This window comes from Trichechus manatus, unplaced genomic scaffold (assembly GCF_000243295.1).
Source record: "Trichechus manatus latirostris isolate Lorelei unplaced genomic scaffold, TriManLat1.0 scaffold00163, whole genome shotgun sequence".
NCBI lineage: Eukaryota > Metazoa > Chordata > Mammalia > Sirenia > Trichechidae > Trichechus > Trichechus manatus.
In genome coordinates this window covers 1,843,769-1,909,675 of record NW_004444099.1, presented here as the reverse complement: position 1 = coordinate 1,909,675, position 65,907 = coordinate 1,843,769, and the positions used below count along the sequence as shown (strand labels likewise).

The 65,907-nt window shown below is 37.0% G+C and overlaps 1 protein-coding gene, 1 non-coding gene and 1 pseudogene across 10 annotated transcripts; all 3 read left to right on the top strand.

Moving 5' to 3' along the window:
- Positions 1–5,351: 5,351 nt before the first annotated feature.
- Positions 5,352–45,366, top strand: CCAR1 (cell division cycle and apoptosis regulator 1). 9 transcript variants are annotated; one of them, XM_004386394.2, is made up of 25 exons: positions 5,352–5,420; positions 6,985–7,110; positions 10,368–10,540; positions 11,036–11,080; positions 12,940–12,972; positions 15,356–15,549; positions 16,973–17,087; positions 17,184–17,376; positions 22,010–22,139; positions 22,256–22,417; positions 25,209–25,434; positions 26,028–26,141; positions 26,686–26,852; positions 27,590–27,800; positions 28,614–28,697; positions 31,238–31,423; positions 32,874–33,065; positions 36,088–36,327; positions 38,994–39,105; positions 41,773–41,855; positions 42,213–42,359; positions 43,268–43,388; positions 43,491–43,676; positions 44,197–44,402; positions 45,016–45,366. In XM_004386394.2, exons 2-25 carry the CDS (start codon positions 7,038–7,040, stop codon positions 45,073–45,075), a joined length of 3,453 nt encoding a protein of 1,150 aa, XP_004386451.1. In that variant the 5' UTR covers positions 5,352–5,420; positions 6,985–7,037; the 3' UTR covers positions 45,076–45,366. The 9 variants fall into 9 exon arrangements, with proteins under 9 accessions (XP_004386451.1, XP_023596512.1, XP_023596516.1 ...); XM_023740744.1 differs by having other exon boundaries at positions 5,376–5,544; XM_023740748.1 differs by lacking the exon at positions 11,036–11,080 and having other exon boundaries at positions 5,376–5,544.
- LOC111822351 (small nucleolar RNA SNORD98) lies at positions 26,490–26,554 on the top strand. Its single transcript, XR_002825629.1, has one exon. It is a non-coding gene; the product is annotated as a small nucleolar RNA SNORD98 (small nucleolar RNA).
- Positions 45,367–45,480: 114 nt separating the features above from the next.
- Positions 45,481–47,202, top strand: LOC111822348 (oligosaccharyltransferase complex subunit OSTC pseudogene; annotated as a pseudogene).
- The last annotated feature ends 18,705 nt before the right edge of the window (positions 47,203–65,907 follow it).

Here is a 65,907-nt window from a genome sequence, read left to right as displayed (position 1 = left end):
AGATTTGAATTCCCTATCAGGTAGTTCTAGTGCCTTTTCTTCTACTGAAAAGTCATCAGGTGTTTTATTTTGGATGTCTACTGGAACCATCCTGTCCTGTTTTTGTAAATGTTTTGATATTGTCTGCTGTCTTCAGGGCATTCAGTAGTTATTTTTCTCATTTATTGATTGTAGATTTGTTTCGTTCCTTTGTTTTTTTTAATTTGGCTATGTCTGAGCAGGCGGGCTGTGTGTTCTTTGTTGTTTGCTCGCCTGTGGGCATGATACTTTTCGCCTCCTTCTCTAAGTGGCAGGGTCAGTTGCTCAGATATGGTATAGCAGGGCAGGTCTAGCTGAAGAGGAGTTGCTGGGATGGGTTGTTTCTGGCACTTACTACAGCCACCAGGGCGAGTTGGTAATCAGTGCAGGGCAGGTTCCGGTAGGCCTTGGTGGTGTGATGTTAAGCACATGGTGCAGGTAGGCAGGATGGAGAGGGGAGATTGTGATGTGTGGAGCTAAGATGGGTATGGGAGAGAGGAGAGAGGAACAGGAGCCAAAAACATACAAACAAAAAAGAGTGCTAGGGCAGCTTACCGTTGGAGTGGAGAGATGAGAGACTATGAAATGGAGAAAAACAAAAAGGGAAAAAGAAGGAAAAAATGAATAAATAAAAATTAGAAAAATGAACAGCAAAGCTCCCAGGGATCCCATCGGTGTGGCTACGAGGTCTGGGGAAGTTGTTCCCAGATGTTAAAGTACAGCCTGGCTAGGAGGCAGAGAGGTATCACTCAGCTCCAGGTATTCAGGGGACAGGAAGAGAAGGAAGGTATAGAGAGACGAGAAAGTGAGTAATGAAGAAAGACAAAGAGGGAAAATGAGGGAAAAGAAAACAAATTTAAAAAAAAAGAACAAGAAAAACCCCCAAAACAAAACAAAACACGAAAAAAGAAATGCTCTCAGGGATCCCTCTGCGTGTCTACACGAGCTGAGGGGGTAGGTCCCAAGCTGCGCAGCACTGCCTGGCTAGAATGGGCTCCCAACTTGAGAAAAGAAAAAGAAAACAAACAAACAATTCAAAACAAACAAATAAAAAGAAGCCCCAGGATCCCACCGGCATGGTAGCATGGACATGGAAGCAGTTCCACACTTGGGCAGAGCTCCACAGCCCCTCAAGAAGAAACAAAGATGGCGCACAGAGCCAGGTATTTAAGCGAAAGAGGGGGAGGTGGTGAGAGGTATGGAAGAAGCAGCCAACAAATGGCACTCAAGGAGTTGGCCAGTGGGTAGAATCCAAGCAGCCGGTGCTTCCCGGCCAAGAGACTGTGGCTGTGGGAAGCAGAGGAGGCCGAGTGGGGGTGAAGAAGGGTAGGGCGTGGGAAAGTGTATATCGCCAGTTACCGGTTGTTCTGTCTCCTGCTGGAAGCTCCGTGAAGCTACTTTCTTGTACCCCCTATTTTCTGGTATCTGATAGGAGTCCAAGATGGCGGATCTGTGCTGCGTTAGCTGATAGGGGACCTCTCCATGTATGTCTCCTCGCTCTCTGTTCTCTGTCAGTTTCTTATTCCATTTGGTGCTTGGCTGAGTTCTTTATCTCTTCATTTGATGTTTAGGGTTTCAGGATTGCTGTTTTCTGTTTGGCTTAGTTTTTCAGATCTTTGCTCTGGACGGACAGTGTGGTGCTTCTGCCTACAGCGCCATGTTGCCGGAAGTCCCTTCTTTTTTTTTTTTTTAAATAAGTTTTTATTTTGGTGAAACATTTCTCATTTCAACCATTTTTGTGTGTACGATTCAGTGACATTAATTACATTCATGATTTTGTGCGATAATCACCACTATCCATTTCCAAAGTTTTTCATCACCCTTACAGAAGCTGAAGGAACCCTGATGATGCAACAGTTAAAGCGTCTGGCTGCTAACTGAAAGGTCAGTGGTTTGAACCCACCAATGCCTGCGTGGGAAAAAGACCTGGTAATGGACTCTGAAGAAATTACAGCCTAGGAATCCCTATGGAGCAGTTCTACTCTGTCATATAGAGTCACCATGAGTCAGAATCAACTCAGTGGCACACAACAACAACAAAACTAAGTACCCCTTAAATAATAATTCCCCATTTCCCCTTCCCACTTGCCCCTGGTAACCACAAATAAACTATGGTCTCTATGCATTTGCCTATTCTAGATAATTTCATATAAGTGGGATCATATAATATTTGTCCCTTTCTGTCTGGCTTATTTCACTTAGCATAAGGTTTTCAAGATTCATCCATGTCGTCCATTTCTCTTTATTCTAAATAATATTCCATTGCATGGACATACCACATTTTGTTTATCCATTCATGAGCTGATGTACACTTGGGTTGTTTCCACCTATTGGCTATTGTGAATAATGCTGCAATGAACTTTGCCGTACAAATACCTGTTTGAGTCCCTGCTTTCCGTTCTTTTGGGCATACACCTAGGAGTGGAATTGCTGGCTCTTATGGTAATTCTATGTTTAATTTTTTTGAGCAATTGCCAGGTAGTTTTCCACAGCTGGTCAACTGATTTTTGACAAGGGTGTGAAACCATGCAATGGTTATAGAATAGTCTTTTCAATAAATGGTGCTGGGACAACTGGATATCCACATGTCCTAGGCTTGGTTCTCTAGAGAAGCAAACCAGTGAAAGGTATAAATATATATTTTAAAAAAACCCTGTCGTCGTCAAGTCGATTCTGACTCATAGCAACCCTATAGGACAGAGTAGAACTACTCCATAGGGTTTCCGAGGAGTGCCTGGTAGATTTGAACTGCCGACCTTTTGGTTAGCAACCGAACTCTTAACCATTATGCTACCAGGGTTTCCATAAAGAGTTACAGAGGGAGATTTCTATCAAGGAAATGGCTCACATGGTTGTAGAGGCTGGAAAGTCCCAAGTCTGTGGGTCAGGCTGGAGGCTTCTCCTGACTCACTTAGCTACAGGGGCTGGTGAACAGAAGATCGGCAGGTCAGACAGCAGGCCTCTGGCTCACAGGCTGATGAATCCCAAGATCGGCACGTAAGCTGCTAGCTCAAGTCCCAAAAACTGGAGAGCAGATGAACAGGAGGAGGCTGCAGGATCCAGAGTGAGCAAAAGCCCCATTAGCCTTGCCAGGAAGTCCACCTATATTGGATGAAGCCCACACCCCCAAGGAAAACTCCTTCAACTGATTGGCTACTCATAGAAGATTTCATCACGGAGTTGATCACATTATATTAGATCACATCGTTATATGACTGCAAAACTACATCATAACTGCCAAAGTAGTGAGAATCACGGCCAAGCCAAGTAACACACAACTTTAACCATCACAACATGCAAAATGAAATGGGACCCCTACCTCATACCATACAAAATAATTAACTCAAAATGGATCAAAGAACTGCACATGAAGAGCTAAAGCTAGAAAACTTTTAGAAGAAAACATAGGAATAAATCTTTACAACTTTGGATTTAGCAATAGAGTTTTATATATAACATCAAAAGCATAAGCAAGAAAAGAAAAAAAATAAGCTCGACTTCATCAAAATAAAAAACATATATGTATCAAAATACACCATCAAGAAAGTGAAAAGATATCCACAGGCGGGAGAAAATATTTACAAATCATATATCTGATACCGAAAAACGAAAACCAAAAGCCACTTCCACTGAGGCGATTCTGACTCATGGCAATCCAATAGGACAGAGTAGAAATGCCCCATAGGGCTTCCAAGGTTATAAATCTTTACTGAAGCAGACTGCCACATCTTTCTCTTGCAGAGCGGATAGTGGGTTCAAACTGCCTACCTTTCTGTTAGCAGCTGAGTGCTTAAACCACTGCAACACCAGAGCTCCTCACATATCTGATAAGGGTCTAATGTTAAGACCTCTTACAACTGAACAACAAAAAGACAACCCAATCTAAAAAATGGCAAAGGACTTTAACAGTCATTTTCTCAAATGATACACAAATACAAATAAGATGCTCAAAAAGATACACAAATAGCAATAAGATGCCCAATGCCATTAGTCATTAAACCAAAACCAAACCCGTTGCTCTCGAGTTGATAACGACTCATATCAACCCTGCAGAACAGAATACAACTGCCCCATTGTGTTTCTGAGGGGTGGCTAGTGAATCTGAACTGCCAACCTTTTGTCTTTAGCAGCCACCAGGGCTCCCCATTAGTCTAGGGAAATGCACATCAAAACCAGGAGATACCACTTTACACCCACTAGAAAGTTTATAATTTAAAAAACGGAAAGTAACAAGCGTTGGTAAGGATGTAGATAAACTAAAACGCTTATGGATTTTAGGTAGGAATGTAAAACATGGTAATAACTGTAGAAAATAGTTTGGTGACTCCTTAAAAAAGAGAACTAGTACTCTATAACCCAGAATTCCACTCTTATGTATATATCCATGAGGACTGAAAACAGGAGTTCAAACAAAACCTTGTACATCAATGCTCATAGCAGCATTACTCATAATAGCTGAAAAGTGGAAACAACCCAAATATCTATCAACTGGATGAATGTATTAACAAAACACAGTACATTCATACAATTAAATATTAGTTAGCCTTATAATGGGATGAAATACTGGTACATCCTACAACATGGATGAACCCTGTAAATATTATGCTAAGTGAAAGAAATAACTGCACAGAGTAGATTCCCACTCATGACAACCTCATGTGTGAAACAAGCAAGACAAAAAAAAAAACCATGAAATTTATATTAAATTCTAGAGTAGGCAAATCCATAGAGATAGAAAGGGGATTAGTGGTTGCCAGGGTCTAGGGGAATGAAGGTATGAAGAATGATTGCTTAATGAGTATGGTTTTATTTTAGAGATGATGAAAATGTTTTGTAATAGTAGTGATGCTTGCAAGCACAACCTTGTGAATATACGAAAAGCCACTGTATTGTACCCTTTAAAATCACTAAAATGGGGAATTATACGTTAAGTGAATTTTACTTAGTTTTTTTTTAAAGTTAGGAAAATGTCACAGTATATACCCACTTCCGCAAGTAATTCAACTAGGAAAAAAGACAAGAAAAGATGGCGGCAGCGCTCATCGGAACACGTGACCTACCATTTCTTTCCTTTCCACCCCCACGAAAACCCTTTCCCTCAGAGCATGCGCATAGACTTAATTCCACACCGCCGCCTCCCCCATCCCCCTACCCCGCCGCCCATTGTTATCAGAAGCCTAGGTAACCCTTCTTAGACGCCCTCTACTCATAGCCTCGTCGTGAAAGGGGCAACTGTAATGTAGACGGCTCGGGGAGCGCGCACGTAGAACGTATACTCGTAAGCGCCGCTCCTCCGGAGATGGGGAGGAGGGGAGTGGCGTGGAGGAAGAAGGGAAGTTGGCGCATGCGCTCAAGGTTGACGGGTTTGAAATGGCTTCGGTGCTAACCGGGATTCGGTTCAGGTGAAGGTCTGGTCCGCGCGGTTGGAGCGGTGGGCGGCCGAGCCAGGTTCATAACATCCTACCGAATCTACAGAAGGGCCGGGGACGACTGTTTAGGAAGCACTGCGGCAGCAGGCCGGCGACGGTGGGGCTCTCGTGGGTCTGGGGCGGGAGGGACGCGGCCCCTTTGTACGGGTCGAAGCAGGCCCCGCGCGGCCGGCCCCTCCCCCACCACGTTGCTCGTTCCTCGCGGTCCTTGAGGAGTGCCCAGCGCCCCTGAACCTCGGCCGGCGGCCCACGATCCGAGCTGCCGCGTCTTTATCCGTCCGGCCTCCGGGCCCGGTTCGTCGGGACGACTAGCCGCGGTGCGGGTTTTGGAGGATGGAGGCTTTCTCCGTCTTCCCCGGGGATTAAGGGCCCAGAGCTGTCGGTATCCCCCTTTCGGTGGCTTCGTCTTGTCGTGCGGGATGGAGGATTCCACCTTTCGTGGTCTCTGGCCCACGAAGACGTGGGGTGGAGGAAGATGGATGGCAGAACTCGGGCCCACCGAGTCGCGCAGGGGTCGGGGGTGGGTGCGTGGGCGGAGAGCTTCGCCTTTTTTGGCTCGGGGGGTGGGATGGGTAGCCCTGGTGGCGCAGTGGTTAAAGCGCTCGGCTGAAAGGTTGGCGGCGAAACCACCAGCCGCTCCGCTGTAAAGATTTACAGCCTTGGAAACCCTATCAGGCAGTTCTGTCCTTTATGGCCCTGTCGTATATATATCCCTGTCGTATATGGTAGCTGTGAGTCAGAATAGACTCGTCGGCAGGGGGTTTTGGTTTGGGGTATTTTTGGGGGGTGGGGTGTCTTCGCTGTGGTTATCTCAACTAGCTTTTCTCCTTGAGGGAGGGGAGGGAAACGGAGCCTCTAGTTCTCTGCTTCCTTCCCTACTCCAGAAAGTAAAGTGTTCGTTATTTAAATGATATTCTTAAATACTTTTATTCGGAATCTCGTGGCCCCAATTTCCGTTATTGGTGTGACTGCGACTCTGGCCCTAATTCCCAGCCCACTGCCAAAAAGAAACACGCAGGCTATATTTTTTTTATCATAAAGTTGTGAACTTATTGTTAAGAATCGTTTGAATGTGTCAGTTTGTACACGCAGACCGAAGTGCATTTTCTTGTAAGTCAAGCCCTAATGTTATCTTTTAAAGTTGGTACGTTTGAACTGTAGAGAGCCCTGGTGGCGCAGTGGGTAAGCGCTCGGCTGCGAACCTCCCCAAAGGTCAGTTGTTCGGAGCCCCGGGAGAAAGATGTGGCCGTCTGCTCCGGTAAAGATTACAGCCTTGGGAACCTTGTGGGACAGTTGTACTCTGTCTGTAGGGTCGCTGAGTCGGAATCGCCTCGATGGCAGGTTTTTTCTTTTTTTTGGTGAGCTACCGATGTAAAATGTTTTGCTGCATTTCAGGTGTTCCCTTGCCCCTTTTCTACTTGCATTTATTTATTCTTAAACCTCTACAAAGATGTGCTTGACAGATACTTCTTTAAAATAACCTTTTGTGATATTTGTGATTTGACTGAACTTTAAAATGTGGATCCTTTCTTAATAGATCGCTGCTGTAGAAGAAAAACAAGCAGAGGTTTTTTTTTTCTCCCTTACATCATGGCTCAGTTTGGAGGACAGAAGAATCCCCCGTGGGCTACTCAGTTTACAGCCACTGCGGTATCCCAGCCAGGTCAGGCTACTGAACACATGTACTGTAAATATGTGGGGGCATGTTATAACTATGTGATTTAGGGCATGAATAATATTGCGAAGGAGCCCTCGTGGAGCAGTGGTTAAGAGCTGCGGCTGGTAACCAAAAGTTCGGCAGTTTGAATCCACCAGCTGCTCCTTGGAAACCCTATGGGGCAGTTCTTCTCTGTCCTGTAGGGTCCCTTTGAGTCAGAATCGACTCGTCGGCAGCAGGTTTGGTTTTTTGGTTCAATACTGTAAAATGCTCATTAATTATGTATCTTTCGTTTATTTGTAAATCTCTTTTTAAAAAGACGTTGATCAGTGAGCAAAAAAATGTGTTTTACACAACATTTTGACCAATTTTTGTAGTTTTCAAGTACCTTAATTTTTAATTGACTTAATTATGTTAGAAGTTAACAGCCACTCATTAAATATAGAGTATACCCTATTTGGCATGTTAAAATGTCAGTATTTATAAGTTATATTTAAAAGTAAATGTATTTGAAAGCCATACTTTACGAAAATTATATATGGCTGTGGTTTTTAGTTGTTTAAAGTAGAAAAATGAACTCTAAGGAAGTTAATTATGATTAAAATTGACTTAAAAGGAGCAAATGAACATTTAAATTTTCTAAACAAAGTAAACAAAACTTGTTTTTTAATCTTTTTTAAGGTAGACCTGTTTCAATAAATTTCTTTCTTTTGCTCCTAAGAATTCTATATCAGTTTTTTACTTTATTGATTGAATCTTAAAATCTTTAACTTCTCTTACAGCATTGCATTTTTTTACTTAAATATAGTACATATAGTGTTTAAGAATTTCAAATGAGTTTCACAAGGATCCTACTGAATGAGATTTTGAGTTTCCATATCCGGAAAAATAGGAGCTTGTTCTGTTAATTTGAATATTTTATTTACGGTACATCTGATATTCTTTGCTGCGTTTTACTTACTTAAAATATCTGTTATGTAACTTGAGGTCAGTTGCAGAGAGACTGTGATCTTCTAACTTAGATGTTCTAAAATTTGGTGGAAATGATTATCTAATTATCTAGGTGACCTTTCTTATTCCTATTAAAGAAATGGATGCTTTAGGGATTTTATTTAATTGCTCTTGATTTGGGGGATCAAATGGTCAACAGTTAATTTGCAGACAGCTGAAAATAATGTGAAAAAACAGTTATACAGATTATATTTTATTCAGATCCAAGTATTTCTCTTCTGTGTTAAATAATGCTGCAGACGATGGGCTCAAACAGCAACAATTGTGAGGATGGCACAGGACTGTTGTACGTAGAGTCACTATGAGTCGGAACTGACTTGAGGACACCTAACAACAATGTTAAATAATAGTGAAACTGGTACTGACTTTGTTTTAATGAAACAGGAATTATTAGCAACTTCTATATATCCAGAAGCTAGTGCTATATACCGGCACTTTGATAAACTAAGCGTGTTCTAGCTGACTTTTTCTGCATATAATTTGTTTTAGATTTATAATATGTATATTGTGTCAATAAAATAGTTGTTATGGTGGAATTCTAGTGTCCATAGTTCTTACCACTTACATTTGAATGTATGTTATACTCCTGTGTTTTCATTTTAAAACTGAGAAAAGGAGGCCAAAGGTTTATGGAACTTGACAAAGTCAATAGTGAATATAGGTATCCCCTTTCCATATTTGGCTCTTCATATTTAGCAGTGGAGATTTCAAATGTAAATAATTGGATTTGTGTAAACAGAGCTTATATTTTTGCTGTATAAATTACTTGTGGGCTTTGTAGGACTTCTCAGTCAAGTGCTTAAGCATTTGCACCACCCGGGGACTTCTTATTAGTTACGCTTTATAAAGTTAAAAGTATTAGAACCTTGAACATGAAAACATTTTGATATAATGTAGAATTTCGTTACCACCGTGTGTCTGTCAGTTTGTCCTGCTGTGGTGGCTTGTGTGTTGCTCTGATACTGGAAGCTCGTGTTTAGCATGTTTTTGTAAAAGATGCAACCAGATGTGTTAACTTGACTAAAATATTTACGTATATATATGTATATAATTGCAAAAAAATTAAAATGTGAGGTTGTATTTAACAGATCAGACCTATTCTCACCCACTTCTTTTGACCATTTGTAAGGTGACTGCATTGTTACTATAGAGAAAAAACAAACTAATTCAGGAACACAGGTGACTGAAGCCAGTATTAATACACATGTTTTAAATATGAATCCACTTTTCCTGCCTCCTCATTCTGGCCTGGTGGTGGACTTTTTAAATCCCCACCCTTTGAATTAGCAGCTCAAATTCGAAGATTGCTGGTCTTCTCCACACAGATAATAACTGGCCTATATATACTTCACTTGCGATAGTTATCCCTTGATATAGTTGCATGTTTCCAACCCATAATTTGGTAGAAAAGGAAGATTGCTGCTGGTATGGGCCCTGTTTAAACACTGCTAGCGCTGTATTATAGCCAGTTGTCTCTGAAACATCTTTCTAAGAGTAAAAAACGCACATTAAATCTACTAAGGCTTGTTGTTAATACATATTTTTTCCTCATCCTCTGAGCCTGCCTCCCTTGTGCTCTCGTCTAGTGAGAACCGATATGGCAGACTGTCCTGTTTACTTTTGACCAGTGAGTATTAGCATAAAACCGAAACCAAACCCTTTGCCATTGAGTCATTTCCGACCCATAGCCACCCTATAAGGACAGAGTAGAACTGCCCCCATAGTGTTTCCAAGGCTGTAAATCTTTACGGAAGCTGTCTGCCACATATTTCTCCCGTGGAATAGCTGGTGGGTTCAAACCGCCGACCTTTCAGTTAGCAGCCAAGTGCTTAACCACTGTACTATCGGGGCTCCTTCTGTAAAGAATGCAGCCTTGGAAACCCTGTGAGGCAGTTTTACTCAGCCCTGTAGGATCCCTATGAGTTGGAATCGACTTGATGGCAATGGATTTGGTTTGGATTTTTCCTAAAAAATATTTTGTCTAACTAAGTTTGGTTGGGTTTATTTTGATGTATAATTTTATAGAACACTGTACTCTTATATTTACCGTGATGATGAATTATTTAATATAAAGCCTTGTAACATCTGGGATGAGACATGAGTCAGTTAAATTCAATAAGAATTAATAAAATTGTTCTTTCAGTTTTTTTACTAACCAATGGCAGAGTTTGATACACAACTAAGTACCCACGGAAAATTCCGAGAAGGGACCCAAATTTTCATTTTGTTTTTGCATTTTGATCTCATTTTAGCTGCATTGGGTGTTCAGCAGCCATCACTCCTTGGAGCATCTCCTACCATTTATACACAGCAGACTGCGTTGGCAGCAGCAGGCCTTACCACACAAACTCCAGCGAACTATCAATTAACTCAAACTGCAGCATTGCAGCAACAAGCCGCAGCTGCAGCAGCTGCATTGCAACAGGTAAATCTTCAAGAGGTTTTAATATGTGACAGAGAAAACTTTAAAAAATCTATTTGAGTAAGAGGTTTTAATATGTGACAGAGAAAACTTTAAAAAATCTATTTGAGTAGCTAAGGTCACTGCTATCAGTTTTTAATGAATGAAGGAAGAATTTTAGGCCTTTATTATGCTTGTTTTTTTTTTTTTCCTGATCATAAAAATTATATATGTCTAGTACATACAGAGAAGCATAGTTACGTAGTCAAAATTCTTCAGCTTTTAAATTGGGCAATTTTTATACCTTAATTATTTGAACAAAATTCAGTTTTTAGTGGGTCCCAGAGTATAAGTAATCACCATTTTGTTTATTTTGGATGACATTTAATTCTTCCAGGGAATTTCCTTTTAGTGTAATTTTGGCTATGTATTTGTATATAAGTAGTTTACTTTTTGAGAATGACCAAAGCTAATATCCAATTTTTCTTTGAAAACTCTGTTGGTATTTTTTTTCCCCAGCAATATTCACAACCTCAACAGGCCTTGTATAGTGTGCAACAGCAGGTTAGTTTATATTTTCCATCTTAAAAAGTTATTTTAAAACAGCCATTTGTTTCAAAATTCATTTGATAATAGAGTTTAATTCTTATCAGCTACCTTCATGTGTGATTTGAATTCTTTGGAGGTGGGGGAAATGATGTATATAAAAAGGAATGTCTCCAAGGGAGGAAAAGATAGGAGGGAGGTCTCAAAAACCCATATCCTCCAGTCTTTGTCATGTGTGTTTTAAGGACGTATGCCTAAGATAATATGGAAAGAATCACTGTGTTCCTGAGTTTTTGGCCCTGTACTCCTGTCTGGAACCTCTAGCCCTACTTTGCTGAGTTAGACCACATGTGAAAATGACAAGCTGCTTTTTTTCCATCTGAAGCCTAGAACATTGGCCTTCAGCCTTTTTTTTTTTTTTTTTTTTTAAGTGGTGGACTCTCCCTTTTTTTCCAAAATGAAATTGTATGTGGAAACCCTATGTACAGAATATTAAAATAGAGCTGTTGAAAATAGGGGAACACCTTCCCCTATAGTTCCATCCCTACTCCCAAGGCACATTTGAACAATTTGAAGAACCCTGACTTAGACTGAAAGTAAGTTTCTTTGTTGTCCTTTCTCTAGGCTCCGACTCTAATCAAGTTCCTTAAGATTTTACATTTATGATAGGATGAGGTAAGGAAAACTGAACCCAAGGAGAAGTATGTCAAGGGAAAGAGAGTTTGCCCTGAAAATGGCAAGCTCTAGCCTAAGCTAGATAAACTGTAGCCTAAGCACCCTTTCTACGCTTTTCCAGGGCTAGGAGGTAGTTTTGAGTCTTTCTCAGTACCTGAGCCATTAAGAAGTTTGAGGAAAGTATAATAGAAGTAAAGGAATGGAAGAGGAAGGGACCAAAAGCTGGATCCAAAGACACTATGGAGAAGCATGACATACTTCAAGTCATGTGCTCTTTTCCATAGAACCATAGCCCAGTTTCATTCTTGACTTAAGCCATTTGAGGCTTGAGAAACATTACATTTTCCCTGAAGATTACAATGTTCCAGTAATAGTTTTTATAAACCTCTAAAAAACTGACAAGATTGATTTCAAAACAGTTATCTTGTTTTCAAAGTACCCTCAGACTTATTTTAGTACCGTTATTAAATATTATGATGTATTAGGTTGAACTATGTAAAAATGGCAATAATCAACTGTCGTTCACTTAACAAAGTCATAATTTGGTATTATTTAACCTCTAATATGTGGCCCCAGGTAAACTGAGTGTTTTAAATCAGAACCTCATATAGGTTTTTTTCCTAGCTTAAGTCATTTCTGTTTCAGAGTGTTTTAACCTCCGCATTTCCCCCAGTTTCTTTCATATTCTGTTAATGTTACATGTTGCTATTGCCAAAAAAAAAAAAACCGTATGTCAGAGTGTTTGATTTTTCATGGTTCCTATGCCTGTAGCAGATCTGATCATCAGAAGTGCTTCTCATTGTAGGGACATATATGAATTGAATGGCTACTGGTATTTTTTGATAACAAGTAGCATAATAATAATAATACTGAATCATTTTTGTACATGAAAATTAACATGTGGGACTAGATATCTTCCCCTCTTGGGACCTGTGGGGTTTTTTTGGTGAGTGTTTTCACTATGAAATAGCAACAAAACAAAAAAGTTACCTTATTGTAATCTGCTATGTGAAATTCTTACCTATTGGGTCCATAGATGTTAGAAATAGAAAACTTTATACTTTTAATGACTTCTGTTACTTTTCACATTCTTCTTAATTAGAAATAAAGTAACTTTAATAGAAATGTTTTCCTTTTATAAAGCATCTTTGAAACAATTCTAATTTTTATTTTTTTCTTTTCTTTTGTTTTTCTATTTCCAGTTACAGCAACCCCAGCAGACCCTATTAACACAGGTTAGTTTGGCATTACTTTATTTCTTTTGGAAATCTGAATGAAGAGCAAACCAAAGTTTTATTCCTATTCTAGTTTTTCTGTCAGGGTTTAAAGATGAATATTTGTTGGATTCACATTAATAGGTTTGCAATGTAAATGTTAAATAAAGATTGAAAGTGTGTGGTTTTTGTTTGTTTGTTTTGCTTTCTTTTGTGCATTTTGATTGTGGGCCAAGCTGTGATCTAGTTTGTTTTTTATTTTGTAACATTTTATTGTGCTTTAGGTGAAGGTTTACAGAGAAAAATAGTTTCCCTTTCCAACAGTTTGTACACAGAATATTCCAAGACATTGGTCACAGTCCCCTCAGTGTGTCAGCACTCACCCCATTTCTGCCCTGGGTTCCCCATTACCTTTCGTCTGGTTTTCCTACCCCTTCCTGGCTTCTTGTCTTTGCTTTTGGGCAGATTTTGCCCTTTTGGTGTCATGTAATTAACTGTTCTAAGGAGCTCATTTCTCTCGGATGTTATCGTTTATTTTGTAGGACTGTCTATTGTTTGGCTGGAAGGTAGTCTCTGGGAATGGCTTCAGTTCCCTGTTAGAAGGGTGTCTTAGAGTATTATCTAGTTTTAATGAAGAAGTTTTATTTTAAACCATACTGATTTTGAGTTTGATGTTTTCTTTGTTGCTAATATTTGTGGGAATTTTTTTGTACATGTTGCTTCTTTTTTTAGCTTGACCTTAGTAGGTAGAGTTATTGTATTACCTTAGTAGCTTAATTTTCTTTTTAGCAATATTTACTAAGAGATTTTGAACTTTTGATATGTAATGCTACTTTTTTATAGAATGGCTACATTAAATTCTCAAGAAGGAAGACTTCAGATCTGGATTTGTTTAAAGTTCACTGCTTGGTAAAGCAATTTGGCCATGTCTAAAATAACTTCCCATGCACCTGTTTGAAATATTTAAGCAAGCAGTTCCACTTCTGAGAATTTGTCCTAAAGATGCACCCACACATATGCAGAATGACAGGTGAACTAGGATATTCATTGCAAAAAGTTAGAAACAACCTAAAAGTCCTAAATAGGGGACCAGTTAAAAATATATTAGGATATGTGCCAAGAGTTGGTAAACTGTCTCTGTAAAAGACCAGATAGTAAATACTTGAGACTTTAAGGACCACTTTCAGTGTGTTGCATATTTTATATATATATATACACATATATGTGTGTGTGTTTGTGTATATATGTATGTATGTATATAAATAACTCTTTCAAAAGTGTGAAAACCATTCTTAGGTAATAGGCCTTACAGGAACAGGCCATGGACTGACTTGGCCTATGGCATAGAGAGAAATGCTGTACAGCTGTTAAAAAGGAAGAGGAATCTCTTTACTTACTGATAGGAAATGATATTCCAGATAGGTGAAGTGGGAAAAAAGGTACAGTGCACTATGTGTTATATGCTTCCATTTATATAAGGGGCAGGGAGACATCAATTCTGTATCTGCCTATCTATATGCTCATATTTGCATAAAACATCTTCATCTTCAAGAGGCTGTGTAATAGTAACTAGTGACAATGATTGCCTCATGGATAGGGATCTGGATAGCTGAGGAAAAAAGGTAGGAGAAAAGCTTCTCGCTGTTCACCCTTTTACACCTGTTAGTTTTGAATCTGTTGCTTATTTTTTATAAATAAAATACATTTTAATTGAGAAATTAACCTCACTTTCTGTTCTTATTAAAGAACTGAAATTGACCCACACCTATCATATTTTCCATCCCCAATACTAGAATTCCCAAATAAAGTAGAAAAGCTATAAACATTTGTCTCTCCTTAAAATAGCATTTCCCAAAATTTGCCCTGAAGACCATTAGTGTCTTGGATGTTATAGAGATTTCATGAGAAAATAATTGTGTGGTCAAAATTGAAGGAATGCTGAGTATCCTTTGCTATATATGACTTAATCTTGAGTATTATGCCAGTGTGGATTGCGAATTTTGAAGAGGAGGCTAAAACATGAGGTGTTTTTTAAAACTCATTGGACCATGGGACTTTTTTCCCCTGGCTTAACCTGTGGAAACACTTAGTGAACAAAATGATGAAATAGATCCAGAGTAACTTACAGTTTTTCAGACTTGATGCTCACCTATAAATTGTACATGTCATTTTCTGACTTCAAATACATTTTTAACATTTTGGGTTAGTTTTAAGTAGTCATTTAAAATTTTTAGACAATTTCAAATCATTTCTATAATTTGATGTTGATTATTGTTTTGGTTTTTTTGCTGCATGGTTTTTGATTTTGGGTTTTTTTCCCCCAGCAATTTCTACATTCGTAATTCAGTGACATTGGTTTCATTCTTCAAGTTGTTCAACTATTTTCTCTATGATTGTTTTATAGCCAGCTGTTGCATTGCCTACAAGCCTTAGCCTGTCTACTCCTCAGCCTGCGGCACAGATAACTGTATCATATCCAACACCACGGTCAAGTCAGCAACAAACCCAACCTCAGAAACAGCGTGTTTTCACAGGAGTGGTTACAAAGCTACATGATACGTTTGGATTTGTGGATGAGGATGTATTCTTTCAGCTTAGGTAAACTTTATTAGATGTTAGCAGATGCCTTCTTGTATTTAGTATTTAGTATTAAGTATATTGATAAAGCACCTGCTTAATAGTGGCATAGGATTGTGCTTTAGCTATAATTTATCTCTGTTTTAATCATTCAGCTTTTATTGTATTTGTACTGTGACCTTTTTTTGTTCATTTTCTTTGTTTTTTGTCATTGGTTTGTTTTTTTTTTTTTTTCCTTGTGATGTTTTTGATGGAGAATGTGTGATAAGAGATACCTTTGGTAATTGAACATACTAGTTACGGCAAAAGGAGCCCTGGTGGCATAAATGGTTAAACACTTGGCTCCTAACCGAAAGGGTTGGCTATTTAAACCCACCCAGCCTCTCCACAGGAGAAAAACGTGATGGTTTGCTTCTGCCAAGATTACAGCCAAGTGAACCCTATGAGGCAGTTGTACTCTGTCACATGGCGTTGCTATGAGTCAAAAACGACTCAACAGCACCCAACAACAGCAACAGTTATGGTGAATTCTTTATAAATGTTTTGTAACAGATGACATTTATCATCTAATAATACTCATGGGCAGACTTACATTGAGATTAGGGGATAAAGTCATATATGCCTTTTTAAATTTAATCTTCTATTTGACATATAATCAATAACTTTTTGTAGTGAAAAATTAATAAATGAAAATTTAAATGTTTGATGAACTAACATGTTCACAATAGTGCTTCGGTAGTTTTATGGTAGTTGCAGGAAATACGAATTTCCTTAGACATTTCAAATGTATTTCTAATGAACTTTCTTATATTTGGGAAATTGAATTTAATTACTGTGTAAGATTTTCCTGGTGGTGGAGATGGTTTTTGTCTTCTGCTGGACTGGGTATTTTCCATCTTCTTTGCATTTCTCTCATCTTTCCAAAGCCCAAAACAGATCTTACTCTTGGATTGTAAAAGTTAGGAAGGGACACAGTATTAGAATATGGGATGGTAAATTATTTCTTCTACTTCAAACCTTGTGTTTATATAGAGAGGGTGAAATGTGATCAGTTCTAAAAGAAATATATCTAGAAAGTATATCTACTTTTTAAAAATGGCTTTCCAGGCTTCCATTTTAGATATAAACCCCCAAAAAACCAGTTGTAGTCGGGTCGACTCAAACTCATGACAACCTCATGTGTGTCAGAGGTAGAACTGTGTTCCACAGGGTTTTCAATAACTGATTCTTCAGAAGTAAATGACCAGGCTTTTCTTCTCTGGGTAGCCTTGAACCTCTAACCTTTCAGTTAGCAGCTGAGCACATTAACCATTTGCATTACCCAGAGACTCCTATTTCATATAGTTTATTTTAAAATGCTAAGTGTAAATCTTTTTTTGAGGAGAATCTCTTTTAATTGCGTTTACATTTAACTTCTTTTTTTTTTTCTTTCTTTCTTTTGCAGTGCTGTCAAAGGGAAAACCCCCCAAGTGGGTGACAGAGTATTGGTGGAAGCTACTTATAATCCTAACATGCCGTTTAAATGGAATGCACAAAGAATTCAGACACTACCAAATCAGGTACATAAAGTATTGAGTTAGGTATTATAGAAATATGGTAATTGAGTCTTAGAATTCATGATTATTTTTCTTTTAAATTTAAATTTTGTTTTCAAGAATCAATCTCAAACCCAACCTTTACTGAAGACTCCTCCTGCTGTACTTCAGCCAATTGCACCACAGACTACATTTGGTGTTCAGGCTCAGCCCCAGCCCCAGTCACTGCTGCAGGCACAGATTTCAGCAGCTTCTATTACACCGCTACTGCAGACTCAGCCACAGCCTTTATTACAGCAGCCACAGCAGAAAGGTATTATGGGTAATAATATATCTTTGCTTTTTATGTTTCATATTAATGTATAACTCTAGTTCTTACGAATAACGGTAGTAGTATACAGAAAGAAAATTCAAAAATATATGCTCTTTGTGGACTTAAACCAAATCAGTTAATCCCCTGCCATCCTATTGGTAGCTTAAATGTAATGGAGAAAAATATTTTTGAGACTTTTTTTGTAAATATACCGCCAACATTTTATATACATGTAGTGTCTAATGGTAGTACTTGAAATTACTCGTTGAACCATATTGCATCAAATGAATGAACTGTGTTTTAAATTTTCCTTTGCAAGTTGATTGTTTAGAACTCTAGACATTTTCTTATAGAAGCAATGTTAAAAATGATAGCTTTTAGAAAGTGTAATTGTGGCATTTTCTCAAATGTGACATACGGGAAAGTGATCAAATGTTACAGTGTAACAAGTTAGATGAACACCATGGCATCACTACTCAGTTAAAAAAAAATACATTGCTAGCCCTTCTTTTATTAGCTTGACCCTGTAAGTGCACATCTTCATACTACACAATTTAACATTGTCTCCTTTTGAACTTAATGTGTGATTCCATTTATATACTCTTTTAAGCCAGATATCTTTGGTTCAGCATTGTTCAAAGGTTTTTGTGCATTGTCTGTGGCTCTTGTTTGTTCATTTTCGTTGTGGATAGTATTCAATTGTATGGATACTGTACAACATATATGTTCTTTTTGGGAACATTTGGATTTTAGAATTTGGCAGTTTCTGAAAATGCTGCTATGAAATTTCTCTCATATGTGTTCAAGGGCAATATGCATGAGGTTCTACATACACGTGCACACACACACAGAGTTCCACCCTTTACCTGCAAATGGAATTGCTGGTCAGATAGTAGTATTGTAGCATAAACTTAATATATAATGCCAAACTGTTTTCTAGACTACTTGGTTCTTCCAAGTATCTGACCATTGGCCCTATGATTCTGATTTTTTTTTTTTCCCTTTCTCACCTTTTTCCTAAGAGATTTCTCCAGTTGTGAATTGGGACTTGAATAACCTTTTTCCCCTACCACTGTCTTCAACAGGAGATGTGGCTTCTGTGAGAGGGCTCAAGGAAGCAGTGTTTCTCGTGGTGATGTGTCCCATGGCTCAGTGTATAGTTGACAGGAGTACTGAGAGTAGAGTGGAAATACATGGAAGGGAGAAAAGAGTTGTGATAGGATGGGGTTGATTTCAGTGGAGTTGAGGGTTTGCTAAGGATTAGTTGCTGGAAGGGGGAGGTAGGGAAATCTCCAGTGGCAACTAGGAATACTTAAGCAATGCTAGCCTCTAAATCTTTAGCTTGTGTAGAATAACTTAATATAAGAAACTTCTGTAAGTTAGCTGTTCTTTTTTTCCCCCAAAATTTTTATTATGAAAATTTTCAAATATACAGAAAAGTTGACATAACAGTATAATGATCACTTGTATGCTTGCTGCCTAGATTGAACACCTATTAACATTCTGCCATATTTGGTTTGTCTGTATACGCATATACGTGTGTATACAAATAAACACACTTTTTGTTGCTTAGTCTTTTGAAGTAATTAGCAGACATTATGACATTTTCCTCTTAAATTTTAAGCATGTCCCTCTTAAAAACAGACCTTTTTCTATATTTCTGCAACCCATCATCACATATAAGCAAAACATGTAAATAATCTAGTTTATAGTCAGATATACCAGTTGTCCCTAAAATGTCATTTAAAGTTTTTTTCTCCCTAAATAAGAGCCAGTCAAGTTTCATGCATTATGTTTAGTTTAGTCTGGTTTTTTTTGTTTTTTTTTTAATTCTAGGATAATTTCCCATCTTTTTTTTTTTTCTTTCTTCTCACAACACAGTCTGTAGCTTCTCTTTTTCCTCTTTTGGTGAAGTCTTTTGATGAGCATTAAGTGTTTAATTTTTAGGAGCTCCCAGTTATCTAGTTTATCTTCTGGTGTTTGGTGTTTGTACATGGTTGGTTATGATTTGTATTGTATTTATGCCATGTATTAGGGCCCTTAGCGTTATCCCTATTTTTTCATCCATAATCTATCATTTTAGGTTTTATATGTATGTCTTCGATCCATTTTGTGTTTGTTGTGTATGGTGTGAGGTATGGGTCCTGTTTCATTTTTTTATAGATGGACATCCATTTTTGCCAGCACCATTCATTGAAAAGACTGTCCTTTCCCCACTTAATGGACGTTGGTCATTTGTCAAAGATAAGCTGACCATAGGTGGATGGATTTACGTCTGGGTTCTTGATTCTGTTCCATTGGTCAGTGTTTCTGTCGTGGTACCAGTACCAGGCTGTTTTGACTACCGTGGCTATATAGTAGGTTCTGAGGTAACACTGACATTTTTGAGAAATTGGGCTAGTTGACTTATGGATTCTTGTTAAAAGTTCATTGTTCTGGATTTGTCCTGATTCATTGTTCCTCTATCATATAAGCCATAAACTAGAAGTTAAACCTATAGGCTTTTGACAAGAATGCACTATAGGTGGTGTTTTGTAATTAATACTGTATCACATTAGGAGGCACATGTTGTCAGGTTGTTTCACTGTTAAGTGATGCTAAGTTTGATAACTTGGTCAACATGGTGAACATCATATCCCTCCATTTTGAAGTGAGCTTTATTCCTTTGCAGGTAATCTATAAATGATACTTAAGCACCCTGCAAATATCTTGTTCTACAGCAATCTTTAATTTAGTGTCTGTAGACCAGGGGTCAGCAAACTACAGCCGTTGATTAGGTCCATGGCTAAGAATAAGAATGATGTTTACATTTTTAGAGGGTTATGAAATATATATATGTTACGGATCAAGACTGTATGTGGATTGCAAAACCTGAAATATTTACCGTCTATCCCTTTCAAGAAAATTTTTGTCAACTTCTACATTAGGTGATTCTTGCCTGAATCAATTATTTCATTGTAGGTTTCAGAATGAGGGTTTTTTTAATTTCTTTCACCTTGCCTACGTTTATTACCTGTCATATGGAGTCATGGTGGCACAGTGATTCAGCGTTTGGCTGCTAACCAAAAGGTCGGCAGTTTGAATCCACCAACCGCTCCTTGAAACCCTGTGGGGCAGTACTACTCTGTCCTGTAGGGTTGCTGTGAGTTGGAATCGACTTGATGGCAATGGGTTTGGTTTGAGTTTTTTTATATAGTAACGATTGTGAGAATGGCACAGGACCGGCCAGCATTTCATTCGTCAACAACCTAACAACATATGCAGAGAAGAGCTTTTCCTCATGAACTGGGAGATTCCTTTTACCAGCTTGCAGAATAAGGAGTTGATGTTAAAACCCTTCTCTGATGGTGGCAATGAGTGTTTTCCTTTGTTACTCGTAGTTCGTTTTTTTGTTTTTAAGTATTATTATGTTCTCATGGGCTTTTATTTATTCAGCTATTTATCCTTAGTCATTTTTATTTTTGGTGCTCTAATTGTCCAAATATGAACAGTGAGAGCCCCTTCAAGCTGGCTCTGTGACCTTTTCAGACGTTCCCATTAAACTTGGAGCACTTTTTTCCTTTCTCACACAAGATGTCCCATTGAGGGTGTTGCTAAGTTGTACGCTGCCTGTATGTTTTCTGGGGTGACACTGAGAGTGAAAGGGAAGTAAGCATCAAAAAAGCGTAAGGATCCTGCTGACATACTCATGTTTTCATCCATAATGAGAAATCAGACTCATATTGAACAAATTTTTTAGGAAACAATATTAGAGAGTTTTTTTCCTACTACAGCCTGCAGAGCAATAATTCAGATAAACACTATACTGGGCTTCATACTGAGAATTAATATCTTTATCATAGACTGGGGCCAGAAAAATATGATCTAATATGATAGAAATATGATCTAGTTCAGTTTTAAATATGATATAAAAGTATGATCTTGTGTATCATGTAATCAGGTAGAAGGTATAGAATGGAACTTTCTGTTTGTATACATACGTTTGTATAGAAACTCATGCATATTGCCTTTGAACATATATATAAGAAATTTCATAGATGATCTAGTTCAGTTTTAAGTATGATCTCATGTATCATTTAATCAAGTAGATGAAATTATTTGTGCTGTACCCTCCTGTTTTTTTTTTCCTGAGATGTGTAATAGTTACATCGACCCTTCATAGACCTTTAAGTTGAGTAATTCTAATGGAGTTTAAACAAATTTCAAGGAAAAACATCTTTTTAAATCCTTGTGGCTTGACAAAATGTTGAGATAAATAGATAAGATGAGTGTTTTAATCTACAGTCGTGAAGGATGTGATTACGTATTCTGGTAACTCTTTGAAATATTTATATCTGTCCATAAGTTATTTTAAGTTTGCATTGCACCAAAGAAGGTACTATCCTATCTGAGTAAAATAAATAGACTATGATATTTCAAGATGAAATTGTTATTTTTGAATACTAGGAAGAATTCATCATGACAGTACCTATTTTGTCTTAAATTATCAATTATGCTTTTAAAAACTATTTTAGTGATTCCCAATTATTTGGCAGTGTTCATCTTGCCAGTGATTTTTATCTATAAAATTTAGCCAGACAATGCTTTTGAACTTTGCTTAAATAAGTTAAAGTTTTTTCTGTATCTTTTTAAGCTGGTTTATTGCAGCCCCCTGTCCGTATAGTTTCACAGCCACAACCAGCACGAAGGTTAGATCCACCGTCCAGATTCTCAGGAAGGAATGACAGAGGAGATCAAGTACCTAACAGAAAGGAAGACCGGAGGTATGTTTCAGTAGGTATACTGTGGAGTCTTGTTTGTGTTACCGTTATACTTACTTTAATAAAGAACTCTTCATAATGCCAGGAATATTAGTAATTTTAGAAAAATTTGCTTTAAGTCGTGAAAGGGAGAGAGAAAGACGGAGATCCAGAGAAAGATCACCTCAGAGAAAACGTTCCCGGGAGAGATCTCCCCGAAGAGAGAGAGAACGATCACCTCGGAGAGTTCGACGTGTTGTCCCACGTTACACAGTTCAGTTTTCAAAGTTCTCTTTAGATTGGTAAGTTCTTTTTCTTCCCTTGGTTTTATTGAGTTACTAATTTTGTAATTTTTAATACAAATAAATAGCCTTTAGAATCAGAGGTCATGTTCAAGTTACCAAGAATTTCTGAGCTTCACCTGCAAAACAGAGGTAATATGAACTAGCAGAATTATTGTGAGGATAAATTGAGTTAGTATCTAAAGCACCTAATCCAGTGTGTGGTGATTATAGGTATTTAACTGATGTTAGTGCGTTGTGGTGGTCAGCTAAGTAATAGCTACAAACTTGTAATGCATAAAGAGGGCAATTTGGTAAGTAATTTACTTTAAGGGAAAGGTAGAATAATCTGAGGACCTTGGGACTGGCAATTGTATGTAAAATAGATCAACAGATGGAAAATCCAAGAACAACCTTAAACCTAAAACATTCCCAGGAGTTTTCTTAAAATCAAATAGTTGTAGCTTAATTAGCATAAAAATGAGCATTATGTTCTTTTAAGAACTATCTATATGGGATCAAAGTGACTACAACAACTCGAAAGATTAGATAGGAACCTTAGGGGGCATTGAATTTATATTAATGAGGGAGGAACAACTCAGAAAAGAAAGGTGAGAGTGGATACACAACTCAAAGAACGTAATCAATGTCAGTGAATTGTATATGTAGAAATAGTTGAATTGATGTTACGTTTTGCGTGTATATTCTCGACAACAACAAAATGTAAAAGTATTTAAAAACCAAGACTGATAGTAAAATAACAAAAATGAATCATCAAAAGCAGTGTTCAGAAGCTGTTTAGCATAGATGCAACTAACTATGCACTTCAGTGGCCTTGAGAGGGAATTGCTGCATTTCAACCAAGTATAATGATTAATATTCGTTGCTGGCTTATCAAAAGTTAAAATTTCTGTAATCATCAGTTTTAGATCTTGTGAACATAGTGTATTTTATTTAAGCCAAAAAAGGGGGAAGTGATGGTTCAGTGGAGAATTTTTGCCTTCAATGCAGGACACTTGGGTTTGATTCCCAGCCAATGCACCCCAAATGTAGCCACCATCAGTTTCTCAGTGGAGGCTTGCGTGTTGCTATGATGCTGAACAGATTTCAGCAGCGCTTCCAGACTAAGACAGACGAGGAAGAAAGGCCTGGCAACCTGCTTGCAAAAAAATCAGCCAATGATAAAACCTTGTCCAATCTTGTTGTGCATGGGGTTGCTGTGAGTCCCAGAACCAACTCGATGACAGCTAATAATGCCAAGAAAGTCTTGCTTTAAAGTTTGGTGATTTTTCTTAATTATGTTGTATAGTTGGTGTTCATGGGGTCAAATTAACTACTCTTAATTTATACTAGTTTTCTTGTTATCTTTCTTTATTCTGATACTTAAAAATATCTAGGCTGCATATTTCAGAGAAACCCTTTGGAACTAAAACTACTTCCCTAGTCCCAAAGATACTAAATAGAGCAGCTCTGCTTTTAACTCATTTGTTCCCAGTCTCGAATACTGTCGTGAGAAGATTCAGACCTTCATAGTTCACCGCTGTGTAGTAAATGCTCAAGATACCAGATATACTCATTGTAAATATAAATGATTTTAAAGTTTCCGTATCTCTTTTATGTAGCGGTGGAAATACTTTCTTATAGTAATATGATTATAGGAGGCCGTATGTCAAGAAGTGATTTATTTGTATTTGTCTCTTTTGCTTTATTGTAGATTTTACTTCCATGGGGTAAAACATGACTTCAAAAACTCTGGTGATGTTTTACTGGGAAACTATTACACATACTTTATTTTTGTAATACTTGTTTAAAAACAAACAGCAACAACAAAAAACTCAAATACCAGTTCTTTACATTATTTTGACAGCAGAATCTTTTTCAAATGAAGTAGATCAACAACCATAGCTGACAAGTTTATTACTGTATATTTCTTATTTTTAAGTTTAAAATAGACAGGTATCCCTACATATAGATTAGTACACATTCAACACCACTGTGTTTTAAAAAGACAATGTAGTTGTCTTTTCATCTTAAAATTGTTGGTGGTTTCCATTTTTCATTATGCTCTAAAAAGAAATCTCTAGATTTACCTTTGAATTCCTCTCCTTTAAAACCTCTGCTTCTCAGGAAAAAGGAAATCATCCTTTTAAAATATCAGTATGCCAGATAAAAAAGGCAAGAAAATTATATAATAATCTGAGGTATATAATAGTCAGGTATGGATCTTCATTATTCACATAGAAGGGTATGGAGGTGTGGATAATCCAAAAAGCATTTGGTTTTGCTTTGACATGGATTTTTGTATTTAATTTTGAATGTAGGTATGCTTAATCTAGAAGCTTGCTACAGAATAAAAGTTGTATTTTTTTCTACATTGTTTAGACCTGATTGAGGAGCACTCAAATACTAATTTGGTACCACTGTTACCCCTTTTTGTACCCACCTCTATGAACCATAGTTTTCTCAGATTTAAAGTTCCAAATGCTATGGAACTACTTTTTTTTTTTTTCAGATCTCTGGAGCCAGGGTTGAAGTTAATTTCATTTCAAAGTGTCTTTTCTAATTAATTGTAAGCTGCACACAAAAAGTAAAGAAATAAAAGTACCAGATACTAGTTATTTATTAGAAGCTGTTAGTAAAGAAATTATATATATCTATGTATCTGTGCAAATCTATAGCTCATTTATAATTGACCGTCCATTTTCAACTGGCTTTTATCCATGTCAGGTTATATAGTTAGCTTCAGAATTGAATGTTTATATAAACTGTGGTGTTAAGGGTGTTGTTTATTCACTACTTGTGTCTTTTTCAGTCCTAGTTGTGACATGATGGAACTAAGGCGCCGTTATCAGAATTTATATATACCTAGTGACTTTTTTGATGCTCAGTTTACATGGGTGGATGCTTTTCCTTTGTCAAGACCATTTCAGCTGGGAAATTACTGCAATTTCTATGTAATGCACAGAGAAGTAGAATCCTTGGAAAAAAATATGGCCACTCTTGATCCACCAGATGCTGACCACTTATACAGTGCAAAGGTTTGTATTCTACCGTGATAATGCACCATAAATTTCTTAGCATTTGTTTGTAATAACAGGGTACATAAAGAGATTCTTCAGAAAATGATGTTAGATACAGGACCTAAATACCTGTGTTTCCTTCTTGTTTGCCTGGTTCTGTTTTGGTTATTTAGTAGTTTAATTTAACCTTTCTTTGCCTTGGTTCTTAAACTATAAAACTAGAGTTAATTGTTTTACCATATTGAACCTCATAAAAATGTGAAAATGAAGTTAATTTTATTAAGTTTTTGGAATTTTCTATGACTTTGCATACCCCAGACAAAACTTAATATTGGGTGAATGCACTAAATTTTTATTTTTAGGGTAGTATTTAGCATATTGCTTAAAGTCAGTAGTTTTTTTTACTATTTTGTAACACTGTCTGATCAACACAGCATCCTTGAAAAGTTAAAGCTATATTAAGTATCTAATATAATTTCTGGTATAGCACTTTATCTTCCATTTTTATTAAAGATTTTGGATATCTAATATGTAAGGATAATTAGTAGTGCTTCTCATTTTTTTACATTACTTTAGACTTTTGACAGGATTGAATTATTTGACTATAATAGGTAATGCTGATGGCTAGCCCTAGTATGGAAGATTTGTATCATAAGTCATGTGCTCTTGCTGAAGACCCACAAGAACTTCGAGATGGATTTCAACATCCTGCTAGACTTGTTAAGGTAAAATGAAAAATTTATTTTAACTTTAGGCTTATATTCAGTTTTGTTTAGTTCTAACTGTATATAAATAAAATGAAAAATACTACGTTTTTAATCTTACTCATTAGTTTAATAACTAATTTTACTTTTAAGGCACTCAATTCAATGAAAGAGATGTAATTTTATTGCAGATTATGACTATTATTTGTATGTCATTGATTAAACTGTCATTTTGATGTTTTATATGTGTAGCATAGTAAAATCTTAATAATAGTAATAGGATTTAGTATATCTTTGGATGCTGTTAAAGTTTGAATTATAGCTTGTTTTTTTAAAAGAACTCAATCTGGAGAAATGTTTTAGAAGGATGAGTTATGATGTGTAAATCCTATTCCATTGCTGAAATGCAGTGTGGAACATGTTGAACTGAACTCTTCCTTGACTGACAGATACCAGAGGTAGTAAAAATGATATTGGAAAGGTTTGTACCTTTCCTTCTCAAGTATTTTTTTTGTAATTTGACAGGTTGCAGAATATATTTAAATGATTATTTGTTTTGAATTAGTTTTTAGTGGGCATGAAAGGCAAGGACGAAGCTATGGCCATTGGAGGCCACTGGTCTCCTTCGTTGGATGGACCAGACCCAGAAAAAGACCCCTCTGTGTTGATTAAGACTGCTATTCGTTGTTGTAAGGCTCTGACAGGCATTGATCTAAGTGTGTGCACACAATGGTAAGTACCAATTCATTTCTTGACTAGAAATGTTTTTCTAATAGTTCATGTAGATATTCTTGTTGATCAGCCTTCCCTCTCCCACCTTATTTTAGCAACCCTGGTCCTGCAGGTAATCTCCTCAAAGTAAAATCCCTATTTGTAGCAAAAGTTTATTTGCTGCCAAAAGTGTTTTTGGGAAAAAGGATTAAGAACTAATCAAAATAAACCGAAAATTTAAATGTTTTATTTTGCTGTACTTTGGAAGTTGGATGTATATTGAAAATATTTTTCATTTTGTGCATAGCTGGAGAAGATCGTCAAGAGAGAACTTCATTTCATTAAAATTCTTTTGTTGTAAAATGATGTAGTTGCTGATTATTTTTGTTCAGCCATATTTTCTCTTGAGGCTTATTTGTCCTGTGTGTTTTAGTATATTTCTTGTGACTTAACTGAGAATATTCTTTTTTTAGCACATGAAATCTGAACAGCTATCCAGCTTCTTCAGGTATTCTCTAAAATATGGGTAGCTCTGTAATCGAATGAAAATGCCTTGGGGAACATACTCTTCTTTTAACTAATAAAATATTGTACAAATGTACCAAAAGAGGAACTATGGCTTCTATAATTTTTTTTTCTTTAGACCAACCTCAAGTTCTTGCAGCAAAATTTCTTTACTTGATGTGCTACAAGTGAACTAGGGTCTTTAAAATGTATTTTAGAATTTTTTTTCCAACATGCTTCTTCCCTTGCAACAGGTACCGTTTTGCAGAGATTCGCTACCATCGCCCTGAGGAGACCCACAAGGGGCGTACAGTTCCAGCTCATGTGGAGACAGTGGTTTTATTTTTCCCGGATGTTTGGCATTGCCTTCCCACCCGCTCAGAGTGGGAAACCCTCTCCCGAGGATACAAGCAGCAGCTGGTCGAGAAGCTTCAGGGTGAACGCAAGGAGGCTGATGGAGAACAGGCACTGAACGCTAATCCCTTTTTCTATTTCCGCTTCTCACAGGCACAGGAACACAGGCACAAATGCACACCACACACTACATAACAAACATACATAGAGGAACATAACTGGTAACAGCGACTGGTAATCCAGCTTTCAGCAGTATAGTTGTATGTTCTTTTCTCTTAAAAATTCTGTCTATTATACTAACTTAAAGAGTGCTGAGACCTCAAAGGAAAATAAGTTGTGCTTAAATTGCACAGAATTTTGTTTTTATCATAGGTCTAGTTGCTGGAATCTGGGACCAGTTGTTGAGCAAGATTCAGTATTAAGCCATTTTAAACACTTTGCCATTTTCTAAAATTTAAAAAATTTTCTCTTTCACGGTCATCAGTTCTAGTCATGGATATTTGAAATTGGACACCCACAAGTCTGAGAGATTTGAAATTTCAGGCTCTGTGGCAACGTCACTGGTACATTTGAAAGGTCTGACTAAATCAGTCTTAACTTTGGGTGGCTTGAAAATTGGGACAAGATCACACACTGTGTGGTTAGTGGAGACCGGCAGTGTTTGTGCATCCCTGATATCCTTTGTGTTGTAATTTATCACCCTTTTGTGTTTCACAGATCTGGCTTTGATTGGCTGATGAGTGTCTTTGTGATCAGTTAAAGTGGTAGAATGTATGTACGTGGACTTGCCTAAATAATAACTTTAGGAGAAGACAATCTGAAACATTTGTGACCTTGCACAGATCAGCAACAGACTTTTAAAAATAAATTATTTTTATTTTAGGGTTTCAGAATAGTAATTATGTTCTTAATTTTGCATATCAGGATGAAGAAGAGAAGGATGATGGTGAAGCTAAAGAAATTTCCACGCCTACCCATTGGTCTAAACTTGATCCTAAGACAATGAAGGTAACTTTGAAAGTGATAGTATTTAATTTGAAATCTCTGAAAAGAATAGAGTAACGGTGAGAATGAGGACAGTGGTTTTTTGTTTTTTCCAGCTAAAAGCCATTCAAGATGAAACCCAGTATTATATGTTATATTTGTTAAGATTGTTTTATAAAGTGATCTTTTATTTATATATTAGTATGACTTTATAAATGAGTTCAGCCAGTATCTTTTGAATGTCTGCTAAATGCAAGTTCCTGTAGTGTGAGCAACATTGTTTTCTGGTTTGGAATTTCTGCTGTTAAGTAACTTTAAATTCAAGAGGAAGGGAAGATACATAGGAAAAAGGCTATTCTTTTTAAAATAAAATTTAAAAGTAAAAAGTGGACTGATATACAACTAAACTGGGAGAGAAATAATAGTTTAAGAGCCTCTTTTGAAAATCTATGGTTAACTTGCACTAGTTTTTCTTCGCTCCGTGAGATCTCTGGACCTGTTTCCTTTATTCAGGTTTGAATCTCTGGGCACGTAATGTGAATATAGATATATGGTCAGAAGATTGGAGGCTGGTCGTTATTACTTGCTTTTGCAGCTTGTTTAACTAATGATAGCTGGCCTTCTGGTTAACGTGTTCTCAGCAGAAAATGGTTTTTCTGCTTGGTTATGAAACTTTGGTTTCTTAACCCATGTTGCTTTTTTAACTAGAGAATGTATATCCATAAAGTTTTTTGTTTGTTGGTGTTGCACCTTTTTTTTTTTTTGTGCTTTAAGTGAAAGTTTATAATTCAAGTTAGTCTGTCATACAAAAATTTATACATATTACATATATTGTTATGTGACCCTAGCTGCTCTCCCTGTACTGTGACAGCACACTCCTCCTTTCCTCCCTGGACTTCCCGTGTCCATTCGATGAGCTCCTGACCCTATCTGCCTTCTCTTCTCACCTCTGGACAGGAGTTGCCCATTTAGTCTTTTGTATCTACTTGAGCAAAGAAGCACACTCTTCACAAGTATCATTTTATGTCCCATAGTCGAGTCTAATCTTTGTCTGAAGAGTTGACCTTGGGAATGGTTTTAGTTTTGGGCTAACAGAGAGTCTGGGGGCCGTGTCTTTTGGGGTCCCTCCAGTTTCAGTCAAACCAGTAAGGTCTGGACTTTTTACTAGAATTTGAGTTCTGCATCCCACTTTTCTCCTGCTCCATCAGGGACTCTCTGTTATGTTCCCTGTCAGGGTGGTCATTGGTGGTAGGTGGGTACCATCTAGTTCTGGTCGCAGGCTGATGGAGTCTCTGGTTTATGTGGTCCTTTCTGTCTCTTGGGCTAATACTTTCCTTGTGTCTTTGGTGTTCTTCATTTTCCTTTGCTTCAGGTGGATTGGGAGCAATTGATGCATCTTAGATGGCTGCTTGCTAGTTTTTAAGACCCCAGATGCCACTCACCAAAGTGGGATGCAGAACATTTTCTTAATAAAGTCTGTTATGCCAGTTGACCTAGATGTCCCCTGAAACCATGGTTCCCAGATCCCCATCCCTGCTACTCTGTCCCCCAAAGCATTTGGTTGTATTCAGGAAACTTCTTAGCTTTGGTTTAGTCCAGTTGTACTGACTTTACCTGTAGTATGTGTTGTTCTTCGTTTCACCTAAAACAATTCTCGTCTACCATCTAGTTAGTGAATACCCCTCTCCCTCCCTCCGTACTCATAACCATTAAAGAATGTTTTCTTCTGTGTTTAAACCTTTTTTTGAGTTCTTACAATAGTGGTCTTATGCAATATTTGTCCTTTTGGTCTTGCACCTCTTTAAGTCATTATCATCAACATCAGGTTTTCAGAGTATTGTAGATTCAGAAAATATAGGCAGTTAGATTAAGCCTGTGCCCCAGGACTTTTTCTCATTTTGTTACATTCAAGGCTTTACTATTAAGTTCCTAATTTTTAAACTTGTATTTCTTTTTATTGTAAATATAATGCATGCTTATTTTAAAAATTGATACATACAGAAAAATACAAGAAAAAATTACCCAAGCCTGTCATTCAGAAAACAACCATTTTTAAAATTTTGATGTTTTCCAGTATTTTTTCTGAATACATGCTTTGTGTCTGATTGGTTGGTTATAATCATATATGTACATAAGTTGTTAATGCACAGTTTTCAATTAACATTGATGTTTCCCATGTAATTATTTATAAGTGTTGTATACTATCTCATCTAGTTGATATACTATATTTCCTTTTATTGAAAATTTAAATTCTTTTTTAGGGGGAGGGAATGTAAGAACTAATATATGAAATTTTTTCTGTGTTAAGGATATTTCCTTAGGGTAGATTCCCAGAAATTAGAATTACTGGGTCAAAGAGTATTTTAAAATTTTAAACATCTCAAAACGTATTTCAAATTATTTTTTAAAAATACTAATAATTCTACCAGTTTGCATTTTTATAAGCATTGTATGCGCTTTCACCAATTTTAACTCAGCAGAGGATAATTGCGCAGGTACTTTGTTTCCTTTGTCAATATCCCTTTATTATTTTTTTTTTTCTGTTTTTATGCTTGGTGTTTTAGGTAAATGATCTCCGAAAAGAATTAGAAAGTCGAACTCTTAGTTCAAAAGGATTAAAATCTCAGTTAATAGCCCGATTGACAAAACAGCTTAAAGTAGAAGAACAGAAAGAAGAGCAAAAGGAATTAGAGAAATCTGAAAAAGAAGAGGAAGAAGAGGATGACAGGAAATCTGAAGACGATAAAGAGGTATCTACTAAATCATTTAAGTATACTGGAATGATATTAATGCTGGTTTATAGGAGGTTCTTGGAATGTGTGACTTAAGTTATATATAGTTTTTTTTATTAAGGTATAATTTATGTACATTAAACTCAATTTTTTTAGTGAACAGTTCTGCAAATCTTGACAAATCCATATAGCTATGCAACCATCACCATAATCAATATATGAAACAGTTCCGTTGCTCCCTGAAATTCCCCTTTACCCTTTTGTAGTCATTTTCTTCTCCCACCCCCTATCCCCTGGGAGTCACTGATCTGTTTTCTGACCCTACAGTTTTGGATTTTCCAGAAAGTCATATAAATGAAATCTTATAGCCCTTTGAGTCTGACTTCTTTAACTTAATGCATTAGAGATTGGTCTGTTTTGTTGCATCAGTAATTTGTTCCTTTTTATTGCTAAGGAGTATTCCACTGTGTCAGTGTACCACAGTTTATTAATTCTCCACTTGAGAGACATCTGGGTTGTTTCCAAGTCATCTATTTTTAATACTCCCTTTCAAAAGTGAATAGCAAATTATTCATGTATTTTATGTATAGCAAATGAAACATGGAGAAAGTAAGTATCTGTTATCATTTGTGAAATATTCCTGCCAAAAATGTTTGACCGGAATTTATCTGTGAGAAAACAGTCAGACAATCTAGAATTTGAAAAATTTTATAAAACATCTTGCCGGAACTTTTCAAAAAATGCCCATGTCATGAAAGGCCGAAAAATAAATAAAAATAAAAACAACCCTAGATTAAAGAAGATTAGCGAGATACGACAACCAAAGGCACTGAGTAAAACTTGACTGGATCTTAGTTTATTAAAAAACCATAAAGAATATTTGTGGGACCGTGGAGAAAATTGATTATGAATATGAGTGTGACATTAGATGATACTAAAGCAGTGTTAGATTTCTTAGGTATGGTTTGTGATTTTGTAGGAGATCACCTTTTTCTTAGGAGTTGTGTAGACTTATGATTTCTATTTTATTTAATGGGTTATGAATACTTATTTTGAGGATGAAAATGTCCCAGAGTTGGCCAGAGGGACCTCCTTCAAGTTGGATTCTGTACCCTTTTGATAATGTTCCCATCACTTTTTTGTGGACTTTATTAACTTTAGTACAAGATGTGTCAGTCTTACTCTTTTCTGTCCCTGCTCTAGCTCTGAAATCGGCCATTTCTTCAGGAAGCTCTGGTGTCCGTTAGTGTAAAGTGGTATCTGGAAGCCAAGATGAGTTCATGTTTGGTGCTCCCAGCTCCTCTCAGTGAACAGAGCTGTGCAGTAGATGTGTATTTATACACATACACACACACATTCATACATGCATACGTACTTAATATCTGTTTTTTATTGCATAATGTATGTTTGATATGCTTCTATATTGTACATAGAAGTTTAACCGTGATTTAAAATTCCAAATATCTAGGAGGAAGAGAGAAAGCGTCAAGAGGAAATGGAACGCCAGCGTCGTGAGAGAAGATATATTCTGCCTGATGAACCAGCCATCATTGTACATCCTAACTGGGCTGCAAAAAGTGGCAAATTTGATTGTAGCATCATGTCTTTGAGTGTACTTTTGGACTACAGGTTAGAGGATAATAAAGAACATTCATTTGAGGTAATGTTTTAATTTTGTTTGAATTAGGATCCAAATAAGGTTTACACATTATGATTGGTTAATATATCTCTTTGGGTGCCTCTTCTAGTTTTTTTATTTGCAATTGATTTGTTGGGCAGAAAACAGGTAATTTGTCTTGTAGAGTATACTATAGACTCAGTTCTGCTGATTGCCTTCTTGTGGTGTGGTTTAAATATTCCTCCGTCCTGTAAACTGATGGTTATTTCTAACGTCCTAGGTAAAGATTCAATTCTTCTTTTTCTTCTCCCTAATAATGTGGTCGTATGTTCTGTCATCAGGAGACACATGATATGTATGTTTAATTGCCTCCTTTGGGGATGTGAAATAACACTATTGTTTTCTCTAGAATTAGAAAATGGGATTGAAAATTCTGTGATTGATTGAGGTGTGAGAAAAGTGTTTATCTTGTTAACATTCATATATTTCTTTGTACCATTATATTTCGAACAGTCAGTTATACTCAATTGACCCATACTTTTTAATAAACAGTTGCCATCAGATTGATTCCGACTTACGACAACCCCATGCGTTTGGGAGTAGAACTAGGCACCATAGAGTTTTCAATGGCTGTGATGTTTTAGAAGTAAATTGCCAGACCTTTCTTTTGAGGCACCTCTGGGTAGATTCAGACCACCAGCCTTTCAGTTAGTAGCCAAGCACTTAACCATTTGGGCCACCCAGGGTCTCCGACCCATATTTATTTCCCACCAGATGGGAAGAGGAAAATGAAGGAAAGTACTTAGAAAAGAGACCCTTGCAACAAATATAGAGGATTCCTATGGCAATTATAAAACATAAAGTACATGGTTGTTGGTCTTGATATGAAATGTTACAAATATTAAAATATTCTGATTTTTGAGAGATTTATAAACCCATTGTGCTAACGTTCTTAAATGTTAGAGGCTGTTACGATTTGACTTTATTTTTGTTAGCAATTGTGGTAAATTTAGGTAACTCCTAATAGTGCCTACCATGTAGTAGTCACTAAAGAAATAAATGAAAAAAATAGTCTCTGATGTTGTTAACTGCTTAAGAGAGTATACTGTATGTCTAACCAGTGCTGTTAAAGGATCTCAGGTTAACGCTACTCTGATGGAAACAGATTTGAGAAACAGCCATTTGCTGGCATAATGATCTTTTGCGTTTTTTCCCCCATCTAACATATCCCCAAGGTTAGTTTCATTTTAATATAGCATTAGAAAACAGGCATCAGTTTGGTGTATGAATTTAAAAGAAATTATAACTAAGAAAAAAACATATCATAAAATTATAAATTTTAGATTAGTTTAAATTATACCTAGAGAAACCTTTGTTTTTTAGTGCTTGTAAGTAGAAAGGTATGCAGAATTAATTGTGCTTTTCTAATTATCATTCTAGGCTTTCTTCAGTCATACATATTTTAATTATTGCTTTTGATCTCTAGGTTATGGAAAATAGAAACTCTAGGGAAAAGATACGTTTCTTTCTATTCACTTACAAAAATGGGGATATTTGTTTCGTTTACATTAATGGTTAAGAGAATGTTGATATTTCAACATTTTTAATGGTTATTTTACTAATATTTTTTAAATTTTAAATTATGAAAACTAGACATTTAGAAAAATATAAAATCATTTATAATTTTAATAAATCACATTTATCCTTTATGATCAGGAAAATAGTCTAATTAATCTAATTTTTTAAGTGTTTTATAAAATATCCTGAACAAATTGCCAAAGATTACATAGCTGTGATCTACCGTTCTCAAGTTCTAGACCCTTTTAAGAATCTGTTGAAAGCAGTGGATCTTCTGCTTAGAAATATAGAAAATTTAGTATATAATTTTAGGTTCCTAAGTGTGCTAAAGCCTGTTATCCAGGGATCCCTGAGTAATAACATATACTCAACTACTCAGGGTTTTGAATTGTTTCTCTGGCCTGGAACGCCGTTCTCCTTAGACAACCATGTGGCTTATTTCCTCAGAACATCTACAGCACTTTTCAAATGTTACCTGATCAAGGAGGCTTTCCCTGAAAACTCTCTTTTGTTATTCTCTGTGTGCCTTATCCTGCTTGTTTTTCTTATTATTTGTTGTTGATTTAGTTATTTTCTAATTCCTTTCACTTGATTGGTAGCTTCATGAGAGCAGGAATTTTTATCTGCTTTGTTCACTACTGTGTTTCTAGTGCCTAGAACTGTCTGGTATATAGTAGGCATTTCATAAAAGTTTGTTGAATAAGAAAGTTCATTTATCATGAAAATTAATGATTGTGCTAGGATGGTAGGTATCATTTAATTTCTGTTAATTTTCAAATTTTCTACAGTAAGTTCATTATTTTTTATAACTTTTAGCCAGAACTATACTAAGCATAGTATTTTTGGCTTCAGAAGGTTCTTCTGAAGATTTTGAGGCTCCTCAACCTCATCAACATCAAATATTATAACTGTATTGTAAGTGCACATAGTTGTTAGATTTGACTAGTTTTTATTTAATAAATTGTTGACTGTGCTGGATTTATTCTAGGGCTTCAAACAATTCAGTCATGGCCGATGAAGCAAAACAGGAAGAGACTCAAATTTTTAAAATTTGGGCAATCTGGAACGGGAAAAATTATGGTGGAGGCCCTGGTCGGAAATAGGTTTAGTGAGCCTGATATATGAGATTGGATTATTGCCGGGACTCTTGAAAGCTACACACATTCAGAGCGACGCAGTCCACTGCCGTCTTTCGGGGGGGCACCACTGTTACCAGTTCTGTGCAAAATCCAGTGGGCAAGAGATTTGGTATGCAGTGCGTACACTGCTCTTGTTTTCTAAGAGGGAGATTTCATTTCTAGCAGAGCTTTGACCCGTAATTTTTCCTATTCTGGTTACCATTCCAGTTCACCCAAATTTTAAAAATTCGGATCTCTTCCAGAGGCTTCCTCAGTGATGACTGAACTGAGCAGAACCAGCGCGAAGCTCTGATTTATTCAGTATTTCTATTAAAGTTGGCTGGGTTAATGTTGGTATCTTTTTATAGGTTTCATTGTTTGCAGAACTTTTCAATGAAATGCTTCAAAGAGACTTTGGTGTCAGAATATACAAATCATTAGTATCTCTTCCTGAAAAAGAGGACAAAAAAGAAAAGGATAAGAAGAGCAAAAAAGATGAAAGAAAAGATAAAAAAGAAGAAAGAGATGATGAAACTGATGAACCAAAACCAAAACGGAGAAAATCAGGCGATGATAAGGATAAAAAAGAAGATAGAGATGAAAGGAAGGTCTGTAATTATTTCTGTAAGCAGCAGCCTAGTTTAGAAGTTTTTAATCTTATAGATTGTAACAAAAATGACAGTGAGTTCTATCATAATAGTAAAATTTAAAGGCCAGACTGAAAAATTTTAGTGTACTATTAGAAATTTATGTCTATATGAACATCTATAACTATTTTTCTGGTCGTTTATTCTTGAAGTATGTTATTATAAGAAATTTATAATTTGAACTATTTCAAGTAAATTTAGTGAACTTGATATTTTTCATTTTCAGTCATTTAATGTTTGGTGAGGTGACTTACTTTAATAATTTATTTGTTGAGAATATACACAGCAAAAACACCACCAATTCTAGTTTCTACGTGTACAGTTATTGACATTAATTACATTCTTTGAGTTGTGCAACCATTTTCACCCCCTATTATGAGTTGTTCGGAGCTCCCTCATTAGCATAAGCTCACTGCCCCCCTAAGGTTCCTTTTTTTTTTTTCAATTATGCTTTAGGTGAAAGTTAACAGAGCATATTAGTTTCTCATCAGAAATTGTTTGGTGACATTGGTTGCAATCCCCACGTTGTGTCACCACTCCCCCGTTTTCCACCTCAGGTTCCCTGTTTCCATTCACTGGGTTTTCCTATCCCTTCCTGCGTTTTCCTCTTTGCTTTTGGGCAGGTGTTGCCCATTTGGTCTCATATACTTGATTGATCTAAGAAGCACATTCCTCATGTGTGTTATTGTTTGTTTTTATAGGCTTGTCTTATCTTTAACTAAAAGGTGAACTTCGGGACTGGCTTCAGTTCTGAGTTAGCAAGGTGTGTGGGGACCATAGTCTCGGGGGTTCCTCTAGTCACCATCAGACCAATAAGTCTGGTCTTTTTTGTGAATTTGATCATTTGTTCTACATTTTTCTCCCACTCTGTCTGGGACCTTCTATTGTGATACCTGTCAGAGTCATCGTAGTGGTAGCCAGGCACCATCTAATTCTTCTGGGTTCAGGCTGGTGGAGACTGGTTCATGTGGTCCATTAGTCCTTTGGACTAGTATTTTCTCTGTATCTTTGGTTTTCTTCATTCTCCTTTGCTCTGGATGGGATAGGACCAATAGATGTACCATAAATGGCTGCTTGCAAGCTTTTGAGACCCCAGATGGTACTCACCATAGAAGGATGTAGAATATTTTCTTTGTGCTTATTATCTTAGTTATCTAGTGCTGCTATAACAGAAATACCACAAGTGGATTGCTTTAACAAAGAGAAATTTATTCTCTCACAGTCTAGGAAGCTAGAAGTCCAAATTCAAGGTCCCAGCTCCAGGGGAAGGCTTTCTCTCTGTGTTGGATATGGGGGCAGGTCCTTATCATCTGTCTTCCCCTGGTCTAGGTGCTTCTCAGCACAGGGACCCAGGGTCCAAAGGACATGCTCCACTCCCGGCGCTGCTGTCTTGGTGGTATGAGGTCCCCCTGTGTCTCTGCTCGTTTGTCTCTTTTATATCTCAAGAGATTGACACAGATAAACAACCTAATCTTGTAGACTGAGTCCTGCCTCATTAACATCATGTTGTTTCCTGTTGAGTCAGTTCCGACTCATAGTGACCCTGTGTGCAACAGAATGAAAAACTGCCCAATCCTGTGCCATCCTCACATCATTGTTATGGTTAAGCCCATTGTTGCAGCCACTGTGTCAATCCATCCTATTGAGGGACTTCCTCTTTTTTGCTGACCGTCCACTTTACCATGCATGATGTCCTTCTCCAGGGACTGGTCCCTCCTGATAACATCTCCAAAGTATGTGAGACAAAGTCTTCCCATCCTTGCTTCTAATGAGCATTTTGCTGTACTTCTTCCAAGACAGATTTGTTAATTCTTCTGTCAGTCCATGGTATACTCAGTATTCTTCGCCAACACCGTAATTCAGAGGCATCAGTTCTTCTTCGGTCTTCTTTATTCATTGTCCAGCTTTCACATGCATATGAGGCAGTTGAAAACACCATAGCTTGGGTCAGATGCACCTTATTCCTTAAAGTGACATGTTTGCTTTTTAACACTTTGAAGAGATCTTTTGCAGTAGGTTTGCCCAGTGCGGAAACCCTGGGGGGTAGTGTTTAAGAGCTATGGCTGCTAACCCAAAGGTCAGCAGTTCAAATCTACCAGGCGCTCCTTGGAAACCCTGTAGGGCAGTTCTACTTAGTCCTTCAGGGTCGCTGTGAGTTGGAATCGACTTGACGGCAACAGGTTTTGTTTGGTTTTTTGCCCAGTGCGATGTGTCATTTGATTTTTTGACTGCTGCATTAACATCATAGAGATAGGATTTACAACACATAGGAAAATCACATCAGATGACAAAATGGTGGACAGTCACATGGTACTGGGAATCATAGCCTAGCCAAGTTGACACACATTTTTGGGGGGACACAATTCAGTCCATAACAGCTGTGTTATGCCAGTTGACCTAGATACCGCCTGAGACCATGGTCCCCGCCCTCGGCCCCAGTACCTTGGTCCCTCACGGTGTTAGGATGTGTCTAGGAAGCTTCTATGACTGTGCCTTCTTTGTGCTCTATTATGTATATGCATATACAGGCTGTACATACAGATAGGTATGTAAAACTATCCATGGCCTAACGTGTGTATGTATGGTGAGATGACTTTTGCTTAATTTTAAGGCATTTTAAATTACAGAAAGAAGATAAAAGAAAAGATGATTCTAAAGATGATGATGAAACTGAAGAAGATAATAATCAAGATGAATATGATCCAATGGAAGCAGAAGAAGCTGAGGATGAAGAAGATGGTATGAACATTCAAAGTTATTTCTCTTTAGGATTAAAAGTAGATATTTTTGTTCAGTGAGTTTGTGTCATTGAAATCTACATTTTTAAATTATTTGCAGTAGAAACTAACATTTTCTTCTAGTGAAAATCTGTTTGTATTATGTAATTCTTTAATTTTTTATCTGAGAAGATTGTTTTAAGACATTTAGTATCAAATACCACATGTCCCATATCTAATTAATTTTTACCCAACTTGAGGGAAAAAAAACTTGCTTGGACATGATATTTAAAGTGAGTCATGAAGGCATACTAGTCCCAGTTGTTTCATAGAATGTATTCTTCTTTAGAAAATTAATTTGAGCCTTGTGTTTTGTTTTTAATTATGAAAACTATCATACATGCATATAACATACAGAGACAGTTTATTTAAAGACTAATAATAAACAGCCATATACCTATCACCAGTGTTAAAAAACAGACCTTTACCAGTAAGGATGATATTCAGAATGTTTTACTACAGATGTCCTGACCAGTTATAGCAAATATCAGCCATAAAAGTACTTGTAAAGTAATACTGAATGCCTGTCGCTCTCCATGTAAATTTGTAGCTTTTTTATTTTTAATTATTTTTTTCTAAAATGAGAAAACCACAAGAAATTTTATTAAATCTACATCTAGGATTATTATGAATGTATATTTGATTTACCTCTACTTTATCTTCTCTCTGTCATGGAGTTTTTTCTTTCATTGATGAAAATATTCAAACATACAGAAAAGTTGAAAGAATAGTGCAAAAAACACTCCTGTATTCAACAACCTTGATTCAATAATGGTTAATATTTTGCCTTAGAAGTTTTGTTATCTGCACGTGTGTGTTTGATCCATTTGAAAGTATGAATTTTTCATCTTAAGAGTAAAGACATGCTTTTAAGATTGTAGTTCTTTTTTTGTTTCCCTGGTGTTTCCAATTTCTGCTTGTTTATGTTATGATTTTATGGAGGGGGGGTTCCCCATTATTTTGTCAGGTTTTCTGGTCACCACTCTTTCCAGTAGACAAATGGAGTTGTAGAAAATGAATATGAAAGCACATTGCCAATTAATGTCTAAAATCATGTTGAACCAGAAAAGCAGAAAATGAGACCATTTTTTACCTTTCAAATTGATGAAATTAGGTTTTTAATGAAAGGTCTTATCAGTTTAGTAAGGGAACAGTGAGCACTTTCATCACTCTAGGGAGCTTTATAAATGTATTTTCTGGACAGAAATTTGGAACTATGAATTAATCATATCCTTTAAAATATCAGTACTGATGTTCATTGCATAATTGTTTATAAAACTTGTCTTTATGAAGTTGCATTTTCTAATATTTCATATAAGTGGAATAATACAGTATTTGTCCTTTTGTGTCTGACTTATTTCACTTAGCGTAATGTTTTAAGGTTCATCCATATTATAACGTGTTAGAACTTCATTCTTTTTTAGGGCTGTTTATTTCACTGAGTGTATAATACCGCATTTTGTTTATCTGTTCATCTCTTGATAGATACTTGGGTTATTTCCACCATTGGGCTATTGTGAACAGTGCTGCAGTGAACACTGGTGTATAAGTGTCTGTTTACCTCACCGCTTTTCATTCTTTTGGGATATACCTTGGAGTGGAATTGTGGGATCATATAGTGATTTTATGTTTAACTTTTTGAGGAACCACCAGTTTTCCGCAGTGACTGCCCCATTTTATGTTCCCACCAGTAATGGGTGAAGCTTCCAGTTTCTCCCTGTCCTCATCAACACTTGTTATCCATCTTTTTGATTATAGCCATCCTGGTGGTGTGAAGTGGGAATTTGTTGTGGTTTTGATTTGTTTTTCCTAGTGACTAATGATGTTGAGCATCTTTTTGTGTGCTTAATCAGCCATTTATATATCTTTGGAGAAATCTCTCTTCTAGTCCTTTGCCTATTTTTAATTGGCTTGTTTGTCTTTTTGTTGTTAAGTTGTAGGAGTTCTTTATATATTTTGGATATTAAATCCTTATCAGATACATGATTGCCAAATGTTTTCTCCCATTCTGTAAGTTGTCTTTTCACTTTCTTCATAATATCCTTTGGTGCTCAGAAGTTTTTAATTTTGATGAAGTCTAATTTATCTGTTTTTTCTTTTGTTGCTTGTGCCTTTGGTCTTGTATTTAAGAATCCATTGCCAGATGGAAGGTCCTGAAAATTTATTCGTATGTTTCCTTCTAAGAGTTTTATGGTTATAGCTCTTATATTTAGGTCGTTGATCCATTTTGAGTTAATTTTTCTATATGATGAGGTAAAGGGTCCAGCTTATTCTTTTACAAGTAGATGTACATTTGTCCTTGTACCATTTGTTGAAGAGACTAGTCTTTTTCCCCATTGAGTGGACTTTGCACCCTTGTTGAAAATCAGTTGACCATAGATGTATGGGTTTATTTCTGGACTGTCAGTTGCATTCCATTGGTCTGTATGTCTGTCCTTATGCCAGTACCACACGGTTTTGATTACTGTAACTGTAGTTAAGTTTTCAAATTGAATTGCTTTGGCTATTTGGAGCCTGCTCTTCCATCCTTGGAAAACTTCAGTAATAGAAAAGTAGTTTTGGGTCTCAACCGTCATTGAAAATAGCAGTATTAATAAAAATTTTTGCTGCTGTTATATTTATTTTACAGATCGGGATGAGGAAGAAATGAACAAACGAGATGACAAAAGAGATGTCAACAGATACTGCAAGGAGAGGCCCTCTAAAGATAAAGTATTTATTGAATTAATACTGTATTCTTAATAATGTCACGATTCCCATATCTTACGTACTCCAGACTTATTATGTTAAACATAACACAGTCCTGAAGTTAATTAGTTCTTGTGTATCTGTCTGTATGTTGCCACGAAGAGGAAAATTCGATCAGTTGTTTTTTGGTATTTCTGGCTATGTCAGGTAGCCAGTATGTCTGATTTCTTTCTCCCATATGCATGCACCAATTCAGTCTAGCTAAGATGGAGCAAAGGTCTTTTCAGATTGTTGCTATTATATGGACACAGTCTCAATTTTTCATTTTTCAGGGGTAAAAAAATATTTATACTATGTCTTCTACTTCTGCATTTTTTTTAGGAAAAAGAAAAGACTCAGATGATCACAGTTAACAGGGATCTGTTGATGGCTTTTGTTTATTTTGATCAAAGCCATTGTGGTTACCTGCTTGAAAAGGATTTGGAAGAAATACTTTATACTCTTGGACTGCATCTTTCTCGGGCTCAGGTAATAATATCTTGTGAATAATTTGAAGTGAAAAGCATTTTTTAGTAAGTATTGAAAAGCAAAGGCAGGGGAATAATGTATTTAATTCCGTAGGTGCTCGTCTTGCTTTTCAATCTCTCTCGACATATTTTGAATTATAAAAGCAATAACAGGATGATTTTAAAACAAGCAATACCAAAGTACAGAAAATTAAAAAGCTAAAGTCCCTCTTCCCTTTTCCTTCAGTTCTAGTACTCAGACCTAATCATTGTGTAACCTTCTAGGTCTTTTTCTAAGCAACTCACATATGTATGGTTGTTCTTACTTTTTTCTAAACAAAACATAAAATTATTTTATACATGTGTATTGTTAACTTTTTTCATTCAACAATATATCATGAACAATTTATCATGACAGTAAATGAGACCAATTCATTCTTTTTATGGCTGCATAATATTTTATGGCATAGATACACCATAATTGGCTTAAGTGGTCTCCTATTGCTGTATGGCTTCAGTTTTTTTGGAATTGTACAAATTATGCTGTATTAAACATCTTCGTACATGAATTTTATTGTACATGTATTTCTATCTTTGTTACACTTTTTAACAATGAAACTTTTTTTTTCAAGTGATCCTTTGGATTTTAGATTTAAAGAAAAGATAGTTAAAATTAAAAGCACAACTGCTGTAATTGAGTGGGAGTGGATACCTGACACTCCTGCTTTGCCCTTCCTTTATGGCTGCTTATTACACCTCTAGGAATCCTAGAACATTATGCAACATAGTTTAAAAACAGTTGCTATGAATGTCCATATGTGCACTTTAGACAGAAGTGAGCCAGTGTTGTAGGAGAATCAAAAAATTTTCTTCTTTTTACTTTTTATACTTTCAATTTTCATCTTTTTAATTTACTTGCTTGCACGATAGGTAAAGAAGCTTCTTAATAAAGTGGTGCTCCGTGAATCTTGCTTTTATCGAAAATTAACAGACACCTCGAAAGATGAAGAAAACCATGAAGAGTCTGAAGCATTGCAAGAAGATATGCTAGGTTTGAGTCTATTATTTTAAGATGTTGCTTTTTAAAAATATATTATTTGATAATTGAAGAAAACATAACTTAGTAAAATATGGTGTCTTTTATATATTATAGGAAATAGGTTGTTACTTCCAACACCAACAGTAAAACAGGAATCAAAGGATGTGGAAGAAAACGTTGGCCTCATCGTGTACAATGGTGCCATGGTGGATGTAGGAAGCCTCCTGCAAAAATTAGAAAAGAGTGAAAAAGTAAGAGCTGAAGTAGAACAGAAGCTGCAGTTACTAGAAGAAAAAACAGGTAAGGAACAACATTGGATGTTAGTATCCTATTGGGATATGTATATGTAAACACAAACATGTCTAGCTACATGTGTAACTTTTTACTTTTGATTATTTCTGTTCCAGGTTATAAAATTGCTTAGCTTTACAAGGATTCTCGTTTGCATTCTGAGGTTCCTCAAAAAAAAAAAAAAAAAAAAACCCAAACCCATTGCTGTCCAGTCAATTCTGATTCATAGCTACCTTACCTATGTGGTTCTATTGCATTCTTCTCAGTCCTGTTCTAGTTACACTTGGCTTTCACCAGTTTCTCTAATTTACACAATCATCTGAAAATGGTAAAAATAATACTTAGTTGAAACTTAGATGAATATTATAACTATGCTTTATATAACTAATGAAATAAACATTTATAGCCATTTTAAGAAATTTTATTAGTGTTTTATTTTCCTAGCTTAATATTTTTAACCTCAAAGTTAAATTGGAAATTTTAGTAGAAAAAATAATAGTGAATTTTAGTTTTTTTTTTGTTTTAACAGATGAAGATGAAAAAACCATATTAAACTTAGAGAATTCCAACAAAAGTCTTACTGGTGAACTTAGAGAAGTTAAAAAGGACCTTAGTCAGTTACAAGAAAATTTAAAGATTTCAGAGAACATGAATTTGCAGTTTGAAAACCAACTGAATAAGACAATCAGAAACTTATCCACAGTAATGGATGAAATCCACAGTGTTCTCAAGAAGGTTGGGAATTTTTTACTTTCAACATTTTCATAGTTTGTTTCAATCTGTTAATGTATTTGTGGCATTTTTACTGCATTTTAATGTTATTAAATTCTTAGTGGTTTTTCTAGGAGCAAATAATGGTAGCATTCTATCCTTTGCGCAGTCAACCAAAAGTGATTGTGTTTTCTTGAAACTTGGTTGGGATGTCAGCATGGTTTATGAGTCGCAGGGAAATTCTTTGGTACCAAGCTATCAAAATTCATTTCGTAGTATTCTTTGTCATTGGAAAAAATCTAGTGGCTCAGTGCCATTGTAATCTAACTTAGGATCTTCTTCATCCTCGGTCCCATTCCGAAGACAAGGAGAGAAAACAATCTAACTACAGTGCAAGGAATGTACTACCGTTACTCTGAAGAACCACTGATTCTCAGGACTCAGATTGCTTTGTAAAATACACAAAGCCAAGCTATATAGAATTGAGAGAGAGATTTCTTTCATAGTTTACTCCAGGTCCAGTAATTTATAGACAGTAAAATGGGCTATCTGTGTAATACCTCTGTTTTTTTTTTTTTTTTTTAGTTAGATTTAAGACTACCTAGTAAAATGTACTGTTTTCTTGTCTATTTTATAGGATAACGTGAAGAATGAAGATAAAGATCAGAAATCCAAAGAGAATGGTGCAAGTGTATGATAAAAAATGTGTATTGATGAGGAATGGTGTTTAAATATGTAATATATAAAATCATGATACAAGAATGTTTGAAAGTGATGCATGTTTGATTTTAGTAGTATAAATATCTGTTAGTTCAAAAGATGTATAAAGTTTTATGAATGTGAGAGTCTCTGCTTTTGAAAATTGCCTGTAATTCCTAGCATTCGAATTATTAAACACTCCTTGAGTGAAATAATTTTGCATTGCAAAATGTTTTAGGATGAACTTTGTTATAGTTTTAACCCCAATAAAGTTCATCAGTTTAATTCACAGTAGTATTTAATTACCAAATGTCTTTTATTAAGATGTCTAGAAAATTTAATTTTATTTATAGAATCATTGTTTTTAGGTTTTTATTTCAATTTTTTATCTATCTTTTAAAATTTCAGTGTAGGCCTCTGCTGCCACCACCATGGAGACTTTGTACCGAGTCCTGTTCTTATTGCTCAAATGCCCCAACCTGAAGCTGAAGAAGCTACCCCGGGTGCACATGCCGTCTGCCATAACGGTGTACGCTCTGGTGGTGGTGTCTTACTTCCTCATCACCAGGGGAATAATTTATAATGTTATTGTGGAACCTCCAAGTATTGGCTGCATGACTGATAAACATGGGCATGAGAGGCCAGTAGCTTTCTTGGCCTACAGAGTAAATGGACAATATATTATGGAAGGACTCGTATCCAGCTTCCTGTTTAGAATGGGAAGTTTAGGTTTCATAATCCTGGACCAATCCAATGCACCAAACATTCCGAAATGCAGTAGATTTCTTCTATTCATTGGATTTGTCTGTGTCCTATTGAGTTTTTTTTATGGCTAGAGTGTTCATGAGAATGAAACTGCCAGACCATCTGATGGGTTAGAGTACTGTTCGAGAAGAAGTCAGTGGATACTGAATTTGCTCCTGTTAATGAAGCTTTAACAGCTGTACCAATCCTCAGATATGAAATGTAGAAAACGATGAAAAGCAGCAGAGAAAGAAGAAAATCTAGTGACAACATAGGAAGCTCATTAAAGCTTAGACTAGAATTTCTTCTTGGTACTATCAAAGAGAAACTCATCAAGTATTTTTATCCTGCTGACCTAGACTGACGTACCAACAATGTTAAGTGGCATTTTCTGCTTAGTTTTTCATTTCTAAAAGAAAATATCCTCCATTTCTACAACTATAATACTGAATAAAGTGATTATTTTTTTACAGCCCCTTAACATTTATTGAAGATGACGTTTCTAATATTCAAACATAAATGTTAAATCAGGAATCAAGATTTCCATAAGCTGAGGACTCTGAACAACTGATTAGCTTTACCTGTGGTGCTTTGCCTTTAAACAGTGTGCAATAGTATGTTCTTTCAGATATGTGTGTCAGACTGTTTCCTGAACAATAAAATGTATGAAAGGACAAGAAATAATTTTTCTAGTTAAAAAAAAATTTTTTTTCAATGTAAATCATGAAATAGCATGCTGCTTAATTTTTGCAAGTTTTTTGAAATGGAAATTTTTTTACTTTTCACCCAAAAATTCCTCTCTAATTAGTGGTCTCTAAAAACATTCATTACAAATTTTAATTCATCACGTAAACTAAGAAAGCAATAGACAACTACCATTGTTGTATATATTAGGCTTTGCAAAAAATTAATAGTCCTGATATTAATGTTACTGCTTTAAATTAATTGTTCTACCTTTCCAGAATAACACCTATATTACTTATAATTTGGGGGTTTTATTTTTAAAGCAGTGGATGTCAAATGTACAGTTTAGTATCAAGCCAGTAGATGTCAGTATGATGCCTTAAGTTAAGCATTCTTTAATTAAAAGTAATTTTTTTTTTATTAGTCTGTGTAGTTCCTTCAGAATTTTAGTGGATGCTTAAGAGTTGATCGACTCTGCTCGTCAAAATACTTTACAAAAGAATATAAAGAGAACCCACAGACTGGGAAAAAGATGTTGGCAACGACATACCTGACAAGGGTCCAATCTCTAGAATATATAGAAAACTTCAGTACCTCAACAACAAAAAGACAAATCAAAAAATGGGCAAAGGACATGAACAGATAACTTCACCAAAGAAGACATTCAGGTGTCTAATGAACACATGAAGAAATGCTTGTAATCAGTAAGCATTGGAGAGATGCAGATCAAAACGACAATGAGATACCATATCACTCCAGCGAAAATGGCACTGATCAAAAAAAAAAAACAGCAAATGCTGGTGAGGTTGTGGGGAGATTGGAACTCTTACCCACTGCTGGTAGGATTATAAAATGGTACAGCCACTATGAAAAATGATAATGACACTTTCTGTAAAAGCTGGAAATAGAAATATTGTATGATCCAGCAATCCCACTGTTAGATATATTCTAGAGAAATAAGAGCAGTGACACGAATAGACATATGCACGCCCGTGTTCCTTGCAGCATTATTCACAATAGCAAAAAGATGGAAACAACCTAAGTGCCCATCAACAGATGAACAGTTAAATTGTGGTACATACATACAATGGAATATTATGCAACAGTAAAGAAGAGCAATGAGTCTGGGAAACATAACATGGATGAATCTGGAGAACGTTAATAGCTAAGTGGAATAAGTCAATTACAAAAGGACAAATGTTGTATGATACCACTTTTATAAAAAGTCAAGAATAGGTTTGCACACAGAAAGCAACATTCTTTGATGGTTACCAGGGATGGGATGGGAGGGGGAGGGAGGAAAAATCACTTACTAGATAGTAAACCTGTTGCCTTCAAGTTGCTTCTGACTTATAACGACCCTATAGGACAGCGTAGAACTGCCCCATAGGATTTCCAAGGAGTGGCTAGTGTAGATTTCAACTGCTAACTGTTTGGTTAACAGCCAAGCTCTTAACCACTGTACCACCAGGGCTCCATACCTTAGTATAATTCTATATAAGTATATAGTTAGTAGACGTGTTAATTCTGGTGAAGGGAAAGGCAATACACAATATGGGGACAGTCAGCACAACATGACCAAGGTAAATGAAGACAAATGAAAGAAAAAGGGACAACTACAGAAAATACTATAACACACAATTCTACAACAACAGTAATAGCAACCAAAAGTTTGAGTAGTTATGTAGGTAGATAACGTAAGCTATATAGGTGTGAGAGGGTGTATGGGAGTACATGGGTGTGCGTATATAGGTACAATTATGGGCATTTGTATATGCATATTTGTGCTGCATATACATACATATAATAGAGCACCTAGGGGGCACAGTTAGGGAAACCTTAGAGTATCGAAACACCTTGTGGGACCAAGTTACCGGGCTTGAAGGCTAAGGACCATAGTGTCAGGAGATAGCCAGGTCAATTGGTATAACAGTTCGTAAAGATAATGTTCTACATCTAGTTTGGTGAGTAGGGTCAGACGTCTTAAAAGCATGCAAGTGGCCATCTAAGATAGAACTATTGGTCTTTTCCCATGTGGAGTAAAGGAGAGTGAAGGAAACCAAAGACTCAAGAAGCTGTTAGTCCACAGGACTAATGGCCAGCATGAACCACAGTTGTCTACCCTGAGACCGGAAGAACTAGATGGTGTCCTACCACTACCAACCACTCTGACCAGGGACACAATAGAAGGTCCCAGTTAGAATGAGAGAAAACTGTAGAACAAAACTCAAATTTATAAAAAAGACCAAACTTACTGGACTGATAGAAACTGGAGGAACCCCTGAGACTGCCGCACTAAGACACCCTTTCAACCCGGAACTGAAGCCACTCCTGGAGGCCGCCTTTCAGCCAAATAATAGATTGGCGTAAAAAATAAACAACACCTGTGAGGAATATGCTCTTGAGAACAATCAACTATATGAGACCAAATGGGCAACATTGGCCCAAAAGCAAAGATGAGAAGGCAAGGAGGGGCAGGGAAACTGGAAAGGCAGGATGGAAACGGAGTGCTGACACATAGCGGAGATAGCAACGAATATCACGGAACAAATTGTGTATAAATTGTTGAATGGGAAACTGATGTGCTGTGTAAATTTTCACCTAAAACAAATGTTCAAAAAATAATAAAAGGCAATCAATTACTTACACAAAAAAAGAGTTGGTTGACTCTTGAGTGAAAAGGGTAGGTTCTCAACCAGGGGAGAATTTACCCCCAGAGGACACTGACGATGTCTGGAGGCATTTTTGGTTGTTAAAACTGGGTGGGTGCTACTGGCATATAGTTGGTAGAAGCCAGGAAAGCTCCCCACAAGGAATTATCCTGCCCACAATGTTGATGGTGTTGCGGTTGAGAAACCCTGCTCTAAAGAAATGTAGGGTTAAATGACATATTGTCTTTGAGGTTACGCTAGTGAAAAGCTCAGTTACATCTTTAGTAGATGATTAGGTTTTTTTTGTGTTTAATCTTTACTGGAATGTTCCACTGTCATAAAAATACATGCTGTATTAGGGTTTATTTTACTTTATTTTGCTAGAATAATAGCTAGGTTTTCCAAATAGGTGAATATGAGAATGCAAGTGCCATGTTACACGTGACTTAATCTAAATGGAATCCACATGGCTCTTACTGAGAAATGGATTAAAATAGCTGACATTGTTTCAAACTAATTTTTGTTTTAAGTTGCTATTCCTTCTCTTAAGGCTTGCAGAATCTTTGCAAAGAATACTGATCGGTCCATAATTACACTGTTATTGTATGAATGCTTCTCCATCTGTAATGTTAGATAAAACATTATAGGGTAGTTGGAAAGTGTTTTTCTCAAGAAAAAAAAAACTCTTTTAACTAAAGGACAGTAATGATAAAAAGGGTTTTGATAGAGTATGGTTTTGAACGAGAAGGGTGATTATAAAGGTCTAAACCATTCCATTCATTATTTTGTTACTTAGAGGTAAATTTCTTTACAACTTCATGGGATGTAGAAAGTAAGATGACTAAGCTAGGGGCAAAAAGCAAGTTACATATACAAAAATTAGTTCTTTAAAACGATTTAGAGAAAATGAGGGAAAGAAAACCTGTTTTTGGCTTTTTAAACCATTTTGGGTATGTATTCAAAAGTAAAAACTGGTCGGTTCTCATGTTCTGTCATCTGACATTGACAAGGCCAAAAAAATTAGATAACAAATAGATGTTGGATAACTTTTAATATTTAGTTTTATTTTCTTACCCTTTTTATGTTCTGGTTGCCCATTTTTAAATTTCTAATGAGTGAGTCATTGTAAGACAATTGAAGACATTTCAGAATTTAGTATTTCTTTCTGAACTAAGCCTAAATCCTAGAAAATTATTCTCGTCCCCAAAAAAGTAACAATTAAAAAAAAATCCTTTTTGAGGGGATTACAGTGACATAACTCTTTGGATTTAGAGATTTACTAACATTGGCTTATATGAATCAGTGTTTATTCAGAGACTATAGGATTCTTTTCTGACTTTCTCAAGCATGTGTGTCCCTTTAAGAACGTTTGAAGTGTTCTCTCCTTTAACCCTAACAATCCTAAAACCTTAATCATAAAGCCTTGTATTTTGGATGAACGGTTTGGTATATGGATGAAGAAAAGAGGACTCAATCTATTATAAAATACAAGGCTTATCCCCTGAAGTGGCAAAAGAGTAGAAGAAGAGACAACTTTTAGCTTTTTTTGTTGTTGTACTTTAGATGAAGGTTTACAGAACAAGTAGTTTCTCATTAAACAGTACACATATTGTTTTATGACATTGGTTAACAACCCCATGACCTGTCAACACTCTCTTTTCTCAACCTTGGGTTCCCTATTACAAGTTATCCTTTTAGTCCTTGTCCCTGGGCTGTTGTGCCCCAGGAGTCTTGTTTTGTTTTGTGGGGCTGTCTAATCTTTGGCTGAAGGGTGAACCTCAGGAGTGACTTCATTACTGAGCTAAAAGCGTGTCTGAGGGCCATTCTCTCGGGGAGAACTTCCAGCTTTCTGTTTCTGTCAGTGAAATTGATGACCAGCCATGACCGGGGACAGTGGAACTACTTGGTAAAATAATCTCAGCGTCTTTATAGTTGATAAAATTTAGTTTCAGAATCTAGTACCACAATATATAAAGCTGTATTTTGGAGAAGCGTAAACTAGCCCTTATCCTTCTGAAAATATTTAGCAGGGTAAAGCCATTAAATAAAAATATTGAAGATACTACAGAGAGTTAATGTTATAGAACATATCTTTAAGAATATTTGGAGTATATACTAGGGACATGATCAAAGGAAAAGAGCTCTGCATAGAATCAATTAACACTGAGTCATTGACACACAAATCAAATAACAGACTTGAAAAACCTCACATGGTTCTGGTGTTAAATCTAATTTTTTGTGTATGATATCAATTTTTATAGGTTTATAGAATTTTTTTTTTTATAATCAATTTCAACTTCCCTTAATTTGTAGTCCCAAGGAATTCCAAATCATACTGGTATAGTTAAAGAGCTAGCCAGGGCTCTTTCTACCTACCTTTCATGTGTTTTAGCAGACTTAAATCATTCAGTTGTTAATAGTTATTCCTTAGAAAACATAGTATGAGTAGAATGCAAAAGATACATGTAAAGCATAATGGGATTTGGAATAGATTAAACATGGATGAGTTTGCTTATTAGAATTTATAGTAAATGTATTAGAGAATATACCCATGTATATTCATCCCAACAAGGCATTAAAGCATTTGGTGAAAACATAATGCTATTAGTAAATAGCAAATAGTAAGGATGTTCTCTGTAGGTACCGAGATAGAATTGTTGACAATTCCAGCAGGAAAAAAATTGTATCTTCAGTGGTCGACTGGGTCCAGGCCAAAAGATGAGTTCTCTCTGACCTAGGTTATAATTGACCCGTGAGAGACAGTTCATTGGCTGCCCAGAGCTGGAATTTCCTTAGCTATTTATATCTCTAAATCTGGTTATGGTTCATCAAAAATATCGCAGTGGGGCTGTCGATTTTGTTTTGGAGATTTGAGATGATACTGAAGGGCTTTCAGAGCATTCTGACAGTCGTAGTGTAGAAGGGGCACCCTTTACCTACTTCCTTCAGTAGCCCAGCGTGCCCTTTTCTAATAAGGCATTTGCAGTCCACAAATTAACTCTGACATGATATCTGTGGGTCTGAGATAACCTGAGGTGGGGTTCTTGTTAGAAGCTATGTCGGTTTGGTCTGGTCCTAGTGATTTGAAGTCCTAGAGGTCATAAATCAAAGAGGGTCTTGTCAGGTACAAAAGGCGTCTTAGATGAAGGCTTGAAGTGCACACAGTTAGAGGCACATGTAAGTCTCTTCTCCGGGGCATGTAGTGTGCAGCACATTTCTTGGTTTGACTGCAGTGTAGCTGCCATGTCTGTGGGTTCTAGGAAATAAATTTGATACTCTTTTCTCACTATAATTTTGTGTTCAGATATTTTGCAGTCAAAATTATGATCTAAGTATCTTTACAAAATATCTTTGTTAAATGAAGCTTAACGATGAAATTTTTTTAGGATTCATTACTAACACATTTCACCTTTATGTTTTATTAACAGGGTGATATTTAGACAATAGTTTATTGTCTAAACCGGGAAACTTCTGTGAGAAAAGGAGAGTGCCAATAATAATTATATCAAGACACCAGGTATAAACCAGGACTGTCTAAGGCAAACTGGAACATAAGGTTATTGTCTACTTACAATTCACCTTGTAGGTATTATTGACTTGCTTCACCAGTTCTTCAGTTAAAGAACAAGCCTCAGGCTTATACATGAATGAAGATTTAGTTCAGAGTCCCAGAGTACTTTTGACCATAAATTATATACTTAGTTTTTCTATGAGGATAGAGGGCATATTATGTCAGATAGTATGATAGTATACTGCTTAAGTCACTGAGTCAGCTCCTTATTTCAGCCTTATTAATGGTGGAGTCTGAGTGTGCTTATTATGCCTGAACTAAGGCAATGGTTCTCAAACTAGTGTGCTTCAGAGTCGTGGGTGGCTTGTTAAAGCACCAATTGCTGGGCCCCATCGCCAGACCTGAGTCAGAAATCTAGGTTTGGGGCTTAAGAATTTGCATTTCTAATGAGTTCTCAGGTGGTAGTGCTGCCGTTGCTGCTGCTGCTACTGCTACTGCTGGTCTAAGAACCACATGTAAAGAACCTCCAAACTAAGGTATTCACAGAGAGCAGGTTTCCCTGCTTAATATGTGATAAAAACTGGGAAAGGAGTAACAGTTGGTCTTGGAAATCCATAACTCTGAGCAACTTGGGCTTCTTCTGTAAGGGTTAATATTTCTACATTGGGTAAGCCATAATAGACACAGAAATACTTGTTAATGAATGAATGCAAGTCTAAGAACCTGCATGATAGCCATTTGGAAATAGTTGCTTAATGGGAAGGATTGCAACTGCTTAAGCAACTGGATTAAATTAGCTGGGAAGAATTATATCTTTATATATATATATATATATTTTACTCTTTGCCCTCAAGCAAATACGACCATATAATTCCTTTTTGAGGTTTCATATTGTGAACATAATCTAACGAGTCTTGTGCATTTGGTCAATGTGGTCCCCGCCATCTGTTGGGTGGGTGACAATTAGGATGCTCAGACACATTAGTTTGTGAAAGTGCTAAGTTCTTGGTTGGGAGAACTGGTAGGTGATGAGGGGGCTTATCAGCCAGCTGGGGCTAGAACACTGGTTGCTGAGCTGACGAAGGAAAAAGAGTGGAGATGGCCAGCAGGGGGAGAGGTAAGCAATGGGCAGCAAGGCCTTACTGACAATGGAGAGGTTAAGAAAATGGCAAGGTAAGGTTTGGGCAGATGTCAGAAGCAATTAAGGGAGGGTCTCTTAAGAGATGTGAGTTGCGAGCAAGGCTTTCAATTCCAGCTTCTCTGGGCACCCCTAGACAGGGTTAGTCATCTACCTGAGTCTTTAAGGGACCTAGGCTTCAAGGCAGTGATTTCTTCTGTGGTTAACTGAAAAGGCTGTGCTCTCTCCTTGAGGCAAAAGGTAGAGGAAGCTTTCAGGACCAATTAGACCCACATGTAGCAATTGCTTTGAATGGGCAGGTGAGAGAAACGTAGTTCAGTTGACTTAGGTGTGTTCTGAGGATATTACTCCATTAAATATTTGCCTTTCGTGGTCCCAGAGAATCTACTCAGGTACTTAAGTCTGGGGTTGGGGTGGGGGTGAGTAGATATTATACATATTAATTCTAGTTTGAGAGCTCTGCCGCTGTAATTTAAAATAAAAAGAAATTCTCAAGGTTTTTTAAATTATTATTTATTAAACATAGTTTTCAACCTAAACTCAGATTTTTCATTTGATTTTTACCTTCTTTGGAAATATGCAGGATGGGAGAGATTTCCTGAAATTGGTATGATCTTTGCAACCTGTTACCAGTTAGCTTAATATCATGATAAAACCAGAAGTTTCCATATATTTTAGTTTCTCAGTAAAAAATTATGCCAAAGCTGCCTCTACCACCTCATCTTCATACATACTTTTAAAGTGGTTGCCATCAAGCCGATTCCAACTCATGGTGACCCCATGTGTGTCAGAATAAAACTGTGCTCCTTAGAATTTTCAGTAGCTGATTTTTCCAAAGTAGATCACCAGGCCTTTCTTCTGAGGGACTTCTAGGTGGACTCAAACCTCCAACCTTTCAATTGGCAGCCAAGCATACTAACCATTTGCAACACCCAGGAACTCCATAAATAACCTTTACTATATGTTAAAGTGAGGGAGCCCTATTTTATCCATAGGCCATCCTGCAGGTGATTCTGGCATGGTAACTTAGAAATGCTGTGCAGGCCTACCCTTGAGGCATATTTGAGTTTCAAGGGATGGGAGTTAAGGAACTAGAGTATATTGGTAATGAGTGGAACTGATGATGTGGGGGTCATCCTAACTGCTGCTCCCTGAGACCCTACATGGGGATGGCTAATAGTCCAGATTCTTGTGTTCAGGCTGATTTCACTATCCAAAGCTCTGATCTGAACTTTCTGGTTGGAGAAAATAAAAGGGGGTAAGGAAATAATGGTCCTCCAGGAAGAAAAAACGTTACTGAAAACTGAGCAGTTTGTAATCTCAGTTTCAGGGAAGTTTATCAGTTTGATTTAGACCTCAGCCAGTGGCAAAGCCATGGAGACAGAGTCCAACCCCTAAAGTAAAGATTTTAGACTCTCAGGGCCCCAAACCAAAGAGGCAGGATTCAAGAGTTGAGCCTTAAATTGAAAGTAAATAACTTGGATGGAGACCAGGAGCCAGAGTAGAGGCTCATCTATAAAGATTTTGAGTGACTACTAGAGCTTGGCAAGGGTGGTGGCATTTGGGTTCACACCACATTTAGGACATCAAAACTAATTATAAACCGCATCTTGCGTGTGTGATGAATTCCTAACATGTTGTCAGGCACAGTCTGGATTAGCTCAGAAACCCGGTGAGGTTAAATCTACAGTTTGAAGATCTCTGATACTTGCGACTAGGCACAGGGCTGAAATGCAGATTGAATCTCTAGTGGTTTTACAGATGTGTATTAAAGAAATCTAAGCACTTTAATGTATTTAATAGGTTTTGTTAGTATGAGCCAGCCTAATTTCAAAATGAGTAAAATTAAATAGTGTGTGATAGGAGAAACTTTTAGAGCTTAAGAATGATAGAAATTCTATTTAAACATTCTCACCCTCCATGTTCCTGACCTATCCTATGCTTTTTCCCCCCTAAAACTTCTGCAGTGCCTGGTATGTGATGGTAGGTACGCCATGAAATGTTAATAAATAAAGATGGAGATTACACTGCAGTGAGCCAGGTTAGTAAAGTGACTGTCAGCTCTAAATGGTCTTAACTATTAATTATAAAAAAGTCCTTCATGATGTAGTTTCTAGTCGGCCTCTGAGCTTGCATGGAACCAGCCATCACTGTAAGAATCTGGATTTGGAATAAAATGAGAATCCTACGTTCTAAAGCTAAGCCTTCAGCTGCACCGTTAATTTATTTCTGTGTTAAGGCATGAATATGTTTAACTCTTGGTTGCTTGGGACCTCCATTAGTCCGCAGATGAAGAGCACTTTAGGAAATAGAACCAGAGGTAAAAGCTATGATCTACAAGCTTCTTGCTCTAGCAGTATTCTCTTGCTTGTAAGTAAGCTCAAGACACTAAACAAAACCAATGCTTTTAAATGTGTTTTCTATAGGAGATCCTAAGCTGTTGTGAATCTTTGTGTTTTAAGAGATTTTTTTTCATGAAAGTGCAGGATGTATCAGGAGAGTTTCCTTCTAGCGGTAATAAAAATTTTACCGTGGGCCTTGCTTGGGTAACTAAACCAAAACCAAACCCATTGCCGTTGAGTCAATTCCGACCCTACAGGGCGGAACTGCTTCAGAGGGTTTCCAGGACTGTAGTCTTTATGGAAGCAGACTGCCACATATTTCTCATGCACAGTGGCTGTTTGGTTAGCAGTCAAGCACTTAACCACTGCGCTACCAGAGATCCTTGCTTGGGTAACTAGTTTCTGGCTTATCTCTGAGTCCTCACTGCCCCTACCCATATTTTCTGTCTTAAGTGGATATTTTAAGACATCTATTCCTTACAGGCTCCTTGATGGCACAAGGGTTAAAGTGCTCAGCTGCTAACTGAAAGGTCAGAGGTTTAAACCCACCATCCGCTCAGTGGGAGAAAAAACCTGGCGATCTGCTCTGGTAAAGATTACAGCCTAGGAAACTAAATCCTATGGGGCAGTTCCTATTAAGTCCTGTCGGGTCGCTGTGAGTCAGAATCAACTCGGCTGCTAACTGAAATGTTAGAGGTTCAAGTCTACCCAGAGGCCCCTTGGAAGAAAAACCTGGTGATCTACTTCTGAAAAATCAGCCTTCGAAAACCCTATGGAGCACAGTTCCACTCTGGGGTGGCCGTCCACTTGATGACAGCTGGTTTTGGTTTATTCTTTACTAAGGCATTTAAACTTTAAAAATATTTTGAAGTCTATATTTAGATATCTTAACCACCTTCTAAATATTTGACTGGGCATTCTTTATACAGTGTCTTGCTGCAGATGGCTTTCCAATTAACTGGTTTTAGAACCCATGCACTCTGGACCTAACATCAAAGAATGGCACTTAAATTTTTCTCCCTTATTGCACTATTACAGTTTCATTATTGTTAACATGTGGTTAAGAGGGCACCTCTCTGTATGAAGTGTGTCTGATTTCTCAAATTTGGGGGATTAATTTAACTTCAAAGTTGAACTTTTTTCCAAATTCCTTTTTCCCCCTTATAAATTAGCATTTATTTGTATTTTTATGGCCTTTCCCCTAAAAATTCTGAATGACTAACTCAGGTACAAATTTTACCTTTGGTTACATATACACGTGGTTCCAAGAGTAGATGACATTATGTTCAAGCAAATCAAATTTTATAGAGCTCAGGGAATAACTTTAAATGTGATCTATAGGAAACCATTAAATAGAGGTTATTAAAATACAGATCTTGGAGTTCAAAACTATTAAAGAACTTTTTCACATCTCAATTCTGACTCCTAGCGACCCTATAGAACAGAGTAGAACTGCCCCATAGGATTTCCAAGGAGTGGCTGGTGGATTCAAACTGTTGACTTTTTGGTTAGCAGCCAAGTTCTTAACTACTATGCCATCAGGGCTCCTTTCACATCTAAGGAAGCTAAACATTAGGAGTTTGCATGCTCATTCTTAATTTTCAAATTCAAAATAAACCAAAGACATAAATTAATTTTGGTTTGCTGAGTCTTTACGTTTTTCTAGTTTTTTATTTTGACTTGTAGGTTGGTAGTTTCCCTTGTGGTTACCTTAATATTTACCCCTATTTTTCTAAGTTTATACCAGTCTTTTATTTCTTTATATCGCCTTGACTTCCTCTCTATATGCAAAGTCTGTGTCTACATTTTTTAAGTCCCTCTTTTTTGTTTTAATGTTGTCATCTTTTACATATTGACATCTGTTTCCCTATTTTCAGTGTTTTAGCTTTGATTTATTTTTGTGACTTCCCTGTCTGGGTTGATATCTGGTTGCTCTGTCCTGTGTTTTAGTCTTGGGTTGTTATCTGATGTTACTGATTTTCTAACCGGAGGACTTCCTTTAGTATTTCTTGTAATTTTGGTTTGGTTTTTGCAAATTTCCTAAACTTCTGTTTATCTGGAAATGCCCTAATTTCGCCATCATATTTGAGACACAGTTTTGCTGGATATATAATTCTTGGCTGGCAGTTTTCTTCCTTCAAGGCTTTATGTATGTCATCCCATTGCCTTCTTGCCTGCATGGTTTCTGCTGAGTAATCCGAGCTTATTCTTATTGACTCTCCTTTGTAGATGACTTTTCATTTATCCCTAGCTGCTCTTAAAATTCTCTCTTTGTCTTTGGTTTTGGCAAGTTTGAGTATAATATGTCTTGGTGACTTTCTTTTGGGATCTACCTTATGTGGGGTTTGATGAGCATCTTGGATAGATATCTTGTCATCTTTCACGATATCAGGGAAGTTTTCTGCGGACAGATCTTCAACAATTCCCTCTGTATTTTCTGTTATTCCCCCCGTTCTGGTACCCCAATCACTCGTAGGTTATTCCTCTTGATAGATTCCCACATAATTCTTAGGGTTTCTTCATTTTTTTAAATCCTTTTATCTGATTTTTCCTCCAATAAGTTGGTGTCAAGTGCTTTATCTTCAGTCTCACTAATTCTGATTTCCATTGCGTCAATTCTGCTCCTATGACTTTCTATTGAGTTGTCTAATTCTGACACTTTATTATTAATCTTCTGGATTTCTGATTGTTGTCTCTCTACGGACTTTTGCAGCCTGTTAAATTTGTCATTATGCTCTTCTCTAATCTTTTTAATTTCCTCTATTGTGTGTTCTACATTTTGCTTAATTTCCTTCCTAATTTCTTTAAGAGTTCTGTATATTAATCTTTTGTATTCTGCCTCCGGTAATTCCAAGAAATTTTCCTCCTCTGGAAAATTTCTAGATTCTTTATTTTGGGAGCTTGCTGAAGCCATCATGGATTGCCTCTTTATGTGATTTGATATTGACTGTTTTCTCTGAGCCATCAATAAGTTATTATGTTTATTTATTTATGTTTGCTTACTGTGTCCTAGCTTCTTGTTTTGTTTTGATATGCCCAAATAGGCTGCTCATGAGCTAGTTTGATTATTGGCACCTTTGAAGATCTAATGTCCTGTCACCAGGTGGTTAGATCTGTTACTAGGTATGTGAGCTCAGGAGTCCGCCCACTCCTCCTGTATGGATTCAGCTCAGGTGTCCAGGTAGATAGGCACCAAGTGTGTCGTGTAGGCTCTCACCTACAGTTTTAGACAGGCATGGGTGATTGGTGTAGGCATAAGCATCTGGTTGCAGCAGGGGGACACACTCTGAGCAAGGCAGCGGGCTGACGGCCACCCCCAAGCGTCCAGGAGGAAGGCGTGTCCCTGTTCCCTAGAGCATGTAGGTGGGTGGGTTTTGCAGCTGGACTATGAGCACCCAATGCTGTTGGCTGTAAGGACTGGGGGGCACCTCTTATTCTTAGGCCCCTATCTCAGGTGGCTAGGTGGTGTGGGTGGAGCCACCAGTCCTCAGGCCCCTTATGTGGGTAGGTGAAGACCCTGCTTAATGGGCAGAGCAGTGTCAAATGTCACGAACCTGCCACTTCACAGCTGAAACGGTTGAAGTTAGACTTCAGGTATATACCCTGTTGTACGGTGGTAGTGAGGGCGTATGCTGTTGAAATAGGCCCACACAAGCCTCTGCAGGGGGAAAGGCACTCAGAGTCTGTGGATCCTGTATGCCTGTGCCTAGGCAAAGGAGCTGTGCATACTATGGGTTCCTGGCTTAGGGGAGCCGGCAGTTTATTTTTTCCCGTTTGTTAATTTGTTCACTCTCCAAGGCCAGAAGAATGGCTCAGGGCATGTAACATATCCTACTTCCAGCCCAGGGGACTCAGCAATTGCTGAAGCTGGTCCGGGACCCAGTGCACAGCAGGGAGTGGGGAGGTAAATGGGAGAGAGGTTTTTCCCTAAGGGGGATGTTTTTGATTCCCACTAGGCCGTATGCAAGTATTTATCTTTCGACAGTAAGGGCTGCTTCTCACTGGTTCTGGGTGGCTGAGTAGACTCTCTGGTGCTGAGTCTCTCCCTGTGCAGAAAACGCGCCTCCTGAACTCGGCTGCTTGCCTGCCTCACTGCTCACCCATGAGCTGATCAGGCCTGAGGGCTCAGGCTCTCCCCAGGTCAGGTCTGGCAACCCCTCTCTGCTTCTGAACCATCTCTCCCTCCTCCTCCCACTAAGTCCAGTTCCTCAACTTTGCTTTAGATGTTCAGATTGTCCTAGATTGTCATATATAATTGATTCACTTGTTTTTTTGGGTCTTTGTTGTAAGACAGGCCACCAGAAGTGTCTTACTACTCCACCATCTTGGCCCCATTCCTAAATTAGTTTTGGGATTAGTATGCTATGACAAATTCTCCTTAAAACTTGTTGCCATCCAGTCAATTCCAACTCATAGTGACCCTATAGGACAGAGTAGAACTCCCCCTGAAGGGTTTCCAAGGAGCAGCTGGTGGATTTGAACTGCTGACCTTTTGATTAGCAGTCGAAGCTTTTAACAACTCTGCCACCAGGGCTCCAGTTCTCCTTAGCAAGAGTCATATAAGTGTTTGGATACTTGATGTAGCAGTTAGTAGTCTATATTATATTGAAAACTTGAATAAATTCTATTGACATGATAACTAAATATTATTAAGTCTTCCAATCCATGAACACGGAATGTCCATCCATTTATTTAGGTCATCTTTAATTTCTTTCAGTAATGTTTTATAGTTTTCAGTGTATAAATCTTTCGCTTTCCTGATTAAATTTATTCCTAGGTATTTTAGTCTTTTAGATGCTATTGTAAATGGAATTATTTCCTTAATTGTTTTTTTCAGAATGCTCATTGCTGAAGTATAGAAACCTGATTGATTTCTGTGTGTTGTCCTTGTACCCTGCCACTTTGCTGAATTCATTTATTAGCTAATAGCTTTCTTGTGGATTCTTTGGTGTTTTCTATATATAGGACCATGTCACCTGCAAAAAAAGGATAGTTTTACCTCTTCCTTCCTGATTTGGATACTTTTTAATTCTTGCCTAATTGCTCTCGCTAGGCCTTCTAGTACAATATTGAGTAACAGTGGTGAGAGCAGGCATCTTGTCTTATTCTTGACCTTAAGGGGAAAGCTCTCAATCTTCCTCTGTTGAGTGTGATGTCAGATGTAGGTTGTTCATAAATGCTTTTTATCAGATTGAGGAATTTCCCTTCTATGCCTAGTTGTTGAGTGTTTTCAGCATGAAAGTGTGTTAGATTTTGTCAAATTCCTTCTCTGCATTGATTGAGACGACCATGTGGTTCTTTTCCTTTGATATGTGGTGTATTACACTGATTGATTTTCTGGTTGAACCACCCTTGCATTCCTGGGATAAATCCCAATTGGTAATGATGTAGAATCCTTTTAATATGTTTTTGGATTAGGTTTGCTAGTATTTTGTTGAGGATTTTTGCATCTATATTCATTAGGGATATTGATCTTTGTCTGGCTCTGTAATGCTACCCTCATAGAATGAGTTAGGAAGTGTTCATTCCTCTTCCATTTTTTGGAAAAGTTTAAGAAGGATTTAAGTCAAATCTATAAATGTTTGGTAGAATTACCCAGTGAAGCCATCTAGTCTAGGACTTTTTTTTGTTGGGAGGTTTTTTATTACTGATTTAATCTCTTTACTTGTTAGGAGTTTGATGAGATCTTCTATTTCTTCTTGAGTCAATTTGAGAAGGTTTTGTGTGTCTAAGAATTTGTCTATTTCATCTAAGTTATCTAGTTTTTTGATATACAATTGTTCATAATATTCTCTTATGATCATTTTTTTTCTGTAGTGTCAGCTTTAATGTTCTCACTTTTATTTCTGATTTTAGATATATGCATCTTCTCTCTTTCTGTGTCAGTCTAGCTAAAGCTTTGTTGATTTTATTGATCTTTTTATGAAACCAGCTTATGGTTTCATTGATTCTATCCTTCTATTCTCTACTTCATTTATCTCTGCTCTGATCGTTGTTATTTCCTTCCTTCTGGTAGCTTTGGGCTTGGTTTGCTCTTCTTTTTCTAGTTCCTCCACTTGTAAAGTTAGGTTATCGATTTGTGATCTTCTTTTTTTTTTTTTTTTTATTAAATATTTTATTGTACTTCAGGTGAAGCCTTACAGAACAGATAGTTTCTCATGTAACAGTGTGATCTTCTTTTTTGATGTAGGCATTTACCTCTATAAATTTCCCTCTGAGCACTGACTTCACTTCATCCCATAGGTTTTAGTGTGTTGTACTTTCATGTTCATTCATTTTCTGATTTCTTTCTTGATTTCTTCCTTGATCCATTTGTTGTTTAATAGTGTGTTGTTTAATTTCCACATATTTATGTATTTTCCAGTTTTCCTTCTGTTACTAATTTCTAGTTTCACTCCATTGTGGTTGGAGAAGATATCTTGTTTAAGATTTTAGTCTTCTGTAATTTGAGGCTTTCTTTGTGCCCTAACATAGGATCTGTCCTGGAGAATGATCTATATGCTCTGAAAAAGAATGTATTTTGTGCTGTTGGGTGGAGTGCTCTATATATGTCTGTTAAGTCAAGTTGGTTTAAGTTCTTGAAAATATTCTAAAGTTAAGAAAATACAACTAAAAAAATAAAATGTTCTTCCTTTGTGGTCCCCAGACAAATGGTAAAGTGTTCAGTGTTTCACATCTGGCCTCAGTAAACCTCAGATCCATTCCTAGCTGAGGCTGCATTTGTGTTTCCAAATGCAGCTTACTGGTTATTTCTACTTTTTATCTCCCTTCAGGCAGGGAAAGAGCAGAATCTACTTTTAGCATGTAAAGAATTAATATTTAATGGCCATTCATTTTCTCTTCTATAACATAAATATTTAATTAAAGGAAAACCTACTTTGAACCATTCTTCCATAATGTATAAAGTACACTAGCCTAGGGCTGCACTTAGGCTATTTCCCAAATCCATCTGTTGCTTATCCCAGGGTTTTACCAGCTTTGCAAACTCAGGAGGCATTCACCTGGCTGTTGGAAATTTTTCCAAGCGGTGAACGTTTAACCTTTGAGCTTCTCTTTCCAGAAGAGAAGCAGCCAACTAACTGTCACTAAAGAATCTGGATTTGGAATCAGAATCCTGCCATTCTAAAGCTAAGCCTTTAGCTCTAGCTCCATAGTTAATTGTTTTTGTGTTCAGGCTTAATCATGTTTAGCTCTTGGTTGCCTGGGACCTCCAGTAATTTGCAGATGAAGAGCACCTTAGGAAACTTAGGCCCAGAGGTAAAAGTTATGATCTGTAAACTTCTTGTTTCTCCTGGGCATTAAACATTGCTCCAGAAGTACTCTTGTTTTAAGTTATTAAGGATTTGTTAAAAATTACTACCTAAAGAGTCTTCTTCAATAAATAGCAAACCAATTGCTATTTCCTGGAAGGCAGTCTTTTTATCTGCTTGGATAGACCAAATGTTCTGAAATCATTATTTCGTTTGACTCAGTTGCCCAAGAAGGCTCAAGATTATGAAGTCACACATTATAAGCATAAGAGAAAGGAACCTCATAAGGGTACTCTGTATGGGGTTTAATCAGTGTAGACAGGAAGGATTGATTGACCTGGCACGGTAAAATGGATTTTATTCCAATAAAAAATAATTTAAGAAGAATCCAATCTCCAGCTCCATTCTACACTATAAAAAAATGCAGATTCAGGCCAGCTGTGATTTAATAGTGTCTATATTGACAGTAAAACTCTTTGTTAAACTTTTTAAAACAACAGCAGAGTTGAAAGTCTAAGCTGCAGGGTCAGAGCCATTCCTGTATTTTACTGTTCCAAGCAGTTTAAAAGGACCAAATCTACTTAAATGCCATCTTTCCCAGTTTCAAACACCTTCCATTTGTAAAGGGACTATTTAGTGTTACTTTCTCTATTGCAAATGACCTTGAGCAAATTTATGTTACCCCTAGATTATGTTATCCCATAGGCACCCATCCATATTCTTCCAGATTAAGGCAAAGATTCTCCAACTTGGCTAAGTATCTTCCAAACTATGCTGTCTCAAGCAAAAATGGTTATACATCCAAATTTTAATTGATAGAATGACAAAAGAAGAAAGATAAATCAGAACAAAGCTGGGATTAAAAAAAAATAAATGATGTAACTCTTTGGAATTCTGTGTTGAGATACGTATAGTCCAGATGGGTGTAAGAAACGATAGATAAACTTATTTTACAAAATCTTATTTATGTTTCATAGTATAATGTATAGTCTTAATCCTATTTCACCATTATTTTTTCTATCTCCTAACCCAATCCTTACCCTAAATCATGCTTCATTCACCTTTTAGGTTACGTGATGGGGTTTTTCCACCTTCCACTTTGCAGGTGAGAACACTGGGGCAAAGAGGCTGAACAGTGGGGACTTACCCCAGGTCACATGTACACTTTGAGGAATGCTTGCCTGGAGAACCATGCAACCACTAGCTGAAGTCTCTCCACCAAAGCTTCATAAAGAAGTGAAAAAAAAAAATTGGACTGCTTTTTTTAGTTCTCTTGGTAGGTACCAAATAAGAACAAGACGTTTTGGAGTCTTTTCCTAATGAACTGAAATTCAGGAAAATTTCCTCAAAATTCTTGTTTGAGAGTCTGTACAGTTTTTGGAAAAGCAATTTATGGTGGATGCCATGTAATAATGATGTAGCTATGTTGATCTGATCAGGAATTGATATGTTGTTGCTTCAGCAATAACCTCACATCTCTCCTGCTTGAAGTGTGTCCTCAGTCCTCGTATGATTCCTATCACAAACTTCCTTTTGAGCATCTATACTACTGTTTCACAAAAAACAATTGAGTTAGACACTTGGATACATAAAAGTCCTTTGTGAATCATGGCATTCTAGGTTTCCCCAATTCCTTTGCATATGTTGAGCTTTGCATATGTTCAAGGGTGGAGATGGTATCAGCCATAATGAAAAGGAATGGAGGTGTGAAACAGCATTATATGTAAAATGTTTGAGGGTGAAAAGTGGATGAATGGAAGCTAAGAGGGCAGACATCTTCATTCCAGATACCTGAGAAGGGGCTGTCCCAGATATTATTACTTCCAGATCATGGTGGAAGTCCTAGTTTTCCACTCTGACTCCCTCGACAAGGGTTGGGGTGAATGGGGGGCATATTGTAACCGCTGGGGGTGGGGATGGGAGTTCAGGCTCTCCACTAGGCCTCTGCTGACTGGAAGATAGAGGGGTACATTTTTACTGCTTTCCACAGTCTCCACTGACACTGTGGAGGAGGTGGCCTTGTTATCGCTGAGCCCTAGTATAAGTCCTCACTCTCCACTTCTTGTCAGAGGCAGGCTGCCTCTGATACAACTCTAACAGGGAGGGAGACGGGCACTTCTTTACTGTCAGGTGAAGGTGGAAGTCTAAAGTTTCCAAATGTTCTCCACTGACAGTGCAGGAGGTAGTGGGTGCTGCTTACCACCAGCTCCCTACTCGGCCTTCTCAGTCACTACTACAGCAGGGTAGGGGGCTTTGGGTGCTTCATTATAGCCCCGCAAGGGTGGAAGTCTAGACTTCCCACTCTGCCTTTGCTGGCAGAGATGGGGCCAAGTTTTTTTCTGTGGTGTTTGGCTGGAGTAAGCAGTTATTGTCAAAGTTCTTTGCCTTGCTAGGCTGCCCCTTTCCTGGTCCTTTAGCTAGACAGAGTAGGCTTTTGTTGGGACTTTTTTTTGTCTGTGTCCATTGACATTTCCAGGTTGCTAACTTCAGTATCCATTCTGTAATACGTG

What these genes read in the sequence shown, in the direction of transcription:
- CCAR1 (XM_023740743.1), top strand. Translation starts at nt 10,274, where the DNA reads ATGGCAGAGTTTGATACACAACTAAGTACCCACGGAAAATTCCGAGAA. An exon ending in AACAGAAAGGAAGACCGGAG is followed by an intron (nt 22,140 to 22,255) that starts GTATGTTTCAGT and finishes ATTTGCTTTAAG; the next exon opens with TCGTGAAAGGGAGAGAGAAA. An exon ending in GTTACTAGAAGAAAAAACAG is followed by an intron (nt 43,677 to 44,196) that starts GTAAGGAACAAC and finishes TTGTTTTAACAG; the next exon opens with ATGAAGATGAAAAAACCATA.